The sequence below is a fragment of the Fulvia fulva genome, chromosome 1 (assembly GCF_020509005.1).
Source record: "Fulvia fulva chromosome 1, complete sequence".
NCBI classification, from domain to species: Eukaryota; Fungi; Ascomycota; class Dothideomycetes; order Mycosphaerellales; family Mycosphaerellaceae; genus Fulvia; species Fulvia fulva.
Window position 1 is genome coordinate 5,452,008 of NC_063012.1, and position 70,321 is coordinate 5,522,328.

Here is a 70,321-nt window from a genome sequence, read left to right on the forward strand (position 1 = left end):
AGTTCCTTATCATAGATTTCATAATTGCACTCCTGTGGACTCAACTTCTTCGAGTAGAAGGCCACAGGATGTAGCACACCATTCTCGTCATACTGCGAAAGCACGCCGGCGTTCACAAAATCTGAAGAATCTGTCTCTATTACTGTTTCCCTGCCTGGCACGTAATGTGCGAGCATGCCGGCTTTGCTGAACGCAGCTTTCAAATTGTCAAAGGCTCGTTGGCAATCTAGTGACCATTGAATCCTTCTGTTCTTGTGATTGCTTGGTCCGTCCGACTTGGTCAGGTTTGTGAGAGGAGCAGCTATGCGCGAAAATGCTTCGATGAATCGCCTGTAGAAGTTGGCAAATCCAAGGAAGGCCTGGACATCCTTCAGGTTCTCAGGAGCTTCCCATGTCTGAATACATTCGAGTTTCTCGGGGTCCATCTCGATGCCGTCAGGGGTTATGATTAGCCCAAGATACTTCACCTTCTGTTGGTGGAATTCGCTTTTGTCGATGTCCACTGTAAGTCCTGCATCGCGTAGCTTGGTGAGAACCTTCCGCACGTGTTCAATGTGCTCCTCCAAGGTGTCACTGAAGATAAGTACGTCATCCAGGTAGGCCGACACAAAGTCGTCTAGGTGTTCTTGCAAGACCTTGTTGATGTATGATTGGAACGATGCTGGTCCGTTGCACAAGCCGAATGGCAACACTAGACACTCGTAGATGCCGTATCGTGTCGCAAACGCTGTCAACCACTCGTGCCCTTCAGCTATCCGTAACTTGTTGAAGGCTGCTACAATGTCCAGCTTTGTGAAGTACTTCTTGCCGTGCATGCGGTTGAGCGTCTCTTGTATCAAGGGAATCGGATACCGGTTCTTGATAGTGATCGCATTCAATCCTCTGTAGTCGATACAAACACGCAGCCCACCTCCAGGCTTACGTACCACTAGCACTGGTGCAGGAGACTGGTTCGTCTTTTGCCCTGCTTTCCGCACCTTCCCTTCAGATGTTTGCTCGTCTAGCCATTTTTTAACTGCCTCGTTCTCCTTCTCAGCTAGGCCGTAGGGCTTGCGGTATGGTGGCTCTTGTGGACCATCAGGCTTAATGTGAATCTCATGATCTACGCCTAGTCGGTGAGGTGGGAGTCCTTCATGATCCTTAGCTGAGAAAGCGTCCGCAATATCGTGGTACATTGGCGGCAACTTCTCCTTCGGGTTGTGATTGAACTGCTTGTTCAAGAATTGGTCCAGATCATCAGCAGCCATTGCACTCAGCTTAAGCTCTCCGCCGTCGCTCTCACGCCTAGTGGGCATGATGTAGAAGCACTCAGCCCCAGGCCGGTGCGCGTACATCCCCCACGCGCGTTGAGAAACGCCCTGGCAGTCCACTTCTTCATCGTCTATGTCTTCCAGGTCATATGATGAGGCATTCAGCTCTGCTCCTCCTGCTGTGAAGCTCGCTACATCTCCAGTGAAGGGCTCTGGTCCGTACCGTACTGGTGCCTGCTTCTTCTTCTCGCGGTGGTTCAGGGATTGCACTGTTGTCGGTGTCTTATTCTGTAGACAGTGACCAAAGCAGTAATCCGACCTGAATGCCACCTCGCCTGTCTCCCAGAAGATGTTTGGGTTGTGCGCTGTAAGCCACGGCAGGCCAAAGACGATGTCGTATTCGAGGTCGGTGACGTAGCATAACATTTGCTCGTGATGATCGCCTATGACTACGTCTACAGGGGCCGCGTGTGTAATCTGCCGCGCAGTGGCCGTTCCATCTCCCAGTGTTAGTCGTCGGCTTTGCGTCAAAGGGATCAGGGGTATTGTGTATTTGCGTGTGAATTTCCAGTCAAGAAAGAGAGAGGTGGAAGCAGAATCTACAAGGCCTCGAGCCTTTCTCTGTTGTATCATTACGGGTAACACTATGTGAGGGTACACAGCTGGCTGTTGCTTATCCAGTGCGCATGCCGATATCTTAAGCTCCTCACTATAGTCTGTTACCGTCTCTTGCGTTCCGTGTCTCTCAATCTCATGCTCTTTCTGTCCTAGGAAGTTCGGGTGACCGCTGTCTACCACGCTTAGGCAGCGGTCGTGCCATTTCCCTGCCGCGGATCGGCGGCTAGGGAACTGAGGTTCGCGTTCGGATTCGGCGTGGTATTGCGTGGACGCGGTGGGCGATAGTCGCCATCGTACCCATACATTGGGCATTCAGGGTTGGTCGACACGTGAGAACCTGTACGGCAGCGGTAGCACTTACCCTGCTTCTTAAGGTCTTCGCGCTGCTCACGGTTGAGCGTAGGCAGGTTCTGTAGATGTGTCGGCAGATCCTCCTTCTTCTTGGTACCAGCGTACTGTAGTGGGCGCTGTACCAAGGCACCTGCTACACCGGCAGCGGCACTAGCAACTGCGTTGCCGTTGTTCTGGTTGTTCTGGCCGCCATTGCTGTTCGAGTTGCCATTGCCCCGGGGGCGCTCCTTCTGCGGGTATAGTCGATCTGTCTCGTAGAAACTCTCGTCCAGTGCGGTGCACTCCTCGATAACGTCTTGCATGCTGTCTAGGCGGCGGTCGACTTCGCGGTCGCCGAAGGTCTTGATGAAGTACTTGCGGTTCAGTCGGTTACGGAACAGCATGAGCTCGGTCTCATCGGTCCATGACATCCAGGCGCGCAACTTCGAGTAGCGGGCATGGAAGGCTACAAAGGTTTCGCCTTGTTCTTGCTTGCAGGTAGCAATGTCAACCATAGCCTTGGTTCCCTCATTGCGTGTGCCATATTGGCGTGTCATCCAGTCTAATAACTCTTCTCCAGTCTTGAACTCGTTGAAGGACTGCTGTCCAGGCACAGGGATCCTCGGCTTGATGCTTCGCTGAGGATCACCTTGTGTCCACCCATACACGAAGCGCAGACCATCTGCCTCAGTGCGGAAGGTTGCTACAGTCAGCTTTAGGAGAACACTGCTGTACCAGCTGTCGAAATTGGGGTCGTCATCGTTCTTGAAGTGCTTAGGGTCGGGCACACCCTTGCCGATCTCCATGCCGCGAGTGAGGGTGCGGTCAATGGTGAAGAGACGTTCTGGAAGGTCAACCAGTGGTGTCTGGGTGCGGGTGTTGCGCATTCTCGAGTCACGACTGTTGTTGGGTCCTGGTCGCGGACGGTCGTTGTCACGTCCTCGGCCATTGTCGCCACGGTCATCGTCGTCTCCATCGTTATCGTTATCACCACCACCGCCACCGCCCCCTCCACCAGCAGCTTCGCGATACCTACGCAATAGCTGCTCGAGTGAGGTCTCGCGTGGGCGGGAACGAGAGGGTCGGCGGCCTGAGCGGCCCCTACCTCCGTTCTGTGTGGTGTCTCCTGCCTCAAGCCGAGCCTTCAGGTCATCGACTTCTTGTTGTAGGGCCTGGTTCTTCGCCTCAGCATCTTGTGCCTTCTTCTTCTCCTTCTCGCAGATCTCGCTGAACTGCTTCCACAGGTTGTTGGCTTCCTTGTATTTCTTCCCCAGCTCTTGCAACTTAGCTGGGTCGCAATCCTTCTTGCTCTTGAGATCTGCTGCCATTTTCTGTGTGACAAGCTCTTCACTTCGCAGCATCTTGTAGATGCGGTCGTATTCGGTGTACAGCGTGGTGTACTGGGTGTTCTGGAGGTCGTTGGCTCGCTCCATTACATCGAGTTGTCTGCCCTTAGTAATTGCCGTGTTGACTGCTTGTAGCACGAAGTCGTGGGTGGTCTTCGGGTGTTGGGATGCAAGGGTCGTGAGGTTGTCTGGGGTGACATTCTGGTATTCGGATGCGAGAATGTGTTCTGCCTCGTCGAGTGATAGATACACCTCGTCTGGGTCGCCGCCTGGGTTCTCTTCGAGCTTGAACTCGAACAGTTCTGTAAAGTCAATCTCACCACCTTCTTCTCGCTCGAAGGCCTTCTGGTAAGCTTTATCAATCTCTTGTTGTAGCGCGACACCGGTGTCTACTGTGACCCGCCGGTTGTCGTCCTGTGTCTGACTCTGAGGAAAAGAGGAGAGGTCGGGGAAAAGAGATGTGCGCTGCTTGCTTTTGCCCTTAGGCTTAGGTGGCGGTCGCATGCCGCCGTTCGCTGTTTGTGAAGTCATGTTGTCTGGGTTCGGGGGAGGCGTGACGGTGCCTGTATCCTGACTGTCTACGAGCGCGCGACCACCTGCTGATGGTGTCGCCGCGTTGCGTTCTCTAGGCATCTGCGCGCTGTGCGCCTTACCGTGTTCTGTGTTCTGATGCGGCTCTGCGCGTTCTCGAGTTCTGCGGTTCTGTCTGTTCCTGTTGTTACGCGTCCCTTACCTAGATCCGCGATCTGGGTAGTAAGGTAGAACAAACTGTAAGGGCGCGCGTACCATAGGGTCCGAATGAGATAGTTGTTGTTCTACGAAGCTACGAAAGAGGAGCGCGAGGCGCGGCGAAGTTATAAAGTAAAGCCAAGCCGCGCTAACCCGATGCAGAAGGTCCGCGGTTCAGCCGGGCCGACGCAGCTACAGTGAGGGGTCGCGGGCTGCCCGTGACACTAAGGGTCTTTATAGTAGGAGTTTGCGAGCGGGATCTCGAGATATACTAGGTCGACGTTAATAATACATTTACCTAAAGCTACCTAGCCGAAGACATCTATATCAAACCCCTACTAGGAGTCGAAACCCTACCGAATACGGTTCTTAAGGTACTCCGGAGTCTCTACGGCCTAAAGTAGGTAGCTAGAGACTAGAATAAGCTCTATATTGCTATATTAGTCAAAATAGGTTTCTACTAGTCCGAGGTAGACCTATGTCTCCTAACTTATACTAAGAGAGACATTATACTACTTATCTATATAGACGATATACCTATTATAGTACTTAGGTTAGCCGACATCTAATAGTTTAAGAAGTAGTTCGCGTAATACTTTAAGATTAAGGATCTCGGGAAACTAGAGAAACTACTAGGACTAAAGATTACCCGCGATAGGCGTAACGGTACCCTAAAAATCGACTAGGGCTATTATATCCGTAAGGCCCTTACTAAAATAGATATAGCAAAAGAAAAGGCAAGCCTAACACTCTCGCTAATAGATAGTTACGATAATCTCCGTCCTATAGCCCCGAACGACGAGAGATATAGTAAGGATAACTACTAGAGCGATAATAGGACCTAGATATAGCTAATAACTATAACGAGACCGGACCTAGCCTTCCTACTCGGGAGAACTAGTACATATGTCGCGGATCTAATAAAGCGGTATATAAAAGTACTAAAGAAGGTCTCGAGATACCTAAGATCGTTCCCTAACCTAGGGTTAATATTTAGACGTAGTAGTGGTACCCTAACCGGATACTTAGACTCTAACTACGCGATAGATCGAGTAGATAGGGTCTTAATTCTAGGACATGTCTAGCTAGTATACGGTACGCCTATATCCTAGATAAGTAAGAAGCAAAAGTCTATAGTAACCTCTACTATAGAGGTAGAGTTTATAGCGATAAACGCCGCCGCGAAACAATCCTAGTTCCTAGCGGCTATCCTCCGAGAGATGAACTGCCCGGGGCTAGTAGCATACTACTCTTTCTAACTAATAGTTGTAGCCGATAAGAGCACCGTCGACGAACTAAGACTAGTATACCTTATAGAGGATAACTAGGCGGCTCTAACCTTAGTTAAGAACGCCTATATCTACGAAAGATCTAAGTATATTAATGTTACCTATAACTATATTAGGTACCTCTAGTAGTAGAGGAAGATTAAAGTAGAGTACTACTATACTAAGGAGACAGTAGTAGATAGTTTGACTAAACCGCTAGCCGGTCCCTAGTTCTAGACCTTTATACGATAGCTATAGCTAGTATAGTAGGAATAATCGTTCCTTACCTTACGACCTAAGTAGAAGTATTACGAATATAGGTTAGTAGGTATATTGTACGATACTAAGACTAACTTAGTGTACACTAAGTTAGTCGAGATAATAGTACGGCAATACTACCGAGACACCGTACGAATAGTAGGAGCGACTTAGAGGACCTAAAGTCGCTTAGCTAGTTAGTACGAGACTGTTAGAGGAACTGCCGTCGTAGGATAAGACATAGGTAAAACCGATAAGGCGTAGTAAAACAGAACTAGGACTAGAGCAATATCCCTCTATATAGGTATAAGAGACGTAGTCTCTATACTAATAGTAGAGACACCTTTAGTACTAAATACTATTCTACTATATACCTTTGTATACTATATTAGTCCTTCCTCCTTCCCTATTACGTGTCCTAACTTCCGTATATATATATACTATACCTATTTAACACTAACCTATATAGGGCGGAGTTTATCGAGGATAAGACAGAAGATAAGGGTACTAAGGTACCGAGGAAGAGGAGGGTTACTATCGACGACTTCTAGGAAGCCTTCGACTCGTTAAATAGGTTAAATATAGACAAGTTTAAGAAGACGGTCAATAACTACCCCTAGTAGATCTATAAGATCCTCTATAATATCGAGTCCGATTACCGACGTACGTATAAACTTAATACTACGCTCGATATAGCTAACCGTATTAACCTCCGTAAGGCGTAAGATACTAAGGACTAGATAGACCGACTCGAGGATATAATCGATACGGAATAGGCGACTAGATAGTCCCTAGAAGAGGAGGTCACGCGACTAAAGGAGGAGCTCGCTAAGCGCGATAATACTATTATTACCGACCTAGACGAGCTTACGAGGGCTAAAGATATAAAGAAGGTATATCGTACGTAGTATAAGGTAGCGGAGAGCAAGCTAGTAGAGACCGAGACTAAGCTCGTAGTAGCCGAGAAGCGTATTACTAAGCTTAAGAAGTAAGAGATAGACTATAGCCGGTCTAAGGAAAAGTAAGACCTACTACCTTAGCGAACCGAGTCTAATAAGTTACTAGAGCGTCGGTAAAATAGAGGTAAACCTAGTAAGAAGAAGTCGGACCCGGATTTATCGGACTTATTAGACGACGAGGACGATAGTAATAAGGGCCGTAAGAATAGCCGTAAGGATAGTAGTCGTAAGGGTAGGAAGAATCGCCCGAGTACCGACTTAGATAGTAACCCTATCTCCGTATACACGACTTATAACGCCGATATAACTACTAGTATCAAGTCCTCTAACGAGCTAAAGGCCCCTACTAAGTTCGACCTAAAGAGCGACGATATTAAGTTCTAAGAGTAGTAGCGTACTACCGAAGCTAAGCTCTAAGCCTCGAAGTACCGTACTATAAAGGACTCCCTTTAGAACATCTAGAGCTAGTTAAAGAACGGTATATAGACCTATGTCGACTTAAAGATCCCTAGTCTTACTAAGTCTACGGAAGGTACGACTACTTAGTACGCTTCTATAGATAAGATAATAGAAGATCTAGCCCGGCGCTACGGTACCCGTAATACCTATACTAATACTATAACTAAGCTTAATAGTCTATAGTAGGGTAAAAAGGAGAAGTTTAGTAACTTCTACCTATCCTTCCGTAAGAACGCCGATATCGTTAACCTTAATAACGGCGCGAAGGAAAAGAAACTCGAGAAGGACTTCCTACTCCGTAAGTTGAACTCGCGCTACGATAACCGTATTATAAACGAGGATATAGTTAATATAACCCTTAAGCAAGTCGTGTCTACGCTATATAACTACGAGGACAAGTTTAAGGCGTTTGACCTTAAGTACGGTAAGACCGGTAATAGTAATAAGATCTAAGGTAATAAGAAGACTACTAAGGGTAACGACGATAAGAAGGATACGGCTTCGAGTAGTAGCGGTAACAATACTAACCCGAACGCTAAGACTAAGTAGGCTAATCGACCTTAGGCATTTTAGTATATCTAACCTTTAGATACTACTCGCGCCTAGGAATATATCGATTAGAATCGGTACTTAGAATGCGAATAAGAAGGTCACCGCCGTGTCGATACCAATTAGTACCCCCTTCGAGGTGTCGCCCGCCGCCTATTTACGCTAGGCTATTACCTAAGTAATAACCGCCGTAACGGTAGTACTACTAGTAACGCTAATAACACCGGCGGCGCGGGAAACGCCTAGTCTACTCCGTAAGCATAACACGTAGTAGACCGTACGAGTTAGAGTTACGAGAAAACGAGAAAAAGTATAAATATAAATATAGGCCTCCTAAGGGAGGCAAGGTTTTAAGTATATTAGTATACTCCCTACTAGCTATAAACTACTCTATAGATAAACACAATCCGGTAATAGCTTCTTATCTAGTTATGCTATATATAGTGAATAGAAAGATCCCTACTTAAACCCTTTATAATGATAGTACTAACTCTACGTACTTTGATATCGACTTTACGTATAAGAACAACCTTAATATAATATAGCTACCTAATCCGTTAGGGCTAATATTAGTAGATAGCCGACCTACTAGTGACCTTATTACTTATAGAACAACGGTATAGATTCAGATCGGTAACTACGTAGAGACTAGGTCTAGCTACTATATATTACTAGAATACGATATAGTCCTCGGCCGTCCCTAGTATAACGAGTATTAACCTACGTTCTACTATACGTTAGGAACTATAACCCTATTCTTACTATATTGTCGACAGAACTACATACTCGGAACTAAACTAGTATATAGTCTATTAATAACGAGGGTATAATACTAAGAGGCGTTCTTTAGACCGAGATACTAGTACTAGAGAGTTCGCGACCTTAAGCTCTATCTAATTACGTTAAACCCTACGTAGAGGATAAAGACGAACCTATAGTAGTATAGGAGACGTATACGACGAAGGTAGTAATACGACATGCCGTCGAGACCTACGATAAACCGGAACCGTCTTACTACGTCCGCTAGCTACTACCCGCCGATAGGGTTGAAACACTTAAGCGCCTAGCGCGTCGAACGAAGAAAGAACTAAAGGTCGAGACTAAGCCGGAGATTGATATCAAGCCTATTGATGTAGAAGCACTTCGGTATATAAGCCGGAGGAAGGGCTATAAAGTATATATAATATAGATGTTTAACTAGAAAGGAAATCCTAATAAGTAAGTCGCGCGAGACCTACTATCCGCGTATATACTAAAGGCTTTCGGTATAAGAGCGAAGCTAGTACTAGGAGGTAGCGCGGCGATATTAGTAGATACTAATACTTAAGAAAACATAGATAGATAGGAGGAGCCCCGGGGTAACTATACCTAGCGGTAACTTAACGCCTCTACTATATTAGCTAACGACTATTAACGTTTTATAAACGGTAAGGACAAAGACTAGGATCCTATCTCTTTGTTACTAGTAGAGTTTAGGGAAATAGCTAGGCTATTTAGCCGTAAGGAAGTAGATAAGGTCCTACCGCGACAGCCTAGCGTAGACTATAAGATTAAGCTAAAGAATAGTTAGATACCGCTATTTCGAAGACTATACTCCTTCTCTACACGAGAAAACGAGGTAATTAAGAAGTAGATCGACGACCAACTTAAGAAAGGTCTTGTTTAGAGAAGCGTGTTACTAGTAGTAGTACCTATTCTAATAGTTAAAAAGCCGGGTAGAAGGCTACGAGTATATATAGACTATAGAGCTCTAAACGCGCTTACGACGAAGAGTCGCTACCCGATTCTACTATTTTAAGAGACCTTAGATCGTATTACTAGCGCGTAATAGTTTACTAAGCTAGATGTTATCGCTACGTTTAATCGTATCCGTATTATAGTAGGAGACGAGTAGAAAACGGTCTTTACTACTAGATATAGGTAGTTTAAGTACGTAGTTATACCTTTTGGACTATATAATATACTAGGAACGTTTTAGTCATTTATAAACGATATATTAAGGGAGTTTCTAGATGACTTCGTGTTATATTACCTTAATAACGCACTTGTCTTTAGTAAGACAAGAGAAGAGTATGTCTAATATATCCTAAAGGTTCTATAAAAGCTAGATACCGCCGGGCTCTAGTTAGATATTAAAAAATACGAGTTCTTTAGACACGAGACTACTTATCTAGGTGTTATTATTATAAATAAGGGCATCGAGATAGACCTAGCTAAGATTGAATACGTTAAGAATTGGCCTATACCCGCGAATATCACTAACATCTTGTCGTTTATAGGGTTTATTAACTTCTACCGTAGGTTTATTAAGGATTTTAGCAAGATCTACTTACCTATAACGAAGCTTACGAGAAAGAATGTCCTATAGGACTAGTCTCTAGTATGTTAATAGGCGTTCGAGGCATTAAAGTAAGCATTTATCGATACGCTTACCTTGAAACACTTCTACCTAGGGCGAGAGACTATTCTAGAAATAGATACCTTAGATTACGTAAGAGTAGTAGTACTCTTATAACGTAACGAGCGAGGAGTATTATATCCTATCGCTTATATATCTAAGAAGATAGATCCCTAGTAATATAACTACTATATCTACGATAAGGAGCTCCTAGCTATTATATAAGCTTTCGAGGAATAGCGACCGGAGCTAACTATTAATAAATACGGTACCGACGATTATAAGAATCTACTAGACCCGGAATCTAAGGACAAGCCGACGCTTATATACTCCGATTATAAGAACCTCGAATAGTTTATAAGTACGAAGTAATTGAACCGTAGACAAGCTCGCTAGGCCGAGTTTCTCTCGTAGTTCTTCTTTAAGATCGTCTATAGGCTAGGAGTTTAAGGTACTAAGCTAGACAGCTTAACCCGACGTTTATAGGACTTGCCGAAGCCTAGAGACCTAGATAACCTACGAAACTAATAGTAGCATTAGGTATTACTAGGCCTAGATTGTATCCTAAACCTATTATCTACTAGAGTATTATCGGTATATAATAATGACGTTATAACCCCGCTTACGACCGCTATTCGAGGACTCTATACGTAACTAGAGGCTAAGGAAGCCGTTTAATAGCTAGAACGAGATGATCTATATACCTTGCTAAGGAAGTACCGTATTGATAACCGTTATATAGTCCTAGTCGGAGGTATAATATACATCAAGAATATATATAGTAGTTATAGCCTATTTGCTCCTCCGGAGTTAGAAGACAATCTAGATAAAGGTAAAATCCCGGTACGTACTTATATCGTATAGGCTTTCTACGACTATATAGTAGCTAGTCACTTAGGGGACGAGAAGACGTATAAATTAGTAGCTCGTAACTATACCTAGCTAGGTATCGCACGATTTATTAAGAGCTATATACGTGCCTACCGCGCTTACCGTACAAATAAGAACACTAATATCTAGTACCTAGGGCTATTAAGACCGCTACTAGTACTATTTAGCGCTTAGGAGAATATCTCTATTAACTTCGTAGTTATTACGGCCCTAGGCCTAGTAAATGTCTAGCTAGTACGTAGGTTATATAACCGCGCGTACTAGCGTAGTACCTCGGCTTATATATAGCCTCGGCGTACCTCGCGCTCCTCTTTCCTACGTACTTAGCTACTTTATATTAACACGACTATAAACCGTTATAGTAGTTAAACTACCGAAGGGAATAAGCGTAGTCGACGGATAAATATACGAGAATATTATAACCGTTATATACCGCTTAACTAAGGAGCGACATATCATTCCTATCACCTCGATAATAGTAGAGTATTGCGTACTAGTATTCCTTAAGTACGTATTTAGCCGATATAGGCTCCCGAAGTCTATAATCTCGGATCGTAGTACGTAATAGGTTTCCGTATTCTAGCGTAGGATATACGCGCTACTTAGTATTAGTCGAAAGCTATCTTCGTCGTTCTATCTAGAAATAGATAGATAGTCGGAGATATAAGGGCGCGCGTACTATAGGGTCCGAACGAGATAGTCGTTGTTCTACGAAGCTACGAAAGAGGAGCGCGAGGCGCGGCGAAGTTATAAAGCAAAGCTAAGCCGCGCTAACCCGATACGGAAGGTCCGCGGTTTAGCCGGGCCGACGTAGCTATAGTAAGGGGTCGCGGGCTGCCCGTAATAGTACCCCCCCTCCCAAAACACGCCTTAGTCCTCTAAGCGTTATCTACCTTATAAGACTACTTACCTATTAAGCTCTATAATTGCGCGAACGCCTAATTATCCTCTAGTATCCTATCGTTATCCGATAATATCGTATTCGCTTTATTAAGACTATCCTCGACCGGCTTCCTTCGAGAAACATATTACCTAGCTAGCTAGCTTACCCTAGACCTAATTCTGTCTTCGGCTAGCACTCGCGTATAATCCTTATAACTAAAGTTAGGTATTATTATAGGCTCTATAGGCTCTACTCGAGTATCGAATATATACGGAGTAGATTCTATTAGAGGTAAGGCTCGAGGCGACTTATTCGTAACGGTGTCTTTCGGAATAACCCTCATCGTATTAAGCCCGAGTACCTTAGTAGCTAGTAGGGACTAGTTAGATAGAGCTACGAAGCCTATAGGCGTAGATAACTCCGGCCGGTTATAGTAAAAGTCTATAATAGCGGCGGCTATATATTTAAGTATGTCCTCTATAGGTTACTAGGTCTTACTATCCTCGTCGTTCTAATATCTAGCCTATTTCACCTTATACTATATATCTACCTTACGCTTATACCCCTTCTTTACCTTACCTACCCACTTACGGGTATATATATTAAGGATCTTTTCTACCTCGTATATATACGTAGGTACTACTACTATATCGGCTACTATATTAGCCTCGGTAGTGTTAGATTCGATAGTTATCGGTAGTATCGGCGCTAGATACTGCCCTTTAAGTAGTAGGAAATCGGAGTGGTCGGCTCGTTATAGTAGTAAGGTATAGAAGTAGTTATTAATTCCTACTAGAGCGTCTAATAGTTTTAGTCGATAAGAGAGTCTAGCCGGTATAACTTCCGTGATCTAGTAAGGGCCGGTATATCTCCTGTCTAGCTTCTTAGATAGTCGAGTCGTACGGATGTTCTTAGTACTAAGATATACCTAATTACCTACCTTATAGTCTAGAGGAATGCTTCGGTAGCGGTTTACTACTTCTACTTAGAGAGCTTATAACATTCGTATATTCTCTTAAAGGTGCTTATAAAGCTCGCAAATTCGACGTATAAAGGTTTCTACTAATCGCGTATCTAGTCGCTAGAGAGTAGTTAGTCCTCCCTCCTTTCTAGCGTTTAGGTCAACTCGCTCTATAAACTTAGGGTTATAGCCTAAGGTAGCGTAGAACGGCGATATACTAGTAGTCTTAGATAGGTAATTATTGATCGCAAACTAAGTAAGGCATAGCTATTCTGCCTAGTTATCCTATACCTTATTAGTAAATATACGAAGATACTAATTTATCGCCTAGTTAGTACGTTCTGACTATCTATTAGTTTCTAGGTAATATAAAGAACTTAGCTTACGATTTATACGGAGTATCTTATAGAGTTTCTTCTAGAAGGTAGTAACCTACTACTTACTACGGTCTAATATAATAGTATTAGGAAACCCGCGCCGATAGAACATATGTTTAAGGAAAAGCCTTGCCGTATTCTATACTATTATTACGCTAATAGGGATCAGCTCGACTTCCTTAGTAAGCATATTAGTAACGGTTATAATGTTGTTATAGACTATATCGTTAAGAGTACTATCTAGGAGTCCGATAGCGAAGTCGACTACAATGTGTTTCTAAGGCCGATCTAGAATAGGAAGTAGCTATAATAATCCTAGTAGCTAGGAGTATAGAGATTTTGTTATACGGTAGGTACGGCAATTCGCGGTGTATCTACGTACGGATCTCGCTAATCTAGGCTAGTAGAATTTACGTACTACGAGTTTATAAGTGCGAGCTCGTCCTAGATAGCCTACTACTAGAGCGTTATAGTTTATCTTGATTATCCTAGTCTATAAGGCTTAGTCATTTAGTACCTATAAGCTCTAGCCGTCGTATCAATTTCGAATATATAGTAGGTCGCTATCTACTTTATAGTACACTAGGTAAATCTTCGCTCTCTATAGTAGTATAGGAGTACGGTCTTTCTATAGGTCCTTAATCGCGGTCTTAAGCTTGTTATCGGTTACGTACGCCGTCGACATTCGATACTCGAGTTTGGCTTCCCGCTAACTTTTACGTATCGCCGGTTATTTAGTAGGCGTATCTCGTTCTATAGGTATAAACTCTTTAGCTTTAGGGTTTAGCTATACTAGTTCCTCTTCTTCCGGCGTATCTTCTACTATTACCTATAGTAAGGCGATCTTAAGGAATCGCTTAGGAGGTAGTAATGTCTAATACTAATGCTAGTTCCGAGGGTCGTCTACCCCCTACGGAAGGTCCTAGCTACGTCTCGTTAGGCTGTCTAGCTTTATACCTTAAAGTCCTAGACGGTATATTATCTTAAAGTTAAACTGTAATAAGAACTTAGCCTAACGCACTTATTGCCGATTTAGCTACTTTGTCTTTATAAAGTATTCTAGGTTCTTATAGTCGGTATAAATCTTAACTAGCTATAAGTCCTTATTATCTACTTCGTAGACGAGCTCGGGTCTCTATTCCTTAAAAGCCTTAATAATAGCTAATAGTTCCTTATTATAGATTTCATAATTGTACTCCTATAGACTTAACTTCTTCGAGTAGAAGGCTATAGGATGTAGTATACTATTCGCGTTATACTACGAAAGCACGCCGGCGTTTATAAAATCTAAAGAATCTGTCTCTACTACTATTTCCCTACCTAGCACATAATGTGCGAGCATACCGGCTTTGCTAAACGTAGCTTTCAAATTGTTAAAGGCTCGTTAGCAATCTAGTGACTATTAAATCCTTCTGTTCTTATAATTGCTTAGTCCGTCCGACTTGGTCAGGTTTGTAAGAGGAGTAGCTATACGCGAAAATGCTTCGATAAACCGCCTATAGAAGTTGGCAAATCTAAGGAAGGCCTAGACATCCTTTAGGTTCTTAGGAGCTTCCTATATCTAAATATATTCGAGTTTCTCGGGGTCTATCTCGATGCCGTTAGGGGTTATAATTAGCCTAAGATACTTCACCTTCTATTAGTAGAATTTGCTTTTGTCGATGTCTACTATAAGTCCTGTATCGCGCAGCTTAGTAAGAACCTTCCGTACGTGTTTAATATACTCCTCTAAGGTGTTACTAAAGATAAGTACGTTATCTAGGTAGGCCGACATAAAGTCGTCTAGGTATTCTTATAAGACCTTATTAATATATAATTAGAACGATACTAGTCCCTTATATAAGCCGAATGGCAACACTAGACACTCGTAGATGCCGTATCGTATCGTAAACGCCGTTAACTACTCGTACCCTTTAGCTATCTATAACTTGTTAAAGGCTACTATAATGTCTAGCTTTATAAAGTACTTCTTATCGTATATACGGTTAAACGTCTCTTATATTAAGGGAATCGGATACCGGTTCTTAATAGTGATCGTATTTCATCCTCTATAGTCGATATAAACACGTAGTCTACCTCTAGGCTTACGTACTACTAGTACTAGTATAGGAGACTAGCTCGTCTTTTGCTCTACTTTCTGTACCTTCCCTTTAGATATTTACTCGTCTAGCTATTTCTTAACTACCTCGTTCTCCTTCTTAGCTAGGCCGTAGGGCTTACGGTATAGTAGCTCTTATAGACTATTAGTCTTAATGTGAATCTTATAATCTACGCCTAGTCGGTAAGGTAGGAGTCCTTTATAATCCTTAGCTAAGAAAGCGTCCGTAATATCGTAGTATATCGGCGGTAACTTCTCCTTCGGGTTATAATTAAACTGCTTGTTTAAGAATTGGTCTAGATTATTAGTAGCTATTACACTTAGCTTAAGCTCTCCGTCGTCGCTCTTACGCCTAGTAGGCATAATATAGAAGCACTTAGCCCTAGGCTAGTACGCGTACATTCCCTACGCGCGTTAAGAAACGCCCTAGTAGTCTACTTCTTTATCGTCTATGTCTTCTAGGTTATATAATAAGACGTTTAGCTCCGCCCCTCCTACTATAAAGCTCGCTACTTCTCTAGTAAAGGGCTCTAGTCCGTACCGTACTAGTGCCTACTTCTTCTTCTCGCGATAGTTTAGGGATTATACTATTATCGATATCTTATTCTATAGATAGTGACTAAAGCAGTAATCCGATCTGAATGCCACCTCGCCTATCTCCTAGAAGATGTTTAGGTTGTACGCTATAAGCTACGGTAGGCTAAAGACGATGTTATATTCGAGGTCGGTGACGTAGTATAACATTTACTCGTAATAATCGCTAATAACTACGTCTATAAGGGCCGCGTGTATAATCTACCGTATAGTAGCCGTTCTATCTCCTAGTATTAGTCGTCGGCTTTACGTTAAAGGGATTAGGGGTACTGTATATTTGCGTATAAATTCCCAGTTAAGAAAGAGAGAGGTAGAAGTAGAATCTATAAGGCCTCGAGCCTTTCTATATTATATTATTACGGGTAACAATATATAAGGGTATATAGCTAGCTATTGTTTATCTAGTACGTATACCAATATCTTAAGCTCCTTACTATAGTCTATTACCGTCTCTTATATTCCGTATCTCTTAATTTTATACTCTTTCTATCCTAGGAAGTTCGGGTAACCGCTATCTACTACGCTTAGGTAGCGGTCGTACTATTTCCCTACTACGGATCGGCGGCTAGGGAACTAAGGTTCGCGTTCGGATTCGGCGTAGTATTACGTAGACGCGGTAGGCGATAGTCGCTATCGTACCTATATATTAGGCATTTAGGGTTAGTTAATACGTAAGAACCTATACGGTAGCGGTAGTACTTACCCTACTTCTTAAGGTCTTCGCGCTACTAACGGTTAAGCGTAGGCAGGTTCTATAGATATGTCGGTAGATCCTCCTTCTTCTTAGTACTAGCGTACTATAGTAGGCGCTATACTAAGGTACCTACTATACTAGTAGCGGTACTAGTAACTACGTTACCGTTATTCTAGTTATTCTAGCCGCTATTACCGTTCGAGTTACTATTACTACGGGGGCGCTCCTTCTACGGGTATAGTCGATCTGTCTCGTAGAAGCTCTCGTCTAGTACGGTGTACTCCTCGATAACGTCTTATATACTATCTAGGCGGCGGCCGACTTCGCGGTCGCCGAAGGTCTTAATAAAGTACTTACGGTTTAGTCGGTTACGGAACAGTATAAGCTCGGTCTTATCGGTCTATAATATCTAGGCGCGTAACTTCGAGTAGCGTATATAGAAGGCTATAAAGGTTTCGCCTTGTTCTTACTTATAGGTAGCAATATTAACTATAGCCTTAGTTCCTTTATTACGTATACTATATTAGCGTATTATCTAATCTAACAACTCTTCTCTAGTCTTAAACTCGTTAAAGGACTACTGTCTAGGCATAGGGATCCTCGGCTTAATGCTTCGCTAAGGATCACCTTACGTCTACCTATATACGAAGCGTAGACTATCTACCTTAGTACGGAAGGTTACTATAGTTAGCTTTAGGAGAATACTACTATACTAGCTATTGAAATTAGGGTCATTATTGTTCTTAAAGTACTTAGGGTTAGGCATACCCTTACTGATCTCTATACCGCGAGTAAGGGTACGGTTAATAGTAAAGAGACGTTCTAGAAGGTTAACTAGTAGTATCTAAGTACGGGTGTTACGTATTCTCGAGTCACGACTATTGTTAGGTCCTAGTCGCGGACGGTTGTTATTACGTCCTCGGCTATTATTACTACGGTTATAGTCGTCTCTATCGTTATTACTACCACCGCTACCGCCACCTCTACTAGTAGCTTCGCGATACCTACGTAATAGCTACTCGAGTAAGGTCTCGCGTAGGCGGGAACGAGAGGGTCGGCGGCCTAAGCGGCCCCTACCTCCGTTCTATATAGTGTCTCCTACCTTAACCCGAGCCTTTAGGTCATCGACTTCTTGTTATAGGGCCTAGTTCTTCACCTTAGCATCTTGTGCCTTCTTCTTCTCCTTCTCGTAGATCTCGCTAAACTACTTATATAGGTTATTAGCTTCCTTATACTTCTTCTCTAGCTCTTATAACTTAGCTAGGTCGTAATCCTTCTTACTCTTAAGATCTGCTACTATTTTCTATATAACAAGCTCTTCACTTCGTAGCATCTTATAGATACGGTCGTATTCGGTGTATAGCGTAGTATACTAGGTGTTCTAGAGGTCGTTAGCTCGCTCTATTATATCGAGTTGTCTGCCCTTAGTAATCGCCGTGTTGACTACTTATAGTACAAAGTCGTAGGTAGTCTTCGGGTGTTAGGATGTAAGGGTCGTAAGGTTATCTAGGGTGACATTCTAGTATTCGGATACGAGAATGTGTTCTGCCTCGTCGAGTAATAGATATACCTCGTCTAGGTCGCCGCCTAGGTTCTCTTCGAGCTTGAACTCGAACAGTTCTATAAAGTCAATCTTACTACCTTCTTCTCGCTCGAAGGCCTTCTAGTAAGCTTTATTAATCTCTTGTTATAGCGCGACACCGGTTTCTACTATAACCCGCCGGTTATCGTCCTATATCTAACTCTAAGGGAAAGAGGAGAGGTCGGGGAAAAGAGATATACGCTACTTACTTTTGCCCTTAGGCTTAGGTAGCGGTAGTATACCGCCGTTTGCTATTTATAAAGTTATATTATCTAGGTTCGGGGGAGGCGTAACGGTGCCTATATCCTGACTATCTACGAGCGCGTAACTACCTACTAATAATGTCGCCGCGTTACGTTCTCTAGGTATCTACGCGCTATACGCCTTACCGTATTCTATGTTCTAATACGACTCTACGCGTTCTCGAGTTCTATAGTTCTGTCTATTCCTATTGTTACGCGTCCCTTACCTAGATCCGCGATCTAGGTAGGGTAGTAGAACAAACTATAAGGGCGCGCGTATTATAGGGTCCGAACGAGATAGTTGTTGTTCTACGAAGCTACGAAAGAGGAGCGCGAGGCGCGGCAAAGTTATAAAGTAAAGCTAAGCCGCGCTAACCCGATACGGAAGGTCCGCGGTTCAGCCGGGCCGACGTAGCTATAGTAGGGGGTCGCGGGCTACCCGTAATATAGACTAGGCCTTACGGATTAGCTTATTAGAGCCTAAGCCCGAGCCTAGGCCTACTAGCTTATCGTCCTTATTCTTGTTATCCTTCTTATCGTTCTTTAGCTTCTCGGAGCGCGGGTATAGGGCGTCGAGGATCTTAAAGTCTTCGTCTACTTAATAGAGGTTGTCTATTATCTTAGTTATCGATAACGGTCGGAAGTTAAGATACTTATTAAGGTAGCGGGATGTCCTTTATATAGTAGTAGAGATTAATAGGAAGGAATTATTCCTATCGAGGTGGCCCTAAAACACGACATATTCGAAAGCTCTTATTAAGGCTATTCTAACGATATATAAAGTAGGCTACTACCCCTAGAATTAAGGGAGTTCTACCTTATTTAATCTAGATAGCTTGAAGTTCTCTTTACTCTGTTTCTTTAGCTCTAAACGCCGCGGAGGTGCCTAGCTATATTAGGTAACTCCTAGGTAATAGTAGCCTAGGCTACGGTACTAACGGCGCCTACGGCTCTATAGGTAAAGCTCCCCTAAGACAACTAGTAGTAACTTATAGAGGACGCAAAAAGTATAGAAACTAACGATTAGCTCCTATACCGGTCTCTATAGATAATAATTACTTAGCTACATACGGCGCTTATACTATCGTATTACCGAGGGCAATAAGAAATAAGGACGACGTCCTAGGCGATTAGTAAGGCTACCCGGAATCAACACCCCTATAGCTAGGTATCGGTCGCGGTATCGATACTAGGCCCCCGCCTAACGTACGATGTAGTTACGATCCGTATTATAGTAAAGGAAGACTAGGCCGAAGTTACGAAGCTATCGAATAAGGAGCTCGCCTAACGAATTAACTAACTAGGAGTGGTCGTAGTGAACTAATAGTCTAACGGCACTCTATAGATCTATACTAGCTCTGCTACTACTAGGAGGTACCTAGAGGTATAGCTATAGTAGGCATCTAAGGTTACGGTATTAGCGAAGGTCTTAACGAAGTAATTTACGATCCTAGTCTACGATATACCTAAGGAGTTCGACCTAACTAACTAAGGTCACCTACGTGCTCTCTAAGAGGACAACCCGGTCACTCTTAACTCTCTAATCTAGAAGGCGACTTAGCTCTATAGGAAATAGCTAGAAGGTAAGAAGGCCTCGGCGCTAATAGTATAGCTATAAGACGCGAAAGCGGCGGATCTAGCGATAGAACAAGGCCTAATCTAGTAATATAGCCTTGAAATAGTAGAAAAGCACTCCTTATCCTTTCGTGTCCTCTAATGCTTTAAATGCTAACAGTATAGACACCAAACCTATACGTATATAAATAAGTAGGCCTACTCGAACTATATAGGAGACTATTTGTCTAGGGACTATATATCGGCTACGAGACGGTACGCGAACTGTCCGGGGCACTACCTATTATATAGCGCGGAATGCCTATAGCGGAAACTAGCGAAAAACAAGGCAATTATAAACAGAACCGTCGCCCTAAGATTCTACGACGACCGTAAGGCTAGCCTATACCGGGACTAGCTAGCGGCGGTCGGGTATAAGCGCCCTAGGGCCGAGAACGATATAAAGGATACGTAACCTAGGGCGTACGGGAGGCTACGTACTCTACTAGCTACGGCGAGGGAATCTAACTAGGCCCGGCTCCCCTTTAGTATATAGCCGATAGGCGTAGACTAGGACGTATAAGGTAGTAGGATATAGGACGCTATAGAGGAAATGATTGTTAATGCCGATAACTAGCCTCGACACGCTTAGTATTATCTAGTATAACGTTAACTATAGCAAGGATATAGTCTAGAACCATTTCCTATACGAGGCGGACCCGTACGTCTACTACGTCCTAGTAATCTAGGAGCTATAGATTAACCCGTACTATAAGAGACTAACGACCTATAAGTTACTAGGCTATACGATATACCTACGAGGCGACGGTAGACCCCGTACGTACTTCTATATTAGCAAGGATATACTAGAATCCGACTAGGAGGTAGTATACTACGTAGACGAAGAAGGCGGAGGCGATATTACCTCCCTCTACGTAGGTAGTACCTAGATATACAACCTATATATATAACCGCTAGCCTCGAGGTCTAGCCGCGACCTTAGGGTCTATAGATACCTAGACAGTGCGCTTAAGAGATAAGGGTACCACATCGTAGTAGGAGACTTTAATATATACTACCCTTCCTAGGAAAGCCTTATATAGCCGTACCCTATAGCCGACGAAGTACTCGACCTAATAGCGAGCAACGTAATTGCCCTTAATACCCCGAAGGACCTAGGCACCTAGAAGAGAGGGGGACTCTAAGGTACGATCGACCTCTCCTAGATCTTAGATAGCTACTACTATACGGTAACCTACTATAGGATCGAATATAAACTCGAGGCGTTATTAGACTATATACTAGTCAGGACCTCTATTACGATATAGATATAACGTATACTAGCGAGAACCCCTAAGCTAAACTAGGGAAAGGCCTACTAGGCTAATATCTAGGCGTACCTCGATAACTCCGAGAGGCTAGTCTAGATCGCGTAGTAGTAATACAATAGTAAAGACGAGATAGACGAGGCAGTCTAAGGGTTAATAGACGAAATAAGAAAAGCGACCTTACTTTACGTTCCGCTTACCTAACTAACGATATAGTCTAAACTATACTAGACGCCGAAGTATACTACGGTAGTAAGAGAAGTAAGGAGAGCCCGCCGGGTATAGACGAGTAGCTATAGCGAGGAGGCCTAGAACGTATATAGGGAGGTATACTAATAGAAGAAAGCTATAATACGGAGGGAGAAAGTAGTCGGCTAGAGGGCTATAGTAGAAGAAATCGCCGGTAAGCTAGCGAGGATGTAGAAGCTAGCGAAATAGGCCCGATAGGACCCTATATAGGGCCCCTCCTTCTCTGTCCTAGCGCTATAATCGCCTAGTAGCCCGGTTAGCGACCCCGAGGCTAAGGCGCGTCTACTAGCTAGCAAGTTCTTCCCGCCCCTAGTCGAGGCTAATCTAAGCGATATAAACAGCTCTACTCCCCTAGCCCCTAGTATCGCGGTCTAATAGGAGGTGTCCGAGGGAGAAGTTGCCGCTATACTTAGGAAGTTACTAGCGAAGAAAGCCCCGGGGCCGGATAGGATCCTAAACGAGCTACTAAAGAAGTATAGAGATCAACTAGCCCTAGTAGTTATAGCAATCTTGAACGCCTGCCTATAGACCGGATACTACCCGATAGTATTTAAATAATCGACGATAGTAGTCCTACGTAAGCCGTAAAAGGAAGACTATACGTAGGTGAAGTCGTACCGCCTAATTACGCTCCTTAACACTCTTAGGAAGGCGCTTAAGAAGCTAGTTATAACGAGACTCTCCGAGGCGGTAGAGGAATACTCCCTACTCCCGGACACCTAGATAGGTACGCGGCTATAGCGATCGATACTATCCGCGATAGAACTTATTACCTCTTAGGTAAAGGCTATCTAGTATAAGAATAGGGACAAGGTAGTATCCTTACTTAACCTAGACATATCGGGAGCCTTCGACTACGTATTATACCCGCGGCTACTCTATATCCTAAGGTCGAAAGGACTCCCTAAGTAGCTTATTAACTTCGTACGGTCCTACCTCTAAAACTATAGCACGTCAATCCTAGTCGGCTAGTATAGAAGCCTATTTTAAGTAGTCTATACTAGAATCCCGTAAGGCTTAACGCTAGTACCTATTCTGTTCCTCTTCTTTATAGCGACGCTACTCCTAGCCCTAGAATCCTAGAACACCGCTACGAGCGGCTTCGTAGACGACACGAACATCCTAGCGTAGTCTTCCTCGACTAAGGAGAACTATAGGCTACTAGAAGAGAAGCATAAGATCTACGAGGACTAGGCTAGGAGGCACGGGGCTCGGTTTGCCCTAGAAAAGTATAATCTAATACACTTTACGCGCCGGCTACGGTTCTATAATATATAAGCTTCTATCTAGATATAGGGGTATACGACTAACCCGGTAAATTAGCTTAGGATCCTCGGACTATAGGTAGACCCGGCGCTACGGTAGAGGAAGTACGTATAGGTAATATTATAGAAAGCTAAACAGAATATAGCATTATACTAGAGGCTTACTACGTCTATATAGGGGGCGGACTTCCGGTAGTTACGACTTCTATATACGGCTATTATACGGCCAGTCCTTACCTATAGTAGCTAAGTATAGTCCTTAGGCGAGAGGGCCTACCTATCGAAGGGACTCGTCGCGCCGCTAGCGAAGATCTAAAACTAATGCCTAAGGAAGGTCACCGGGGTATATAAGTCGACACTAATAAGGATACTTAAGTACGAGACCGCTATACCGCCGATCGACCTATATATCTAGGGACTACGGACCTCCTACTTAGGTAAGTCGGTATAGTACCTAGTATAGAAGGTCATCGCTAGTATAGTCGTAAGGGCCCGCGAATTAGTACTAGCGTATAAGGACATTCGACCCGGAAGCGAGCCGAACTACCGGGTAAGGGACGAATAGCTAGTAATACGATAGGAAGGTAAGAAGTCGTTTATAGAGTAACTATAGAAAGAGAGGTAGAACAACTAGGGTGTAGGGTATAGTAGACGCCCTTAGCTAGCGGGACAACCTAAAGAATAGTTAGCTACAAAATCCGCGGTTAAGTACCTCTCGAAGCTTATCTACTACCGCCTTACGAGGGTATAGAGTAGTATAGTAACCTAACTACAAAGCAAATATATTAGCCTCTAGGGGTACCTATTATAGAGGAAGGTTCTAGAATATATAAATACTAGTAGCCCCTACGGCTATTACTCCTAGAATATACGGTACGTACTCCTCGTCTATCCGAGGTAGTCGCTAGGAAGGGGGGAGTAGATAGTAAAGGCGAGGAACCGGACGATTAGGGTACTTCTTAATAACGTTAAGGACCTACGGTATATTATAAACTAGATACTAGAGAAGGGCTAGCTAGAATAGTACCGCCTAGTAGGAGTAGTATAGGAAGAGAGGACACGGCGTAGCGCGACGAGACCGGCTAGGAGCGGGGGCTCACGGGGTAGTGACATGGACTACGTACCTTTAGAGGGAAAGCTAATCTAGATAAGGAGAAGTCGGGGGCGGGAAGGGTTTTCACCTATTCGGGTTTCCCTTTGTACATAACAATAGACATATACCTGCATAGGCCGAATAGGGTCCTAGAACAAGGGAATGACAAATCTATCTCTATCTATATTAGAAGCCGAATCGAGGAAGACAGGATGGTCGCGTGGTAGCCTCTAGGAACAGAACACTGGGGCGGGGCGGCACGCTCTTCCGAGCTTGCTGACCTGGCGAGCTTGTACCTCGACGTGGGACCTGGGGAATTCCTTCTCACTGGCACAACTGGGCTCACCGAAGAATCGCCTCCGGAAAGTGCACTCCAGCCACGGTGGGCGCCTGTGCCATCACTTTGACTGGCCTCGACGGTGGAGAATCGTTCAAGCATGAGGTAGCACCATGGGGCAACAGACCACGCGGAGACGCACATGGTTCTCCACCGCGATGTGTGGCGGCTGAATTAGGAATGCCGTACGAGGGTAAATTCATCATCATCAGAGGCGTGCAGGAATCGAAAGGAGGCGGAAGCTCCTATCCCCAGGCCTGTGAGGTGGTATACACGGCCAATCCCTAGAAGGTCAGTGCCAATTCACTGGCACGATTCCTCGTTGCGAGAGCCTTTAGCGCCGTCCACCCCATTATGGCCCCTATCATGCCAGGTGAATTCAAGGAAGCCTCGCTCGACATGATCAAACAAAAGGATGTCGACTTCGTGGAAGATAGCCACAGCCATGACGAAGACAGGGGAAAGGAAGAGAAAGCTCTCGTCAGGAAGATCGATTTGTATCTGCTTCCATGTGGCTCATGTACTTGCTGAGCTATATGGACGTGAGCGCAAATGATGTCGATCCAGACCCTTCCGTGTTACTAACATGTTATAGCGAACGAACATTGGCAACGCCAAAGTGGCCGGGATGACCGATGACTTGCGTATGGACTGTAAGTACTTTTAGCAGGAGCCTTGCCCGGGAAGCTGTCGAAGGTAGAACGCTGACGGATAAAAATGCAGCGAATGATTACTCCGTCTCTTTGGTAGTGTTCTTCATAACATATGTCCTCTTCGAAGTTCCATCCAATCTTATTCTCGCCAAATCAAGACCCTCCATATTCCTTGCCACGATCATGGTAAGTGCTGAAGGGTGGAAGGTATCGTCTGTCTCAGACATGCCTGGCCCCATCTGCTAAGATATCACCACGTGGTTGTCGAGTATAGCTGACCGCTTTTGTTCGTCAGACGCTTTGGGGGATAGTGACATGTTGTATGGTGAGTGAAAGAGCGGCAGACCTGCCCTGGAAATCGAGCTAAGGACATCCATTCTAGGCCAAAGTGCAAACTTACGAGCAGTTAATTGCGCTGAGGGTCGTTGTTGGAATCCTGGAAGCAGGTTTCGCTCCAGGCATTCTTCTCATCCTTTCTTCGTGGTACAAGAAGGCCGAGCAGTCGAAACGATTTGCAGTATACATCTCTGCAGCCGTTCTATCGGGGGCATTCGGGGGGATCATCGCAGGAGCGATCACTGAAGGCCTAGAGGGCGTACACGGTCTGCGTGGCTGGCGTTGGCTCGTGAGTAGGCCGTCATGAAGCATTCATTTGGCGGTACAACCTGACAGATCCACAGTTCATCATCGAGGGCGCAGCAACTATAGGATGGGCGCTCGTTGCTGGCTTCATTCTTCCCGATTTTCCAGCCAACACCAAGAAGTTCGACACAAGAGAGAAGGAGCTTGCTATCTCGCGCCTTGAGGCTGACGAGCACTATACCCGGAGCGAGGATGGCCCTCACATCAGCTCTCTAGAGGCCATGAAGCAAGCTCTGTTTTCCTGGAGAGTCTGGATTCACATTGGCGGATATATGGTGATCGTTGGATCCAGTACTCTCTCGTACTTTTACCCAACCTTGGTCGAGGGGCTTGGCTATACCTCGCATATGGCCCAATACATGGTGGTCCCGATCTATGCCGTGGCGTTTGTCTGTGTGGCCATCACTGGCTATTTCAGCGATCAGTATCCGGCGCAGAGAGGGCTCATCATCACCGGCTGGCTGGTCGTTGCTATTATATGTGCGATCGTAGTCTGTGTCGTCTACGACTTCACAGCGCGGTATGCTTTGCTTGTCATAATGGCGGCTGGTCTGTGGTCATCCAACGGTCTGGCGCTCAGCTACGCGTCGAGTGCCTTTGCCAACATGCCCCAGGAGACCAGAGCGGTATCGTTGGCGTTGGTCAACGCGCTTGGAAACCTGGCACAAATCTACGGAGCATATCTGTTTCCTGCCAGTGATGCGCCGAAATATCTCTTGGGCTTCGGTGTCATTGCCGGGATGGCGGCATTTGGTGTAGCTACGTATATTGCAGCATATGTCTTGCTGAGAAAGTAGAGTCGGAAGCACACGCCACGAATGTCGGCATAGATACAAGAGTATCCACCATCGTTTCTTGTCGATCAACAGCAAGTAGAGCAGTAAATGGACAGGCACTCCAGTTGGTCTGAACTGTGTATGCGTCGCAGGCCACGTTGCGCCATGTAAAGAGCTGATAGCATGTGATTGTGGACAAGTGCGGGAGAGAAGAAAGACTGACAATGAGGCGAAGTGAAACAGAGCTGGAGTGGGGCTGATGCATGGGCCGGGTGTGAGCTCATGAATCTAAACTTTACATACTCCTTGACTTCGTGTCTCACTTTCACGTGTCGTGCCTTGCTGCTGGACATGCCGTTCTCGCGCTCGCGCTCCTGCATTATCGACTCTGCAGTCCCACTCGGTAGTAGTGTCACCAGCAGATAACACCACCACCAGCGGCACCGCCACCACCACCGCCCCCCCCCCCCAACTACTACCGCCGACGACGACACGGATCATGGCACAGCGCGCGCCGTTCCCCAACGATCCCGACACGTTCGACGGCGACGACCGCATCTCGTACTCCACGCAAGACGGGCGTTTCCTGCTGGAGGATGAGGAGGGCGAAGAGTGGGAGTGGCTGACAGGCCCGGGCAAATGGTCCAAGACGGTACGCACATCCAGAAATCCTGTCTACTATGTCGACAGGCTCTGGCCTGCGTCTGCTCAGTACGAGGAGCTGCCACACCTGCAATCACCACACCTTGAAGCTTGCGGTCTGCAGACCTCTAACATAATGCTGCGCGCCATAGATGGATGAAGCTGCGATCCAGCAACAGCAAGAGATCTACAAGGTGCAGGGCGTCGATGAGGCCGCCCCGGCCTTGAACCCGGCCAAGAAGCGCAAGGAGGCGCAGTCGGACGACGTGAGTGCTGGAACGATGTCTCGCCACACAGGACATCTCACCACCAGAGACGTCGCATTGGCGCCGGTGCCGCTAACACAGCGCAGGCGGAGAACAGGTCCAAGAGCGCCAAAACCGCCACCTCGAGCCATGCCGGAGCCACTACCAAGCCGAATGCCACTGCTGCTGCCAGACCGCCCCGCCAGAACACCGCTGTGTTCGTGACTGGCCTGCCGCAGGATGTTGACCATGAAGAACTTAGGGACCACTTCAAGAAATTCGGCTTGATCTCCGAGAGTATCGATGACAACGAGAAGCGCGTGAAGCTGTACAATGACAAAGACGGCAACTTCAAGGGCGAGGCATTGATCAGTGCGTACCGTCCACCCCGATCCGTGCTCTATGCTCACTTCGCTGCGCAGTCTACTACCGGCCCGAGTCGGTCAGCCTCGCCATCGACATGGCGGATGGCGCCTACTTCCCGCGACGTGAAGCCACTGCGCCCACGGCACCAATCTCAGTCGTCGCAGCCGACAGTAGCTTCAAGGCGCACAAGGATGACACCGTTGCAGAAGAGCGTCCAAAGGGCAAGCTGAAGGGATCTCGCGCCAAAGCCAAGCAGAAGGCGGAGGAGATGAACAGGTGAACATACATTGTACCCAGCTGTAGTGTGATTTGGCAGCCCACTGACTTCGTGTTTAGTCGTCTGGCGGACTGGTCGGACGATGAGCCATCAGCAATACAGCAGACATCCTCGCGATTTGACAAGGTTGTGGTCATCAAGAACGTCTTTACACTCAAGGCATTGCAGGAGGACAAGGACTACTACGAGGATACCATGGAGGACATGCGCGAAGGAGCAGAGGCACACGGGGAGATTAAGAACATCACTTTGTTCGACAAGGAGGAGGATGGCGTCGTCACAATTCGCTTCAGCAATGCCATGGCCGCCAAAGCTTGCGCAGATGCCTTCAACGGAAGACTCTACGATGGTCGCCGACTCGAAGCCTCGATCGCCAAGGATACGGAGAAGTTCAAGAAGAGTCGCAAGGCTAAAATTGAAGACGACGAGGAGGCCAAGCGCCTGGAGGACTACAGCAACTTCATTGAGGGCAAGAGTGAAAATGTCACTGCTGCTGCTGGAGGTGAACCATCCTGAGCATGGAGGTTCGATCATTCCAGGAAGATGCCGACACCAGCGATGGTCTTGAGCTGAGCGCCGAAGAGCGTGCTGCTGGATACCATCCGGTCACGCGCAAGCAGCGCTTGAGCCGAAATTGCGTTGTAGACCACAGAGCTTGGATCGCTTATGGCGAGCATAGGTACAACTCTCGATCATTTAACCGTCTCCACGCACGACCCTACCATCCTCTCGCGGCGGAACTACTACGCATACGTTACGCAAGCCATAGCATAGCTGGAAACTGCCTGGCAGCAGGAAATCGATCATCATACTGTATCGAACCTGCGATCGCCGTCGACCCTTTACTACCTTTCTCACTGTACTGAGGCTGGACTTTCGGCCGACTGAGCATATGGACATGCCCGGTGAATGTCGAATAGCGATATGACCTAGACCTCAAGAGGCTGTACCGACTGGCGCATCGCGGGTGAAGGTCCTTAAGGGATATTCATTGTCTTTCTCGACCCGAACATGGATCGGAACTTGGCTATGCCGACTGAGACTCCGTACGCTCTGGCTGTCGTCATTCTCTGTAGTGAAGTCGTCGTGGTCGCGCATGTCAACCGGCTTTACGTCCCGCACCAACTCGACGTAGTCATAGGCAAATTCGCCAATCTCGGCATCGTCGATGCCCATCTCCTCCTCTTCCACGCTCGCCCTCAACTTCAACGCGGGAACTAGTCTTGATGTGAAGCTGATGAGCAGCAGGATGCCGCAGGTCACGACGAAGCTGTATGCCATTCCGGTCACGGAGTCGGCGAGCTGAATTGCTAGTTGCTTCCAATTGTGGTTGAGCCAACCACCGGTGATGTGTGTATGGCCGTCCAGAGCGGCAATATAGTCTGCGGCGAAGAGACCAGTCATGAGATTGCCTAATATGCCCCCGACACCATGAACCGCGAAAATGTCCAGGGCGTCATCGGCTGAGATCCAGTACTTGAGCTGGGTGGCAAAGTTACAACCAACACCCGCTACGACACCGAAGACAACGGCACTCCACGCAGGGACGTAACCGGAGCCTGGTGTAATGGCGACCAAGCCTGCCACAACTCCAGAGCAGAAGCCTACTGTTGACCACTTCTTTTCGAGTCGATAATCCACGAGGCACCAGGTCACTCCTCCTACACAGGCTGCCAGGTTCGTGACTACTGCTGCCATGATCGCTCGAAGGTTCGCGCTCAGTGCAGAGCCAGCGTTGAACCCGAACCATCCCACCCACAAAAAGACAGTACCGATAACGATATGCGTGACATTGTGTGGTCGATAGTTGAGCGCATGCGTTCCATGCCCTGTCCTCTTACCCAGCATATAGGAGTAGGCCAATGCCGCCGATCCTGACGATATGTGAACGGGCGTGCCACCTGCAAAATCGAGACCACCCATCCGATACACCCACCCAGAAGGATTCCACGTCCAGCAAGCGATCGGGTCGTATACGACAGTCGTCCATATGAACATGAACACCACACATGGTAGCATCCTCCCCCTCTCGGAGACTGCGCCTGAAACCAGTGCTACCGTCACACAGGCGAACATGCCCTGATAGACTGCAAACATGAGATCCGGAATCCTCTCACTTCCCACACTGGGCTGCGCCAGCACATCTCGCAAGCCAAAGTTATCCAGACGCCCGATAAACGGGTCAGCTTTGTGTGAGAAAGCTAATGAGTAGCCCCAGAAGAACCACTGGAAGCTGACGATTGCTGCTGACATGATCGATAGCCATATCAAAGAGAGGGCTGATTTTCGTCGTGCAAGACCAGAGTAGAAGAAGCCCACGCCTGGAACCATGAGGAGGACGAGAGCAGTGGCCGTGATCATCCATCCTATATCTCCAGCTTCATAGAATACGTTGAGGTTCTGGGTGAGGGCGTCGCCGCCAGTTGGTTTTGTGCCATTGTACTCGACATTGGGAACGTATGGTAACGTCATATCGTTAGAGGACGACATGATGGGCGTTGTGATGGTGAGATCGAGGCGTTGAGTGGATGGCCAGACTCTAGTCGACTTCTCCAGATCGGACTCTACATTTGAATCTTGTATAGTATGTATATTCACTTGTAGCCTTATCGTCCTGGGAAGCACTCTACTAAGACAGCCACGAATGTGCTGACAGGCGCCAGTGAGTGTGTAGGTCGACTACGCGCGCTTCTGGGTCGGAAGGAGATAGTCGTCAACAAGTATGAGAGGTAGTCTCGATTACCACTACCGGGGAAAGTCGCCCTACCGTTTCAAATGAAACGGATGGAGAAGACGGATCCATAGCCCTAATTCGTGGCGTCTGGTCCCCGGCAAAGCTGACGAGGACTCTCTGATCGTCTGCAAGTGAGCACATCATCACGCTCGTCTAGGGAGGTCTCCGGAAACCGTACTCAAGGCTTCATGGTAGTCCAGCCTTCCGCACATGTTTTTGACAAATGAGGAGCTTCAGCTAGGGCGCCGAAGCTGCAGGAACATAGACCATCCGCGCGGGTGCCAGCATGTCATATCTTGAGGTCGCATGTGCGCAGAAGGAAGTCGATGTGATGCATGTCGAAGGATGCAGCCATAGATAAGAAAGTCGCCGTGTAACCAGTCAACGGCCAGGGCGCAGCTGAATGTGGACTAGCCTGCAGACACCCCTGCTTGCTCAACGCCATCGTCAAGAAGCTCGAGAAGCATGGGCAGGAAGGCATGTTTGTGCTTCGACGTCGACTATTCGGTCATCAGCAGCGGAGAAACTGTGCCATGCCGACCTTCTCCGATGCGTGCCTTTGCTCGTCATCGCCTCGAGGTTACATGTACGAAGTACTGGATGCAACTTGTCCGCCTCGTCACATCTGGCAAGATAGCGACTTGCACAAGCGAGAGGAAAGTGCCGTGATCCTGGACACGCCACAATCGACAACACGGGGAGAGACACCTTCCTTCGCACGTGCTCCGAAACCATCGTCTCGCCGAGACTGCCAATGCTCAGCGTGGGTCTCATCGTGTCGTTCGACTACGTGTAATCCTAGACTCAGAGCAACGTCGATATCCGGCCCAATGCAGGGTTGAGTACATCTCCCTTCTTCAATGACTTTGGGCGGAATAATTGTATTGCCAAAGCTGTCTGCTGACGGACGTGCTGCATCGGCGTGCAGCGAACACATGGCTTCCATGGAGGAAGTGTTGCACAACATGTCATGCTTCCAATCAAGTACGCTTGACAGTATCTAGATCAGCAAATCGTAGCGTGCGATTTCACGGAGGCCAATGAAGCTCCGTGACACTGCGACGTCTCGCTTCACACAAGCTCGCCTTGGTGTATTCGCACGTTCATGTGCTCTTCTCACTCCGCTTTCGAGAAGCTGATCTCGTCCCGAAACCATCCAGCGGAGCAGTCATGGACCTTCGATGCTTGAACCGGCCCTGGCGGTTCGCATTTGGCACATCGACATTGTCCGGCAACTCCTCGCCCAGCAGTGTGAATTGATTTCGCCGCAGGCGCAGACGTCTCTCCTCCAGTGGGTACAGGGCGACTTGGAGACGGCGTCTAGCCCACGGGGAAACAGCTGTGAAGGCTGCACTGACAACGAAAATTGGGACGGCGGCGTAAAGATACCAGATTACTGGCCATGTGACAGTGGTGATGCCAAAGAGTGACGCCAGAAAGGAGATTGGTAGGACCAGCGTCGCAACGGCAGAGAGGAATGCCGAATTGTCGGCTTGTACCGCGTTTGTGATGTTGAACTCCAGCTCGATTAGGTTGTTGAATCCTGTGACCGAAATTCTGTTAGCACAGTAGCACCACGCTCTTCTATGTAGTAACTCACGTTCTCTCAGACTGTCAAGCCTGGAGTCAAACTGCTCGAGGTCTTCTACAGCATCATCCATATCAGCCCAAAGCGGGTCGACTTGCCCATTGCGTGGCACGCTTTCCTTCAACTTCTGTAACTTCTTGAATGCTCGGGTATGGAACTGCAGATAGTCCTTCATCTCGTAAAGCCTATCGACCTCTGCGTGCATCCTGCGAGTTCGAGCTTTGACCGGGAGGTGTCTTCCATGGCTGTTGGCTTCTGCTTCGTCGAGGCGGGCCAAGACTTCGCCAATGATGTTCTGCCAGTCGGTGAGCAGCCAGTAGAGCCTCGAGAACGTCCAACACAGGCCTTCTTCATCCTCACGAGGTTGAGTGAAGTCTTCGTCATGCCAGAGGTAGTCGAAAAGCAGGTCTTTGACCACATGCTCCGAGATTTCATCAGGCCTAGTGAAGATGACCGTGACCGAAATCTGGGAGTCGGAGCGGCAGGCACCGCGAGCGCAAAACCAGACACCCGTGCGAAATCTGAAGTTCTCCATACTCGGCAGCCCGGAGTCTTCCCAAACAGGAGGATTCATGCCCACAGACCAGTAGTAAACCTGGGGCACATTCATGTGGCTGGAGCGAGCGACATTAGCTGAGAGTTGCGCATCGAGGCATCTCATGTGGTACGTACTCGATGATGAAAGTCCAAGGCACGTACTGTCCCCGCTTGCTGGCCCTCTCAGGGAACTGCATCGTGCTGCCAAATTGCACGGCTCTGTCCAAGTCAGGTATGTCCGACCAGTAGTCCTCTATGCATGAGTGGAGCACGTCCCCGAGCCATGGCCGAAAGCCATTGACTGCGATAATGAGAGGATCTACCAATGTTGTCAGCGTGCTTCTGCGGACAAGATCGCGAGCGAGACAGCCAGGATGTCATAAGGAGACGATGATGCGATGCATCGTCCGGCCAACGCACCCTTGGGATGTGCTCGGGTCTGATCATCAACGAGCCTGGCGAACGGGCGAGCATCCTGTGGTCCGCGGGCTAATATCTGATGGTATTTGGTGGAGCTGCGACTGCTTCCGACGCGTATGCTGATTGTCTCATGGCCAGCATCCGAGACCAGTCGCCGGCGATGAGGTCTTCGGTGAGACATGATGTCGACGATTGTCTACCGAGCTGCACACGTGCTTTCAGTACAGTAGTGTGGTATGGTGACCGACAGCGTGGAGGCTTTGGCAGCGGAAGGCATCGATCAGCGAATAGCGACATTGGTGTTGGTGTGCAGACGCGCCTGCTCTCGAACTCACCAAAGGAGAGGGAGCTCGGTGTAGAGGAAGGTACCAGGCGTCTTTCCTGCCTTTTTGCTAGTGCTCTTGCCTCTTCGACATGGCGTGCCACACACGGGCATGGAATACACGAGCGAGAGCACACTGGGACACATGCGCAGTCCTACATGTCGTTACACATAGTACTCTGCCTTCAGCGGCGGCCTCTTCAGCTGAGGTCGGTTGCTGGTTTGCTTAGTCGGCGCCTCTGGTCTGGTGACTTGCTTTTCACGTGCATCCATCTCTCTCATACATGTATGCCACGCGTCGCCATCTTTGCTCCGCACCGAGATCGAGATCGAAATCGAGATCTTCTTGTGGTGACTCTGTGCGTTCGCCTCTGGTGCCCTTCATCGTGAGGAGATGTTGTGAACTTGTGACAGGTTCTGAACAGCGGCATGCATGCTTGCACCAGACCTCCGGCCGCTCCCGTCGTGCTTGGTAGAAAGCGCAGGCATATAACGAGCAGCCAGTCAGACGCGCTTTCACATGACCCTGACCCTGGCAAGTTGGCAACATGGAGCATCCATGTCTCGGCTGACCAGGAGTCTTCTCCGGGCAATTCCCATTCTGATTGGCCCAAAACGTGCTCACGACCTCACGACTCCAACCCATTTTCGAACTTGTTCGCCCGTCTCTAGATCTTCTGGTCTCACAAGGTGCTACGCTGCCATACACGATAGACGCACGACGAGCTGTCGATAAGACCTTCAATCCGGACAGTTGTCGAGACTCCGACAGCGACAGGCTTCATCCTGCACCGGCCGAAGGAAAGCTGCATCTCGCGTCACAAGCCGGGCTACGTACAGTACGAAACACCTGTCTTGCAGGTTCGCGGTACCACCTGAGACCATTGAGGCCGGAGTGCTCCTGAGCAAGACTCGTTCACGATGGATATGGGTCACGGACATTCGTCCACGGACGCAACAAGCGGCATGAGCATGTCCATGGTCTTCACCACTGACCACTCAACTCCTCTCTACTCGTCAGCCTGGACGCCCTCAGGAACTGGAGCCTATGCCGGTACATGCCTATTCCTCATCATACTGGGCGTCATCAGTCGACTGCTTCTCGCATACAGATATGTCGTCGAGCAGAAATGGCACGACAAGGCGGTGCAACGACGTTATATTGTGGTCGCTGGCGAGAATGCCGTGGAGCGCGAACGACGACTTGAACCTTCGGCTGAGAAGAGCGACGAGGCCACTCTTACCACTCGTGGTATGGACGAGAGTGTGCGAGTGGTCAGGACGGCACGAAGATCGCTGCAGAACACGCCATGGAGATTCAGCACTGACTTGCCACGGGCTTGCATCTTCACCGTACAAGCTGGCGTTGGGTATTTGCTGTGAGTTGCTTCGCACCCTTCGCTTCTTCGCGTCTGCTTACACGCACCACAGTATGCTTGCTGTGATGACGCTAAACGTTGGCTACTTCCTTTCGGTGCTCGCAGGACTCTTCGTGGGAGAGCTGCTAGTCGGCCGATATACGTTCGCAGACGATGGTCATCACTAGACAGCGTTCAGGCAGACCACTGAAGCCATGCTCGCACCGATCTCAACTTCTGGCATGACTCATCTCTGCATAGCAAAGAGCTCTACCACTTCTCTTGAACCAGTATCGTCGCATCGCCGTCTTCCACGAACAAGACGATGCAAAGCACGTGTTGTCTATAAGTGCCGCCGGGAATGGCCTGCTACGACACGTGTTTACAGTGACTCGTCGAGCGGTGCCGCTTGTGATGACAGTTGCGCTCAAGTTACTACTTGAGCGTCCGCCATTGGCCCTCGAGCAGGCCAGTCCATGGACTATGTCATCGCTGACCATGCAAGTATATGGCCTGGGAAGATCGCTGGGTCGTCGGCGAACTTCGAACACACAACATCGTACAATGCTGACACTACCTCACACTTATCCGCACTCTGACGACCTACGGGAATCATCCACAAGATGCTAGCCACCAGATTTTCGCGATGTGATCCGGCCAACTTCGCCTCGCCAAGCGAATGAATCTCTCCTGTTTCGCATGGCTCGAGCTACGCACACTGCATGTCTTCACGCTGGGTCAGACTGCCTTATTCGATTCGGACAATAGCGCAGTGGTTTCGTCCAGAATATTCCGGCACAACGAACCCATGAGAGCTGCGCTGATAGGCAAACGCCTCAAAGCCGCGCGTGACATGACCGCGCCATGTTAATTAAGCCTTGTCCACTGGCAAATTTCGAGCCGACGAAGCACTCTTGATATGCACAGTGCACTCATTATGATCGGAACATGCTAGCTCGCATGAGACTTGACCGTACATGACGTTCGCAGGGCAGCCAGCACCAACGGAGTCTTTGTTTGGGACGCGGGGCGATCCAGTGCACAATGCGCCGATTGCATCATGACATTCGACTAGCGTATTCTGTGAGCGCTTGCATAAGTATGAGCTCTGCTCTATCAGGCCTTCGCGTTCAAAGAAACGCAGCACCAAACTCCATAACTTCGAACGACTGACCAGTAAAAGTACAAGGGTACTGCAAGATGCCTTCGTCCAAAGGGGAACCCACTGATCCTGAGTTGAGGGAGAAGATTAAGGAAGAGGTCAAGAACGAAGAGAAGGGTCAGTTGAGTATCTGAAGAGCTGCGCAGGATTGCGAAAGTTGACGTTCATAGGCGGAGGCAAGGGTAACTGGTCGGCGTGGAAGGTAAGACAGAAAGTCCCAAATTCCATCTGGATAGCTGTGCTAATTAACATGTACTAAGGCTGGCGAAATGGGTAAGCAGTTCTTAGGGAGCTATACAGTCGTGTCTGGGCTGGCAGTGTCTCATCGCTGCTTACTTCTCTTATGCGCACGATGATGCGCACGACAGCAGGCCCCCTCTAGGGTCGTGCTTGGAGAGACTGCTAGGTCAGCTGCGACTGTATAGCCCTGCGCTTTCTCTTCATCACGATGTACTGACGCCCTGATGTTAAGCTAAGCGATACGAAGCAGAAGGGGGGGATTACACAGACACGGGCGACAACAAGAACAAGGCGAAGAAGGGTGAACCGGAGAAGAAATAGCAAGAATGGACATGTCTTCCCACTTCAGTCCGTCTACACACCGAGTCGTCGTTAACAGGTGAGCTTCGGGCATGGTTCTCATCAAGCAGTGCCAATGATATGAAGCAAGTTTGGCTCAGATCATAGTCAAGAGCCAATCCGAATCAGCCAGTGAGTCGAGTTGCACTGATTCACAATATCATGGCCCGAATACCATATGTGTCTGTGAGCTGGAAAGTCATCTCTTTGGAATCCCACTTAACATTGAGATGCTCGCCAGCGACGGGGAGGTTGTTTTATCGACTATGTTCAGAGAACATAGTGCAGCACTCACCGAAGTCGATGTGTGAGCCTAGTCAATTGTGCGAATGCATCCATAGATAATGTGACTTGTCATCTTCGTTGAGAAAGGCAGCATCGATTGGGCCTTCGACTTTCCCTACGACCAGTCAGCCTGGCGTAATAGCCAACACGTGCTTGTTGAGACACTTGCTCTTCGTGGCGGGCATCTTTTTCGTGTTTTATGTACAGTATTGCCTGGTGTTAACATGCCATGGACAGCGGGGAGGACGCGCCGCGAAACACGAACATCACGCGGAGTGGTCATCATGTTGTCATGTTCGACGAGAACACGTGCACCTCATGACATGAACATTGGTAGCGGTTTGTCCCTCAGCATGACACAGACAACGGATTCGCAAGCACTCGGCTCAGACCCAACATAGAGAAGATGGAGCACCATGCTCCCCATGCTAGAGCAGTCTTCGAAGGCTACTACAGCAAGTTCGATCTGCCTTCGGGAGCACATCTCGCTCTGATTTCATGTCAAGTCCGTGGCGCAGAGAAGAAGCCATACATGTTGTCGTTTACATACGTCCCGCAAGACACGACCCAGATATACCAGAAAGAAATATGGGCAGAACATATAGAGATGACTGCCCATGCTTCAGGCAAAGGTTTTCGGCACAACATCCAGGGCGTTGGCTTCATCGACTGGAATGACGAGGTCACGGAGTACAACATTGAGCATGAACACTTCACCTTCAAGGCCAAAGCGACAAACAGAACGCCGTGGTCGAAGACTACCAACACACCCGAAAGCCTCCTGGTTCACCTGCCCCTCCCCCTCCATTGGCACGTACATTCCCTGGCATCTGACTGCGCGTTCGATCTCGAGATCAAAGACTACCAGCTGCCAGAGCAGGACCGTTCCGGCAAAGCCAGAGTGCACGACGAGAAGAACTGGGCAATTAGCTTCCCCTCAGCGCATTCGTGGCTCCAAGCTCGAGAGGAAGATCGCGGCTTTTGCTGCGCTGGCGGACAGATCTTAGGCATGGAAGCTTTCCTACTTGGCTACCGCAGCAAGAACCTCAACATCGACTTTCGTCCTCCATTCGCTGTCCGTATCGCTGGATGGAGTCCATTCTTAAGCTACAAGACTGACTGGGAGAATCGAAAATTCGAGCTGAGCGTTCAGAACTTTCGCAACAAGCTAACTATTGAGGCATCTGCGCCGAAAGGCTCTTTCTTCTCGTTAAGCTCTCCGTTTCCCGAAGGTCATCGAGAGAACTTCCTGGGTCAAAGCTTCCAAGCTACTTTCAAAGTGAAGGTATTCGAGAGTGGATTGTTCAGTCCTTGGAAGCTCGTGCGCGAAGATCATTTCGAAAGTGCCAGTCTCGAATTCGGAGCTGGATACTACCCGCCTGCTGGATCTGCCCAACGATTCCATTGATGCTACGCTCTAACGACAGGACTACACATAACCATTCCATTTCGACTCCTTATCAGAAGAGTCGCTCCCTCGCTTGTACTTGGTATATCTTAGCGGACTGACCACGAACGAGCTATCCCTGGCATCTTCTCCAGCATTGGGACTGATCTGCACAGGTGCTGGCGTGATTCGGGCAGCTGGTGGTGCTTTTGGCATCAGCGACGGACTCATCCCCTCCTCGGCTCGCGCTGTCGTCTGGTCTGGATCATAATTGTTCCGATATAGGGCGTGTTGCTTCGCCCGGGTGTCATCGGCAAGCGAGGTGAGGAATGCGCCAGCCGCGCGACCTAAAACGGGCGATTCCATGGTTGAAGGCGACTGTGGTGGCGCGGCAGGAGGCGGAGATGGTCGACTACAAGACTAGGTCGGGGTTAGGCGTAAGCTCACCGTCATAAAAGCACCGTCTACTCACCGTATCTTCCATCTCGGACATGTGCTCCAGAAATATCGAAGATTTCGAGCTGGACTTGTCTCCCAGCGGCGTGGAATCAAGCATCTGTGGTGGCCTCAGAACAGCAGCCGGCAGCATACTCGGCCCACCTTCAGCTCGCAACCCGGGCGCCTTCGAGCTGTGGCCCTCCAGCTCGCTGAAATGATCAGCACTCTTGATACAGCTCGGGTTGGGATGGTCGTATGGAAGTCCTACACATACCTCGTCAGACCCAATTCCGGTCTTCGTCGCGGAAGATACTTCTCTGCCTCGTGTGCTGAGGAGTGTAGTACGAACCTCCTTGTAAGGTGTATGCATCATTCGCCGTGCTGCCCGAACGATGGTGCCCATTGATCTCGTGCGTTCCGTAATGACGTCCATCCGGTGCGGCTGCCGGTCTAATGGAATTCTTCAACTTCTCAGCCTCGCGTCGTGAGTCCACCATCTTCCTATGTCGACGGACGAGGAACGCGAGCAGCGCCAATATGAACACTAGTGCTGCTACACCACCTACGGCACCGCCAGCAATCGCACCCACATTTGATCCGCCGCTTTGTGTGTCTGGAAGTGCAGAGATCGTTGGGGTGGTAGTTGTAGACGAGTTCGCAGGCATAGTGCTTGCAGCGGTGCCTGTATTGCTCTGCGTGGCGCTGTTCGTTCCGCTGGCTCTTGTCGATGTTCTTGTCCCACTTCTAGAGGCCGTACCCGAAGCCGTGCCTGTTGCTGTTCGTGTGCCTGTAGACGTGGCGGTCCTTGTCCCAGTGCCTGTTCTGGTTCCGGTAGCACTCGGAGAAGCGCTTGATTCAGGACCTTCGAGCGAGCAACTTGTGTTTGAGTTGCAAGGATTCCCAGCGCAGCAGCCTCTAAACCCGCTAGCGCACGAGTAGTATGTAAGGCCGGAGGCGCATGTCTGTCTTTCTGCGATCTCGTTGACGTGGCCAGACGGCGCTGCGACACTACGGCCTGGGCTCCCCGACGCTTTGAAGAAGGCACTGCTGATGTCAAAATCTCCCCATCCTCGTCTCCTTCGCGGAATGGCGGTATAGTTGGCTTTGCGGATGGATGCAGTTGATGCTGCCGTGGTCTCACTTGTGTTGTGTGCAAATTTTACCCCCGCCACTGCTTTGGCAATGCCTGTAAGGTTGGGAACGATCATCTTGGTGCCCTGGCTTCGTCGAGGCAGACGGAATGGGAAGCGTGAAGGTGCTCAAGGTAGGAGATAACCAAATGGAACTCATCTTTGATCCTTTTGTTTCGCCGCATCTAGCTGATGGCGACGACAAAGAAAGTACAGTGTCGCTGCAGGATATTTCACGCACTTCATGAGCGCCCATCGCTGTCTCGACTGACCAGAACCAACCCGCGTGGAACTTGACATGTAGAAGAGATTGAGTCCCACTGTCACCTTTACTTGTCGAGTCGATGCAACGAAGCTTATTGTTGCTGGCGTGGAGGCCTTGATGTTGCTGGCGACCCGCCACTGGGATGTGGAATGTGGGCCAAGCCACAAACGGGCATATACTTGATCGTGCCACGACGTCGGCTACGAAAACGTTTGCTGATTCTTGCTGTCAATAGGACCAGAGCATCACACTGCTACATTGCCGTTTTGTAATTGGTAGTCTTCGTGGGCGTAGTCTCGTGTGCAACGTACCAAACCGCCGAAACTCTAAGGACCGCAGTCTGCACTTGACTGCTGCTCTCAAGAGTAGCCCATGTCGACTCAAATATACGACTCAAGGCATCGGTCTGCTCCAGATGCCCTGATGCTGCGGGCCGACGTCTGGATGTATAGTAACCTCATGCGCCCGGGTGTGCTATGTCGGTCGTGAGTGTTGGGCGGGCAGCACGGACGACACGATTGGCGCAGAGAGTCGCAAGTGCGTCACGAGAGCACATTGCAGGACGGAGAGATGAGAACAAGGTAGCTGTGAAGTGTGCGTGCGGTGAGCGCTGCCATTGGCCAGCTGCAGGGCGAACGAACGAGCTACCGTAGGCACTTGGTCGTCGAATGGAGAGCACGCGACCTCGAGGCGTGCTATGCTTATTCGACTGCAGCACATGTGTGTCTGCTCTCGCCGCTCGCCATGCTCCCTCTCCTACACCCGCCGATGCATGCAGTGCCAGCCGGAGCCTCAACTTCGGATGTCAGTGGCAGTGGCAGCAGCAGTGGCAGCAGCATCGCAGTGCAGTGCAGTAGCGTGGAAGCGCGCGGTACAGCTACAGGATACCCTCCCTGGGCTCGCCCATCGTGACGTCCTACGCCCACCAGCTCTTCTACGCGCGACGGCCTGCGCCCGACGAAGCAACCCACTGCAGGCCTGCTATAGCCATCATGCCGCGACCGAACCCTCCGCCAACGCCAGGCTCCTCGAGCGACATCCGGGCCAAAGAGAAGAGCAACCAAGCGGCGCCAGTGCCGACGTTCAACCTCCCCCAGACGGCCTTCAGCGAAGCAGACCGGCGAAGTCCCAGCTCGACGACTCCCTCGGCGAATGGATCAGATTCGTCCTACCGACCAGTGTCGCCAACCTCGCCCGTGGACACGACGAGGAAGCGACCAGCGCCGCAGTCAGGACCAGTGATAACCAAGGATGACTTCACGCTGCCTCCCCCGCCGACGAGGTCGCGCAAGATCATCCAGATGAAGCCGCGAGAGCTTGAGCAGCAGGAAGCGACGCCAGCAGTGTCGGCACCGCAGACGGCCGCCAAGGCACAGCCCCAAGCAGCACCGACAGGCAGCAAGAGGAAGCAGAACAATGCCGGCACGACTGCAGCGGGCCGCAAGATCGCGCGCAAGACGGCGCACAGCTTGATTGAGCGGAGACGGCGGTCGAAGATGAACGAGGAATTTGGCGTGTTGAAAGACATGATCCCCGCCTGCAAAGGGCAGGAGATGCACAAGCTAGCCATTCTGCAGGTGCGTTGCCCGTAACACTTGGGCAAGGAGCGGTGGCCTCACACTAACGTTTGCCAGGCAAGCGTCGAGTATTTGCGCTATCTCGAACAATGTGTCTCCGATCTACAAGCGCAGCACAACTCGCCACGGCCGCCCCCACCTACAGCTCGCCAGGCAGATGACCTCGACGACGACGATGATGAGGACGAAGAGATGGAGGACGACCAAGACGCTAGGGACGGCGCAGCTACTCCAGCAACAACAGTGCCGCAGAAGAGTGCCTCGATGGTCTCCCTCCCTTCACTGTCTCAGATTACCACAACCACCACAACCTCTCCCTCCGTCTTCTCCATGGGCGCCGGCCGTCACTATTCCATCTCATCCGCAGCCTCGAGCTACTCACCCTACCTCCACTCGAATCAGGCCTCCCCAGCATTTGGCCCCCAGCTACACCACGTATCGGTGGCGCCGCCTTTTGGTAACGCCTTTGGTCTTGGGAGTCCAGCTTTGAAGCCCGTCGACTCGGCATCGCAACTGCGCCACATCGCAGAAGGCGCGACCGAGCTATCGGAGAAGCAGAGGCCTACATCGAACGCAGGCCGAAGGGAGCAAGAGCTCGACCAAGAAGCCACTGCCGCGCTACTCATGCTCAACCACGACCGCAGAAATTGGCGAAATACGTCCGACGCACCCTCTAACCGATCGAACACGGGAATGAGCGTGAGAGACCTGCTGAGCGGCTAGGTAGTGGTAATATGATTTGGCAACGATGTAATGTGAACCTGGTGCTACAGCTTTCCAGCAATCTGAGGGCAACGTGTATAGATGGGTGGGAAGCCGGTGAATGAGATTCTGTGATACCAAAAGCGATAGACATTGGCGTTCATGTGGCCATGTTCGCACTGCCTAATGAGCGGTAGCAAAAGTGTTTTGGAACCCCCTCCTCTCTCTCTCCATCGGCGTAGGGTGAGTGCCTCACTAACTCACCCGCTCTCGAAGCAATTACATACTCCGCGTGACCAGGCTCATGTGCTTATGGCCACCGATGCCAGGTCCAAATTCCTTTGTAGGCTATCCAGCGCCGTAGGCAAGGCGCTGGAGAACATAGGTCCTGGCTTGAAGACATGGCGTCTTCGTCGACTCTTGGCAAATATAAACACCATGTGCTGTTAGACTTCAGGGACGACATTTCGGTGTGAACGCTGTCGTCGCAACGGCCTGGCCATGTCCTTGATACGTGTTTGTCGATAGCGCAGAGCCCTGGTTGGCAGTGCGTGTGCACGAAGCGTGCTGCTCAGTAGAGTCCGAGTTGTGGCTAGGGTTCGCGCTGAAGCAACTGGCGTCTTCGAAGACCATGTCCTGTCCACGGCGCAGGTCCTGGATGATTTGCATACAGGATGTGCATCGTCGTAAATTGTAAAGGCACAGCCGCAGTCCCGTTTCACCTTGCGACTCCAGTACGCGGAGCCTGTTCAGCAAGTTGATACTTCTTCGCAGAAGTTCTAAGCTCAACCACCACGTCCAGCAAATCCAAAGCCGCCACAGCCAGTATTGTCAGGTCCGCGGGGCTGTCGCAAGGGCTGATCTTCCCTGAAGGATGTTTTCAATTCTTGCTTGCTTGCCAGACGTCTGCTCATATCATCGGGGTCGAAAAGTCCGGGATCCTTACTCTCAGCTCGAGGAGGCGACCGGTCGGCTGGGGAGTCTGGTTGGCTTCGTCTTGCACCACTTGTCTTGTTTCCTCGTGACCGACGATTGTCGCGCCCCTGTGATCCCTCTCTCGAGTTGGCGGCAGGCGATGCGTTACCCGATCCCATGATGCGCTCTCTGGCCTCCGCATAACGTTTCTGCTTTTCTTCGCGCTCTGATTTGGCCTTGCGCTGCCGCTCCTCAAAATCTGCTTCGCGCTTCTTTCGTGCTTCGTCTTCGCTATCATCTCCGTCGTCGAGTGCCAGGCCTGCGACACCATCTGCGGCATCCTTCTTCGCAATGGCAGGTGGCTTGCGACTCAGCAGAGTGACCTGTGGTTTTGGCGCCTGCTGAAGCGGCACTGCGCCTTGGGCCTCGAGCCAGAGATTGCGGCCGGGGTTCTCAGCAGTGTCCCACAGCTGGCGCTGCAGCTGCGCGTGTTGCGCTCTCTTCTCCGACTTGGTGAGTTTCGCTACGGGTTCGAGTTGATCTGCGGCGGATTCTGGTTTCTGCAGCATGTCAGCGTTCGGCATGCGACGGCGCTGGAAGTGTCCGTGTCTGCTCACATCCGCCGTCTTGACCCAGTCGTCATCCCAAGCGTCTGGCACTCCTGCCTTGTTCATGCTCATGCTCATGCTCGCAGCTGCGACGAGGCTGGCGGCGCATTGGCGATGCGTGGTAGATGTTGTTGTTGTGTGTAGCCGATGCATGTCGCTCACTGCAGCGGTGCGACTTCGAAGGGACCCTGGCTTGCCTCCACGCCTGGATCTGGATCTGCTTCTGCCACCTACATTTCCCCTCCACTCTCCACTGCACCTGACTGGCGAGACCTCCGCTGACTGACTACCTAGGTACTACTGACGAGAACTTCAAATGTTCCCTTGCCCGTGACTCTCGCGCTGGCATGGACAGCACGAGACAAGCCATACAAAGCACAACCAACAGATCTGCCCTGCATGCGCGTCCTGTTCCGCAGCTGTGGCCTCACTGAGACAGTAGACTATGCGCTTGGTCGGATTGCTCCATTCGAACACGGACTATGCTATGCCACACGGCGAGTCTACCGTTGCACGACGCTGCAACACACGTCCATCGTCAGGCACACTCCGCACCTCAGCACCGCGAGACCGCTTGTTGTCGTCAACGACTAGGCGCAGAGATGCTCCACGACGGCTAGCCTCCAGGACGTCCATCGTCCCCGTAAAACTTCTTGGCGGTGCAAGTGTCTGCATAGCTATTTGACATAAGGATGCGCGACCCGCAGCAATGTCAAAACACCTTGAACGGCGCTCCGCACAAGATTGGCTCGCGGGCAGCGGCCACGAGTCCGGTCCTCGTTCGTGGATGGCTTGATATGAGACTTCTTCATTGAGATGTTGATCAAGCGAGGCGCGACCATTAAGCTGCAACGGCAAATGCGCATTGAGGCAACAAGACACTCTCGCAGCCTGGCCACGATGCGGTCTGTTTGTCGAGCCAGATCGCGGCTTCCCTTCTCCATCTTCTCCTACAGACGGCTCGTTATTCGCAAGAACCTAAATGATGTCACTACCTGAGCCAGCGAACCTTGGGCGCCCCGAGACGGCAGCCTCCTCTCGCTAGCCACTCGAAGAGATTCTGCAGAAGCTCTTCTGCCAGAAATGGCACTTAGCTCGAACTGTCGCGTCACTCACCTTACCGCATTTCATCCAGATCAGGAACGTCACTCGATCTCCCGCGGGTCTCATGGTATCCGATGGAGCTTTAGTCTTTGCCAAAGACCGCTTCGTCGCTCTCATGAAGACAACAACGTGCGGCGCTTGAGCGGCTGTACGCTAGATGACTTCTTCCTGAAGCCCGGGGCCATAAAAAGAGAGCTTCCAAATCATGCTACACACTACAGGACGTCTCTGTAAGGTTGGCTTTGCCAACACAACCTTACCAATAAACCCTGCCGATGTACCAATTGGCTCGAAAATTATGGCGTCGAGGTGCGATGCATGTAATATGATGTGGTGGAGCCCGATGATAGGGTATATGAACGAGGTCTTCCCTTTGCCTCACGACTGAGCCTTCATTCGTTCCCCAGACCTCATACACATCACACCTCGCCAAGATGAAGTCCTTCGCTACCGCAGCAATTGCTGCCACCATCATTGGCGCTGCTTCAGCTAAGAAGTGCCAGAATAGTAAGACGATTCATGAGCAGAACACGCCTCATCAGCACAGAACACTGGCTTACCTTGTTGCGTCCAGTCACCGTTCCGGTCACTATCTCAGCTCGCAATGCCAAACTCGACCAGACCAAGTTGACACCACGGAGCAATATCGATGTTACCAATTTCGTGCTCGACAATACCCAGCAGGGCCACAATAACACGATGGAGGAGCCGAAGGGTGTAAGTCTGACACTGCATGATCGCGAGAACGTCCATGCAGCATGCTGACAATACTTCCGCTCAGTATCAAACCGTCACTGGTAGCTACAAGCTCGCCACGACCTACTGCGCACCAGACCACGGGGCCCCGAATGTCGTTCAGCTCCTGACCCATGGTATTGGCTTCGACCGGTCATACTGGGATGTGCCCTTCAACAACTTCAACTACTCGTCCACCAACGAGGCAGTCGACGAGTATGGTTTTGCAACTTTCAGCCATGATCGTCTCGGTATTGGAATGTCCTCCCAGGGCGAGCCAGTCAACGAGATTCAAATCCAGCTCGAGGTGTCTGCTCTCAAGGCTTTGACCGATATGCTGCGCGCTGGCAAGATCCAGGGCGTGCCAAAATTCGAGAAGGTCCTCCACATTGGTCACTCATTTGGCTCAGTTCAGAGCTACGCTTTGTCTTCACAGTATCCAGGCATCTCTGATGGCCTTGGCTTGACTGGCTTTGGCCAAAACGGGTCCTTTCTGCCATTCTTTCAGCTTGGTAAGCCATTGCTAGACCTCATCTCCGTACGCGCACTGATTGTCTCGCAGGTGGTGACTTTGGCCTTGCCAATCTCAATCCAGCTCTGGTCAAATACGTCAACGGCTACCTTGCCAGCCAGACCCAAACTGCGGCCCACACCAACTTCTTCGCCCCGGGTGACTTTGACCCTAAGATCCTCGAGTTCGCGACCATGACCGGGCAACCTGTAACTATCGGAGAATTGTTGACGATCGGCGGTGCCAACGGCGCCCCAAACCCGATCAAGGGCCCCGTCCTCATCATTACTGGTGAGCGTGACGTGCCGTTCTGTGGTGGAGACTGCCTTGCTGCCCCAACTGGCTTCGAAAGCATCCCAGCCCAGTCCAAGCAGTTCTTCAAGAATACTTGCAAGTTCGACGCACATATTGTCAAGGGTGCCGGCCACGGTCTCAACCTCCAGTACACCCACACCGAGACCTACAAGTACATTCTGGAGTTCTTCACCTCTAACGGCGTTGGTCCAAAGGGCGAGAAGGGTGGCAAGTGCGGCGCTGGTAAGGGCTATGGCGGCATGCCACCTGGTTATGGACCACCAGGCAAAGGCCACTACTAGATGCCTTCGCCTGTGTGTCAAGCACAGTGCAATTGGATCGCGGAGAGAAGTGTTGATGCGTGACGTTACCCATGCTCACCTACGCCGCTGAAAACGCTTCTATCGCTACATGTACATGAAACAATTACACAAGCTCATAGGCTTGCATAGTAGTAATGTAATGCTCCCATGAGCAATCACTTACACGACACCTTCCGCTCTCTCAGTATCGTGTCGCTAAGTGTACACTACCACCTGCCCAGCGCCACGACCTTCTGCCAGCCTGCAGTTCGGTCATCTGTGAGTGTAGTCCCCACACATTCCGTGATGTAGGTCGAGAAGCCTGCCACAGTGCCGGCATCGAGGCCTTGCTTGACAGCATCGCTGCACTGGGTGTCGATGAACCAAGCCGCTGAGCCAAAGGACCATCGGTCTGTGTTGACCAGCTCCAGGACAGCAGCCGCACCCTCCGCTTTGGCAGCCTCGAACTGTGCTTGACTGATGCCGCTGTCTGGCACGGAAGTAAGGTACTCGGCATACTTCTCGTTGAAGGCAGGAGATTGCATGTTCCGCGTGCCCTGACCAGAACGTCCAGGCGCAGGGAAGTGGTTCTCTGGGTTGACGGATGGTGTTAGCTACACGTCAAGCGAAGACTTTACTTATCTGTGACAGACTTACTGTTGTACTTGAAGTCTCCACTCTCGAAGAGCTGTATAGCGACGGCCGCAGCCTGTGCACCGAAGCTGTGGAGGTTGAATGTCTCGAAAGATTTGGCGATGCTGGGTGCTGCAACGGGCGCGGTCCGACACTCATCGGGATAGGCCGCGCCTTCACATGATGCCGTGTCTGGCGCGATGGTGACGAGGTTCTGAGCGCAGATGGGCTTGACGGATCGTGGTATTGGGCTGGCGGTTACGAGGGTGGCCACCGCCAGAAGTCGAGCTAGGGTTGTGGCGAGCATGATGCTGCTTGTGTCTGTTGTCTGTTGCAAAGATAGAGTCGTGTTTGATTGGACTTCTGTTGGGTGAGATGGGGATCTGGTGATTTGGTGGTGTGGTGGTGTGGTGGTTCAAGAGTGTCCGAGTGAGGTGGTAGGTTGACTCGCTTTAAAAGCGTGGACTCAGGGAGGTTATAAGGTGAGAAGTGAGGGAGAGGAACTTTGTCGCGCCTACTGTGAATAGCGTGTCGCATTATTGACGACTTGTTGAACAGGCACAGGAACAATTGCAGGGAGGCTTCCACAAGAATCAGCAAACATGCTCAGCCCTCGTCCTTCCATGCAGTCAGCAACGTGGTCGCTTGGCTATTCATGAAGCGGCTGGAGCAGTGCATATGCCAGGTGGCCGCAAGAAGGGCGGAGGCGTTTCGGCAACAGCGTGTAGAGAGGAGGATGGTGATGGTATGTGGTGAGAACGAGAAAGCGATGGTCTGTGACGAAACAGTTTCACAGCAGGAGTCACACCGACCAATCACAGCCAGCAATGGGAACTGTGGACTTCTTATACCATACCCAACCAGTGTGTCGTCTCGCTGGAGCACGTCTGTCGAACGCATCGTGGTCCTACTTGCACTAGCAGGTACCTTTCGTCTAAAAGTGTCTGTTGACTTGAGGGAGAAGTGGTCACGTGAAGTCGATGCAGCGTCTTTCATTTGGCGTCGTCTACTTGGCTCCTTCGCCGCGCTGCATGGTGCTTTGGTTGTTACAAGCACGTCAGATTGAGGAGCACAGGCGATGGAGGCTGCTGTCCAGCATAGGCATGTTGACAAACGAGGAGTACATCGAGGTGAGGGTGCAGGTGCAGCGTGCAGGTACTGTACGAGAGCAGCATCCTGACAACCACTATATCGATCGCGAAGCATGCTCCTCCTGCTGAGATCAGGTGTGGCCCCGGCTCAACCATTGCCATTGCCATTGCCATGCGGGAAATCGCTGTCACAGCAAGATTGATGAGTGCCGACAACAAGTTCCCGTCTTGACCACGATACCCAGCGTCCTGGTTTGCGTTTGCCGGCGTTACATGAAGCCATGCCAAGCATACGCAGTCTGGTGATGCACATGCAGATGCCATCTCATCAGTCTCTCTCCAAGTGATGTGCAGGTAAGCGACGGGGGTGCCTTAGGGGGTTACGGCTTAAGGGCACAGGGTTTCGAGCAGACTTGTGCCTGGCAGCTGCAGATCGCGCCATGCACAGATCACCATGCTTGCAAGCGACGCCTCGCCATGGCCCATGGGCAGTCAACGTGAGGACTTGCAGATTAGCATGTGACGTTCTTATCCGAACACACCGCCGGCTTGGCGCTCAGCTTTATATTTAGATTTTTCTTAGGTAGCTTTCCTGTATCTCAGATTCACACTCGCCAAGGTTCTCACTTCTAGTAGCTTCCCTTCCTTTTAGCCTTTCTATTAGGTTAAATTAGCCTATAAGTAAATCTCCTAATCTATAAGTCTCTAACTTACGCCTTAGTCGGACCTTGGTACTAAAGCTAAGCGAGGTAACCTTACTAACCTTATCTTAGCTCCTACGAACGGGGCGGGCTACTTAAACCTTTAGTATAGAGGATACTAACTAACACCCTAATTAAGGCGGTTATTACCTACCGGATTAGTAAGGTTTCGCTACTTATCTAGTCGGAGAGGGCCTAGCCTATAGTCGCGCCCTAGGCGACAACTACGCGGCTTAGCCTACTAGCCTAAACGATACCTTTAGGGCCACTTAGGCTATACCCCTAGCTACTCGGTCGTACCGCCGCCCTAACCGCGATAGCGACGCGGAGATAGATAGGGCGGACTACCTAGATAAAGATAACTTCGGCCTATATAACGAGCTAGCTAGTAGAGGCAAGGCGCCTAGGATAGGGGATCCCCCTATTCTAAAGTCTAACGCTTAGAACGACAAGTGCCTTAACTAGATATCGTCTATTAGAGCCTAGATTAGCCTAAATAAGAAATAGATTATTAAACGACGCCTTTCCGACCTAGAGAAACTAGAGCTCGTTAGTAGCTTTATCGGTAGCGACTTTAACTAGTTATAGTTTAAAGCTATCGAAGAAACGCGCCTAAAACCCCCTTATCTTAGGCACGGCGATTTCGACGACATAATTACGTAGATCTCTAACTTTATAGTCGACCTAGACTATTAGGAGTAGATCTAGCGTAAGTAGGAGACTACCCGTTAAACTAGGAGTATTAGGACCTTTATTAGGTTGCTTAGGCTAACTAGGAGCCGTATAACTTCCCTACTAGATAACTTTACCTACCTACGTAAGTTTTTAGCCGGCCTAAAGCCCGATATACTAGCTAAACTAGACAATCGTAACTTCCGAGCGACTAATACGAATATCCGCGTCTACTTCTAGTAGGCTATTACAGCCGACTAGCGACTCTATCTTAGCCGCGGAAGAGACTAGAAGCTAGCCGTAATAATATTAGCCGTCGAGAAGTTTATAGACGGGGACACTAAAGCCTTTATAGCTCTCCGGAGCGACTTAGGTAGCTCGGCGCGCGGTAGAGGCCGCGGCGGACGTAGACGCGGGCGAGGTAATCGTAGAGGCCCCTCCGGGCGCTTAGACGAATACTATAACTATAGTAAGATAGGCCACTTCGCGCGCGACTGCTCTAAGCCAAAAAAAATAGAGCCTAAGACGTCTTAATCGAGGCAGACGTACTTAGGATTATTAGACGTCTCTATACCCCTACCTAGAGAATCCTACTAGGATAGGACGACCCTAGCTACTAAGGGTAAGGCTTAGTAGACATAAGTAGAAGAGGATAGAGCATTATCTTTATCTAAAGAACCTAAGTCGGAGACTAAAGAGGAGGTCGACTATACGATAGAGAGGCTAATAGCGATAGGCGGAGGGCTCTTTACTATCGATGCCCGCTTAGGACCTAGTTAGGTTCGGGCTAAGGTTACCCTAGACTACGTAGCCTCTAAAGTATACCTCTTAGCCCGAAAATCGAAGCAACTCCCCCGATCGCTTTTTAGGGACTTGCCGCTAGTAAGGATCGTCCTCCTAAACGGTAAGGAGATCATTTCTACTTAGGGTATCCTTCTACTATATTAGATTAGTACCTAGTAGGACATAGTCCCCGCTAGAGTTATCGATATAGAAGGATTTGACCTTATCCTAGGCCTTAAGTAGTTCTAGGAAGTCAACCCTAACGTAAACTAGTAGTCTAGCTCTACTAGACTACGGGACCGGCGTAGCCGGTACTATACGATTAGGTCGTACTCTAAGGTGTTCGACCTAAAGGACGACGAAGGCGAGCTAGAAATGTTTAACTCTATATATTTAGTAGACTTCGCTATACGATACGAAGGACCCTAGCTCTTCTACTCGCTTAGGCGACTCCCCGATAATGCCCTAGTTAATATCGACTTCGAGGAGCACGGCTTAGATAAGGTATACGAACGCCTTATAGCTATAGTAGAGGACCTAGACGACGAGTCTTAGCCACCGTAGGTAGGTAACTAGGTCTTCTAGACGTTAGTTGATCTCTTCCTAGAGATCTAGAGAGCTTAGCTCCCGGCTAGACTCCTACGGAAGAGAGCTTTCGACTATACTATCCCTACTAGTAACGCTCGACCTATTAACTAGCCCGTATACCGTTTAAACCCGGGTTAGCTTCGAGAACAGGCTCGCTAGATCTAGATACTCCTTGATCGCGGACTAATTAAGGTCTCGTCCTTACCCTAGGGATCCCTAGTCCTCTTTATCCCTAAGCTAGACGGCTAGTAGCGTATATATATCGACTATCGCGCCCTAAACGCCGTAACTACTAAAAACGGCTTCCCCCTCCTACGTATCTAGGAGTGCCTAGACACGGTCGCGAAGGCTAAATACTTTAGTAAACTAGACCTAGTCTTAGGGTACTAGTAGCTACTAATCGACTTAGTCGATACGTATAAGACTACGTTTAATACTAGGGATAGGAAGTACGAGCTCCTCGTTATACCCTTTAGGCTAACAAACGCCCTAGCCTTGTTTTAGTCTATAATAAACGAGATCCTAAGAGATCTGCTTTAGAAGAAGGTCGTCGTGTACCTCGACGACATCCTAGTCTTCTTAGACTCTAAGGAATAGTACGAAAAAGACCTAAAGGAGGTCTTCGACCGCCTAAAGAAAGCTAAACTATTCTACTCCACTAAGAAGTACGACATTAGAGTCAAGTCAGTCACCTTCTATAGGTATTAGATCGAGAAGAATTCGATTAGGCTACTATAAGACAAGATCGACGCGATTAATAGTTAGCCTACGCCTACTAATATATAGTAGAACAGGCAGTTCCTTAGCCTCGTAGGCTACTACCGCCGCTTTATTAAGGGCTTCGCGAAACTCGTAGTACCCCTCTTAGATCTTCTTAAGGAAAGTAACGAGTCCCTTAGGCGGAAAAAGCGTCGCCTAGTACGATAGAACGCCTAGTACGTATACGCTTTTAAGAGCCTAAAGCTCGCGCTAACCTTAGGGCCTATACTAATCCCGCCTAACCCTAAGAAGCCCTTTACGATTAAGACTAATATATCTAAATAGGCTATAGGCGCTACTCTCTATTAAATAGGAGCTAACAACTAGCTACACCCTATAGTCTTCTCTAGAAGGAAGCTTTAGGGAGCCGAGCTAAATTACCTAGTTCACGAAAAGGAGGGCTATAAAGGCGCGCGTACTATAGGGTCCGAATGAGATAGTTGTTGTTCTACGAAGCTACGAAAGAGGAGCGCGAGGCGCGGCGAAGTTATAAAGCAAAGCTAAGCCGCGCTAACCCGATATAGAAGGTCCGCGGTTTAGCCGGGCCGACGTAGCTATAGTAAGGGGTCGCGGGCTGCCCGTAATAGTACCCCCCCTCCTAAAACACACCTTAGTCCTCTAAGCGTTATCCACCTTATAAGGCCACTTGCCTATCGAGCTCTATAATCGCGCGAACGCCGAATTATCCTCTAGTACCCTATCGTTATCCGATAACATCGCATTTGCTCTATTAAGACTATCCTCGACCGGCTTCCTTCGAGAAACATATTACCTAGTTAGCTAGCTTACCCTAGATCTAAGTCTGTCTTCGGCTCGTACTCGCGTATAATCCTTATAACCAAAGTTAGGTATTATTATAGACTCTATAGGCTCTACTCGAGTATCGAATATATACGGAGTAGATTCTATTAGAGGTAAGGCTCGAGGCGACTTATTCGTAACGGTGTCTTTCGGAATGACCCTGATCGAGTTGGGCCCGAGCATCTTAGTAGCTAGTAGGCACTAGTTAGATAGAGCTACGAAGCCTATAGGCGTAGACAACTCCGGCCGGTTATAGTAAAAGTCTGTAATAGCGGCGGCTACGTATTCAAATATGTCCTCTATAGGTTACTAGGTCTTACTATCCTCCTCGTTCTAATATCTAGCCTATTTCACCTTATACTATATATCTACTTTACGCTTGTGCCCCTTCTTTACCTTACCTACCCGCTTACGGGTATATATATTAAGGATCTTTTCTACCTCGTATATATACGTAGGTACTACTACTATATCGGCTACTATATTAGCCTCGGTAGTGTTAGGTTCGATAGTTATCGGTAGTAGCGGCGCTAGATACTACCCTTTAAGTAGTAGGAAATCGCGGTGGTCGGCTCGTTATAGTAGTAAGGTATAGAAGCAGTTATTAAGTCCTACTAGAGCGTCTAATAGTTTTAGTCGATAAGAGAGTCTAGCCGGCATAACTTCCGTGATCTAGTAAGGGCCGGCATATCTCCTGTCTAGCTTCTTAGATAGTCGAGTCGTACGGATGTTCTTAGTACTAAGATACACCTAATTACCTACCTTATAGTCTAGAGGAATGCTTCGGTAGCGGTTTGCTACCTCTACTTAGAGAGCTTATAACATTCGTATATTCTCTTAAAGGTACCTATAAAGCTCGTAAATTCGACGTATAAAGGTTTCTGCTAATCGCGTATCTAGTCGCTAGAGAGTAGTTAGTCCTCCCTCCTTTCTAGCGTTTAGGTCAACTCGCTCTATAAACTTAGGGTTGTAGCCTAAGGTAGCGTAGAACGGCGATATACTAGTAGTCTTAGATAGGTAATTATTGATCGCAAACTAAGTAAGGCATAGCTATTCTACCTAGTCATCCTATACCTTATTAGTAAATATACGGAGATACTGTTCTATCGCCTAGTTAGTACGTTCTGACTATCTATTAGTTTCTAGGTAATACGAAGAACTTAGCTTACGATTTATACGGAGCATCTTATAGAGTTTCTTCTAGAAGGTAGTAACCTACTACTTACTACGGTCTAATATAATAGTATTAGGAAACCCGCGCCGATAGAACATATATTTAAGGAAAAGCCTTGCCGTATTCTATACTGTTATTACGCTAATAGGGATTAGCTCGACTTCCTTAGTAAGCCTATTAGTGACGGTTATTGTTGAGAACATACAGGCCGCAGGACAAGCATGTAGGTGTGGGTGTGTCATGTGATTAGATCACGTGACTAGGGTTTGCCAGCCTATAGGCTGGCCAACATCCGGACACCTAGCATCTACCTACACCAACACCGGCGATACTGTATGTAGATACACGCTATCCCATTGGGTCCTTCTTCGTCTTTGGTGTGATCCGCCGTCTTCCACTGCTGCGCAACTCGTACCTGTTTAACAGGTTATGAGCCCGGGTTAGCAACTCGGTGTTTCACCCTCGACAAAGTCGTATTGGAGTTATTCCTCTTCAGAACAAAAGGAAGGCAGACTGGAGGCCGCACCCGCATTGCACAGGAAGCTACAGCCGCGCTGTAGGTGCATATAAGACGTGAAAGAGCCTAGTGAGGCACTGTCAGACTCCGAGTCAGGGAGCCTGTGCCAATACCTCAGACAAGTGGGCGAGCTTACTGAGAAGAGTCGCTCTCCGGACATCGCGTTCGCATCGACTAACTGTTCCATCTGAGAGAGCCGCAGTGTCTCAGAAACCCCCTCTGCTGAGAGAGTTACGCTACAGTGTCTCAGCACCAACACGATCCTTACCGACCGACTTTCCTCCTCTTCCCGGCGGATAGCCATCCTCTCCGCTATCAACCTCGCGTTCGGTTTATCCCATTTCGATCCGATCGCGTACGACCGAATACATCCTTTTACCTGAGGGCAGCCAACCTGTCCCTCAACTTACAAAAAATGGAGAACGAGACTGGGTTTATAAGAAAGAGAGCAGCACCTCTTCTGACAAGAGAGAACCACGAAACATGGTTCAAGCTGATGAGAATACACCTGGTATCAAAGCAGGTTGACTGGGTCCTCGAAGACATCATCACGGACATTCCCGCTGCAACCCCATCTATAGCGACACCCTCTACATCATCGGAGTCATCCCTTCCTTTGGATCAAGCGATAAGGAAGGCATCGTACAGACGGCACAATGCAACGGCCCTGTATGAGATGTACATCTGTCTGTCGACAGATGACCAAGAGATGACATACGAGATCCGGCATGCGAAGGAGTTGTGGGAATGGGCTGAAGCTAAATATAAGAGAAGACTTCTCGCTACTGGAAGAAGTTTGCTTCAGCAATACACCAATTTCGTGATGACAGAAGACCAGTCTATAGATGACGCCTGGCAGGAGCTTAGCTCAATTGCAAGGAGGGCTGTTTCAATCTCGCCTCAGTTCCAAGACATCAAGACTGAGGACAGAAAGATCCAGCAACTCTTAGCAGCTCTGCCAGACTCATTTGGCTCAATTCGCGATGCAATTGATGCCCAGGTGAATCTCTCACCACAAGACATTCTTGCAATTCTTGGGGAGAAGCAAGAATCAATGATTCATCAAGGGACAGCCATGTTCGCTAAGAAGGGTTTCCAGGGCAAGCTCACGTGCCATCTCTGCGGTGGTGACCATTTTATGAGCAAGTGCCCACACCTTTCTGCAGCTCAGCAGGCTGTTAGGAACAAGGACAAACTAGCTAGGGTTACCTACCCTGCTAAGAGACAACCGTCACCACCTCGTAGGAGGTCATCATCACCAAACCTTCGTGATGTCCTCAAGGTGATGACGGACCTTGCAAAGCAGATGAAGGAGAGCCGCAAGCCAAAGGCCTCCTCTAGTAAGCCTGCAAGGGCCCATGCGACCCAGGAAGACGCATCAGACCCTGAGATACCATCAGAAGATGATGATGTTGATGAGGTTGCCCATTCCACTGTGGAAGCCAAAGGCAAGTACCCCTCGTCCGAGTGGTTGCTTGACTCTTGTGCATCATCACATATGACTGACCAAGATTCACTATTCAGGACACTGAAGCCTCTTCAAAAGAGGAAGTGGATCAAGGTTGGGGGTGGCTATCTACAAGCTACACATATGGGAAGTGCAGTAATGGGTGGTCCTTCTGGAAAGCAAATTGTCTTAGAAAATGTCCTGTTTGTTCCTGGCCTTGGAGTTAGTCTTGTTTCGTGGAATCAGTTCAGCCAACAGTTTGCTGTCCAACCACCCAGTTTCACCCTAAAATCCTTGTCTGGTAAACCCGTTGTCCAGACCAAACTTCGAGGAGGAGTACCGTTTATCCACTCGATCTCGGAAATTCTTGAGCCACAGCATGCTGGCATACTCTCTCAAGAACGTGACGGTACCGCTATGGCTAACACTGAGTCCGAAGATCAGTGGGAGCTATGGCATAGAAGATGTGCACACCTTGGCAAGGGACTGCTAAGAAACCTGCATAGAGTCACTGACAAGAAAGATCCCATTCCTGTTCCTTCTGAACACCAGAATTGCAAGGTCTGCTCCCTTGCAAACATGAGGAAGTTCAAAGGACCTGCCACAGAGAGGAAAGGGGAGAGGCTGGCCCTCATCTCCATTGACATCTGTGGGCCTTTTCAGGGCGCAGTCTCTAGGCTAGGATACAAATATTGGCTTGAGATTGTAGACAACTTCTCTAGGAAGAAGTGGGTAATCCCTTTGAAGGCCAGGAGCGACGCTCCTGCAGCCCTACGGGATTGGAAGGTCCAGGCAGAACGGCAGTCAAGGTGCTTTCTGTCTGCGATCCGCAGTGATGGTGCAAAGGAAATTCTCGCCTTGCTAAAAGAGTGGGAGAAGGAGTTTGGCACTCAGATGGACACAACTGATGCCTACAACTCTCTTCAAAATGGACCTGTGGAAAGGTCAATTCAAGCCTCTGAGAACACAGTCCGGGCTATGCTTGAAGACTCTGGCATGCCAGTTGAGTTCTGGCCAGAAGCTTTGCAAGCACAGACTGTGATCAGAAACAGACTGCCTAATGGTCCGATCATTGATGGTATTGCTCTTTCACCAGAAGAAGCCTTTACTGGCCAAGTACCGTCAGTCGACCATTTCCGCGTCTGGGGATGCAAAGCTGTGGTCTATGTAGACCCAAGAGCCCAACCTCAAGGCTTGAGGAGAGACAAGTTGATGAACCGAGGAAAAGAAGCCGTGTTTGTGGGCTACTCAGAAAACACCACAAAACAATGGCTGTTCTGGGATCCCGACATGAAAGCAATAAAAGCGCATAGTCACGTCGACTGGTTTGAGAATGAGAAGGGGGGAGATATGGATCTTGGTATCACCTTCACTAACCAGCCGAGTCGAGCGCCACAGCGCAATCCTGTTGGGAGGAAGCCCTTTGGGGCGAAATTTTCCGATAGGGGATTATCAGAGACACCGTTACGAAGGCCAGGAGAAAATATTGAGGCGGTTTCAACACTGTCGAAGGCCGATAACGGTGGATCTGTACAGAACCTACCCAAGTCATCAACACCACAGCAACCGCTGTTTGTGCAACTTCCCCCTCCCCCAAAGGACATTGGGGAATACCAGAAGTTTGGAGATCAGGGTACTCCAATGAAAGAAAAAGAAGATGTCGTTCAGTTCGACCCATCCGAACACCTAGCGCCACCTCAGGTTGCAGGCAACAAGAGGTCAAGGGGGGACGGAGATGATAACTCTGAAGAGCATGAGGCTAAACACCATAAGGCTCTTATCGCCCAGATGTTCCATCTAGACCCTACAATGAGCTGGGTAGAGGAGATTCTGAACGACGTGGAAGAACATGCATTTGCTGCTGTTGGGCAGGCCATAGCCTATCAGCAGGAAGTGCCAATCCCAAAGTCCTATAAGGCAGCCGTAGGAGACCCCGAATGGGGACATATGTGGAGAGAGGCAATCGAGAACGAACTTATTGCCTTAGCAAGCAACAACACCTGGGAAGCAGTTGTACCGCCAAAGGGTGCGAATCTAATTACTTCTAGGTGGGTCTTTGATGTGAAAAGAATGATTAGTGGAGCCATTGAGAAGTTCAAGGCAAGACTAGTTGCAAGAGGGTTTTCACAGAAATATGGGGTTGACTTCGAAGAGACCTTTGCACCTACTGTTAGACATGATACTCTCCGAGTATTCATGGCAGTAGTATGTGAGAGAGATCTCGAGATGCACCTAGTGGATGTGAATAATGCTTTTACCCAAAGCAGCCTTCTTGAAGACATCTATATGATCCCACCCCCAGGAGTTGAAGCACCTCCAAACATGGTGTTCAAGGTCCTACGAAGCCTTTATGGGCTTAAGCAAGCAGCTAGAGACTGGAACAAGCTCTGTGTTGCGAAGCTAGAGAAGATTGGATTTACCCAGTCCCAGGTAGATCCATGCCTACTTATCCATACGGATAGAGACCTTATGGTCCTTACCCATGTGGATGACATACCCATTGCAGCTCCGAAGCTGTCAGATGTTCAGTGGTTTAAGGCTGAGCTTGGAAAAGTGTTTAAGATTAAAGATCTTGGTGAACCTACGAAGATCCTTGGAATGAGGATTACAAGAGACAGGTCCCAAGGCACTTTGAAGCTTGATCAAGGACACTATGTCCACGCTAACTTAGCCAAGATGAACATGGCTAGAGAGAAGGCTACGCCAACCCACTCACCTATGGAGAGCTACGAGCATTTAGTACCTACGGCACCTATGGATGAGAGGTGCAACAAACAGGATTACCAGAGCCACAATGGTACCTGGATGTGGCCAATGACAATGACAAGGCCAGACTTAGCATTCCCCCTTGGAAGAATTAGCTCATTTGTTGCTGATCCCTCGCAGCAGCATATGAAGGCTTTGAAGAAGCTCTCCCGATACCTGCGGTCGTACCCAGACCTAGGTCTTATGTATAGAAAGGGAGGGGGCAATCTCCAGGGATACTCGGACTCTGACTACGCTATGGACAAAGTGGATAGAGTCTCAATTCTGGGATACGTGTGGTTCCTTTGTGGATCACCTGTGTCCTGGATGAGTAGGAAGCAGAAGTCTGTTGCAACATCAACAATGGAAGCTGAGTTCATGGCTATGAACGCAGCCGCAAAGCAGTCACAATTTCTTGCTGCTGTCCTCAGGGAAATGGGGTGCCCAGAACTGGTGGGAAAGAGCTCTTTCCAGCCGAGTGTAAGGGCAAGCAAGGGCACTGTTGACGAGCTAAGGCCAGTCAAGCTCATGGGTGACAACCAAGCCGCTTTGACACTTGTCAAAGATGCCCATGTGCATGAAAGGTCAAAGCATATTGATGTTGCATATAACTATGTCAGACATCTCTGGTGGCAGAAGAAGATTGCAGTGGACTACTGCCATACAAAGGACATGGCTGCTGATGGGTTAACAAAGCCCCTCAATGGCCAGCAGTTCCAAAACTTTGTAAGGCAGCTCCAGCTTGCGTAAAGGGATTGTAGGAGACCATGTGGCCTGAGTGGGAGTGTTGAGAACATACAGGCCGCAGGACAAGCATGTAGGTGTGGGTGTGTCATGTGATTAGATCACGTGACTAGGGTTTGCCAGCCTATAGGCTGGCCAACATCCGGACACCTAGCATCTACCTACACCAACACCGGCGATACTGTATGTAGATACACGCTATCCCATTGGGTCCTTCTTCGTCTTTGGTGTGATCCGCCGTCTTCCACTGCTACGCAACTCGTACCTGTTTAACAGTTATAATGTTATTATAGACTATACCGTCAAGAGTACTATCTAGGAGTCCGATAACGAAGTCGACTATAATGTGTTTCTAAGGCCGATCTGGAATAGGAAGTGGCTATAGTAATCCTAGTGGCTAGGAGTACAAAGATTTTGTTATACGGTAGGTACGGTAATTCGCGGTGTATCTACGTACGGATCTCGCTAATCTAGGCTAGTAGAATTTACGTACTACGAGTTTATAAGTACGAGCTCGTCCTAGATAGCCTACTACTAGAGCGTTATATTTTATCTTAATTATCCTAGTCTATAAAGCTTAGCTATTTAGTACCTATAAGCTCTAGCCGTCGTATTGATTTCGAATATATAGTAGGTCGCTATCTACTTTATAGTATACTAGGTAAATCTTCGCTCTCTATAGTAGTGTAGGAGTACGGTCTTTCTATAGGTCCTTAATCGCGGTCTTAAGCTCGTTATCGGTTACGTACTCCGTCGATATTCGATACTCGAGTTCGGCTTCCCGCTAACTTTTATACGTCGCCGGTTGTTTAGTAGGCGTATCTCGTTCTATAGGTATAAACTCTTTAGCTTTAGAGTTTAGCGGTACTAGTTCCTCTTCTTCCGGCGTATCTTCTACTATTACCTATAGTAAGGCGATCTTAAGAAATCGCTTAGGAGGCAGTAATGTCTAATACTAATGCTAGTTCCGAGGGTCGTCTACCCCCTACGGAAGGTCCTAGCTACGTCTCGTTAGGCTGTCTAGCTTTGTACCTTAAAGTCCTAGACGGTATATTATCTTGAAGTTGAACTATAATAAGAACTTAGCCTAACGCGCTTGTCGCCGATTTAGCTACTTTGTCTTTATAAAGTATTCTAGGTTCTTATAGTCGGTATAAATCTTAACTAGCTATAAGTCCTTATTATCTGCCTCGTAGGCGAGCTCGGGTCTCTATTCCTTAAAAGCCTTAATAATAGCTAATAGTTCCTTGTTATAGATTTCATAATTACACTCCTATAGACTTAACTTCTTCGAGTAGAAGGCTATAGGATGTAGCCCACTATTCTCGTTATACTACAAAAGCACGCCGGCGTTTATAAAATCTAAAGAATCTGTCTCTACTACTATTTCCCTACCTAGTACGTAATGTACGAGTATGCCGGCTTTGCTAAACGTAGCTTTCAAATTGTTAAAGGCTCGTTAGCAATCTAGTAACTATTGAATCCTTCTGTTCCTATAATTGCTTAGTCCGTCCGACTTGGTCAGGTTTATAAGAGGAGTAGCTATGCGCGAAAATGATTCGATAAACCGCCTATAGAAGTTAGTAAATCTAAGGAAGGCCTAGACATCCTTTAGGTTCTTAGGAGCTTCCTATGTCTAAATACATTCGAGTTTCTCGGGATCTATCTCGATGCCGTTAGGGGTTATAATTAGCCTAAGATACTTCACCTTCTATTAGTAGAATTTGCTTTTGTCGATGTCTACTATAAGTCCTATATCGCGTAGCTTAGTAAGAACCTTCCGCACGTGTTCAATGTGCTCCTCTAAGGTATTACTAAAGATAAGTACGTTATCTAGGTAGGCCGATACAAAGTCGTCTAGGTGCTCTTATAAGACCTTGTTAATATATAATTAGAACGATACTAGTCCGTTATATAAGCCGAAAAGCAACACTAGACACTCTTAGATACCGTATCGTATCGTAAACGCTATTAACTACTCGTGCCCTTTCGCTATCCGTAACTTATTAAAGGCTACTATAATGTCTAGCTTTATAAAGTACTTCTTAACGTATATACGGCTAAGCGTCTCTTATATTAAGGGAATCGGATACCGGTTCTTAATAGTGATCGTATTTAATCCTCTATAGTCGATATAAACACGTAGCCTACCTCTAGGCTTACGTACTACTAGTACTAGTATAGGAGACTAGTTCGTCTTTTGCCCTACTTTCCGTACCTTCCCTTTAGATGTTTACTCGTCTAGCTATTTCTTGACTACCTCGTTCTCCTTCTTAGCTAGGCCGTAGGGCTTGCGGTATAGTGGCTCTTATAGACTATTAGGCTTAATATAAATCTCATGATCTACGCCTAGTCGGTAAGGTAGGAGTCCTTTATAATCCTTAGCTAAGAAAGCGTCCGTAATATCGTAGTATATTACCGGTAACTTCTCCTTCGGGTTATAATTGAACTGCTTGTTTAAGAATTAGTCTAGATCATTAGTAGCTATTATACTTAGCTTAAGCTCTCCGCCGTCGCTCTTACGCCTAGTAGGCATAATGTAGAAGTACTTAGCCCTAGGCCGGTACGCGTATATCCCCTACGCGCGTTAAGAAACGCCCTAGTAGTCTACTTCTTCATCGTCTATGTCTTCTAGGTTATATAATAAGACGTTCAGCTCTGCCCCTCCTACTATAAAGCTCGCTACTTCTCTAGTAAAGGGCTCTAGTCCGTACCGTACTAGTGCCTACTTCTTCTTCTCGCGATAGTTTAGGGATTATACTATTATCGATATCTTATTCTATAGATAGTGACCAAAGTAGTAATCCGACCTAAATGCCACCTCGCCTATCTCCTAGAAGATGTTTAGGTTATACGCTATAAGCTACGGTAGGCTAAAGACGATATCGTATTCGAGGTCGGTGACGTAGTATAACATTTGCTCGTAATAATCGCCTATAACTACGTCTATAGGGGCCGCGTGTGTAATCTGCCGTATAGTAGCCGTTCTATCTCCTAGTATTAGTGGTCGGCTTTACGTCAAAGGGATTAGGGGTATTGTGTATTTGCGTATAAACTTCTAGTTAAGAGAGAGAGAGGTAGAAGTAGAATCTATAAGGCCTCGAGCCTTTCTATAGTAAATTATTACGGGTAACACTATATAAGGGTATATAGCTAGCTATTACTTATCTAGTACGTATGCCGATATCTTAAGCTCCTTACTATAGTCTGTTACCGTCTCTTACGTTCCGTGTCTCTTAATCTTATACTCTTTCTGTCCTAGGAAGTTCGGGTAACCGCTATCTACTACGCTTAGGTAGCGGTCGTACTATTTCCCTACTACGGATCGGCGGCTAGGGAACTAAGGTTCGCGTTCGGATTCGGCGTAGTATTACGTAGACGCGGTAGGCGATAGTCGCTATCGTACCTATATATTAGGCATTTAGGGTTAGTTAATACGTAAGAACCTATACGGTAGCGGTAGTACTTACCCTACTTCTTAAGGTCTTTGCGCTACTTACGGTTAAGCGTAGGTAGGTTCTATAGATATATCGGTAGATCCTCCTTCTTCTTAGTACTAGCGTACTATAGTAGGCGCTATACTAAGGCACCTACTATACCGGTAGCGGTACTAGTAACTACGTTACCGTTATTCTAGTTATTCTAGCCGCTATTACTATTCGAGTTACTATTGCCCTAGGGGCGCTCCTTCTATAGGTATAGTCGATCTGTCTCGTAGAAACTCTCGTCTAGTACGGTATACTCCTCGATAACGTCTTATATACTATCTAGGCGGCGGTCGACTTCGCGGTCGCCGAAGTTTTTAATAAAGTACTTACGGTTTAGTCGGTTACGGAATAGTATAAGCTCGGTCTTATCGGTCTATAACATCTAGGCGCGCAACTTCGAGTAGCGGGTATAGAAGACTATAAACGTTTCGCCTTGTTCTTACTTATAGGTAGTAATGTTAACTATAGCCTTAGTTCCCTTATTACGTATACTATATTAGCGTGTTATCTAGTCTAATAACTCTTCTCTAGTCTTAAACTCGTTAAAGGACTACTATCTAGGTATAGGGATCCTCGGCTTAATACTTCGCTAAGGATCACCTTATATCTACCTATATACGAAGCGTAGACTATCTGCCTTAGTACGGAAGGTTACTATAGTTAGCTTTAGGAGAATACTACTATACTGGCTATCGAAATTAGGGTCGTTATCGTTCTTAAAGTGCTTAGGGTTAGGTATACCCTTACCGATCTCTATACCGCGAGTAAGGGTGCGGTTAATAGTAAAGAGACGTTCTAGAAGGTCAACTAGTAGTGTCTAGGTACGGGTGTTACGTATTCTCGAGTTACGACTATTATTAGGTCCTAGTCGCGGACAGTCGTTATTACGTCCTCGGCTATTATCGCTACGGTTATCGTCGTCTCTATCGTTATTACTACCACCGCTACCGCCCCCTCTACTAGTAGCTTCGCGATACCTACGTAACAGCTACTCGAGTAAGGTCCCGCGTAGGCGGGAACGAGAGGGTCGGCGGCCTAAGCGGCCCCTACCTCCGTTCTATATAGTGTCTCCTACCTTAACCCGAGCCTTTAGGTCATCGACTTCTTGTTATAGGGCCTAGTTTCTCGCCTTAGCATCTTGTGCCTTCTTCTTCTCCTTCTTGTAGATCTCGCTAAACTGCTTATATAGGTTATTAGCTTCCTTATATTTCTTCCCTAGCTCTTATAACTTAGCTAGGTCGTAATCCTTCTTACTCTTAAGATCTACTACTATTTTCTATATAACAAGCTCAGAGAGACACGATGATAGCGATCGCAGGAAACGACCAGGAGCAGGAGAGTAACGAGTGGAAGGAGGTCTGCAGGAAGGCAGAAACAATGGCAATGGCAGGAGATGGCGAGCACCCAGAAAGAGCACTTAAGGGGATGATTTTGGAGCTCCTTGGAGGGCTAAAGGCACTAAGGAGCCAAACAGGACAGATCATTAACAGGACAGTAGCAGCAGCAGCAAAGAAGAGGACACAGGAAGGCCAGAAACTAAGCCAACCAACCTGGGCAGCAGTTGCATCCCAAAACCCTCCCCCCCAGAAAACAGCTATCAAGGTCTACATTTCCGACCAGCAAGAGCAGAAAGAGATTGAGGGCCTGTCAGGCAAGGAGATCATACAGAAGATTGGGATACAAGGCATCATTGGAGCCAGGAAAGAGAAGGGAGGTGTCCTTAAGCTGTTCACAGCACAGGAGCAAGACAGGAAGAGGCTAGAGACACAGAAGGAGTGGACAGTCAAACTAGGCAAGACGGCTAAGGTCTCACACCAACAAAATATGGTTATTGCCCATGGGATGACCACAAAGTTTGACATTGAAGGAGACCTTAAGAGGCTGCAGGACCAGAACCAGGCTGTATGCCCAGGGCTACAGATCACAAAAGCAGCATGGGTCAACAGAAAGACAAAGGACACAAAGAGAGAGTCTTCTCTAGTGCTCTGGATAGGCACTGTAGAACAGGCAAACACCGTGCTTGACAAGGGCATCTTCTGGGAATGCGAAAGAATGGACACAGAAATCCATAGAAGCACCCACAGACTACTGCAATGCTTCAAGTGCCAACAGTATGGTCATATCTCTACTAGATGCCCAAGCCAAAAGGACACTTGTTCCCACTGTGCTGGTAGCCACAAAGTACAGAATTGCACAGCCCCAAAGAGTGAAGCCAGATGTGCATGCTGTGGAAAGAAACACCCTTCCTGGTCCCAAGACTGCACAGCTAGGATTGAGGCAAAGAGGAGGGCAAGAGAAGCCAGAATCAACACCCCTATCAGATTCCAGACAGGGACAATCACCCAAGAACCCCTAAGGACTGTCTACAACCCTCTGAAAAGAGGCAGAACAGAAGAGACCACACAGGCCCAAGGCCACCCTGCTATGGGTAGACCAAAATCAATTGTGGTTGCAGGAAGAGACCCGTCACAAAGCAGGCTCAACCTTACCACAATCCCAAATAGCAGCCAGCAGCAGGAAGCACGAGAAGACCAGCAGGAGACCAGCATGGATGAGTCATGATTGAGACACCTAATCTTACCACTATCCAGTACAACGTCAACAAAAGCCAGCACAAGGTCCATAGAAGCTTTCTCCAAGCACTGGACCCAAAGAAACACCTAGTTATTGCAGTCCAGGAACCTTGGATCAACAGCAAATCTAACAGACCATCTACTGCTAACGACCCAAGGTATCACACACTCCTAGCCAAACAAGGCACCCCTAGAACATGCATGTACATCAGCAAAGAGATGGCAACAGACAGCTGGGAACAAATCCAACAGGAAGGGGGAGACATCACCTCAGTCAGACTCAACACCAACCAAGGCAGCATCCACATCCACAGTGTATACAACCCACCCCCCAGCTCCAGAAGCAGCACCCAGCTGGGCACACTACAACAGCTGCCAGACATCCTGCAGAGTGACTCCCAACACATCGTGCTGGGAGACTTCAACTTGCACCATCCTACATGGGGATCAGACTTTGCACCTGCCCATCACTTCCTAGCTAACAGACTCCTCTCCACTACCCAAAGCAACAACATGCACCTAGTTACCCCAAAGGGCCTAACTACCTGGTCACAGAGAGCAAGCTCAAGCACCATTGACCTGTGCTTTGCATCACATGACCTGCAGCAGAAGGTCACCAGATGCTGGGTTAACCAGGACTTGGAGTCCTCATCAGATCACCTCCCAATTCAGGTGGAGTTTGAAACACAGACACAGCAGGAAGGAGACCTAGAACCTCAGCTGGCCTGGAAGGCAGCCAACTGGGAACAGATCAGACAAGACCTGGAACAGAAGCTAGCTGGACTAGAGACCAGGAGACTGGAAACAGCCTTAGACATAGACCAAGCAGTGGCAGAACTGGTTAGAACAATGCAGGAAACTGCGGCAGCCCACACCAGAGAAAAGAAACAGTCACTGTACCAGAAGCCATTCTGGACAAAGGAATGCTCAGAGAAGGTCAAGGCAGCCAGGCAGGCCAGGAGAGCCCTTACCCAGAGCCACTCCCAGGAAGCATGGGACAGATACAACCAGGCAACCAGAGACAAGAAGGCCCAGATCAAGAGGGACAAGATGCTGGAGTGGAGGTCAACAGTTGGATCCATTACCCAGAATCCTGAGAAGATGTGGAAACTAGCAAAGTGGGCAAGACAACCCACACAGGACAGAAACATGCTGCCCCAGTTTCCAAACATTGAAGACCAGGAAGGAGTAATCCAACACACTCTCCCAGGAAAGGCACAGGCATTGGGGAAACATTTCTTTGGCACACAGGTAGAAGCTGACCTGCAGGATCTGGAGGGCAGTGTGTATCCAACACCACTAGAGCAATCCTGCACAGTGGGAGAGGGAGAGATCAAGAGCATCATTAAGACACTCTCAGGAAACAAGGCCCCAGGACCAGATGGGATTCCAAACTTGTTCATTAAGACATGCAAGGACCAGATCTCCCCTGCACTGTCAAACATCTTTTCACAGTGCATGGCCCAAGGACACTGCCCTAAACACTTCAAGGAGTCACTGACTGTGGTCTTGAGAAAACCACAGAAAGAGGACTACACAAAGCTAAAGGCATACAGACCTATTGCCTTGCTCAACACACTAGGCAAACTCCTGGAAAAGATCATAGCAGAAAGGCTGACAAACCTAGCTGAAGAACATGGAATCCTCCCTGAAGAACAGATGGGAGGCAGGAAACAAAGATCAACACTAACAGCTGTGGAACTTATCACAGAGCAGATCAAGACCCTATGGCACTTTGGGAACAACAAAGCAGCCACACTCCTCTCACTAGACATATCAGGAGCCTTTGACAATGTCTCACACCAGAGGCTGATCCACATCCTGAAACAGAAGGCTATCCCTAACTGGACAGTCCAGTTTATCCAGTCCTTCCTCAGAGGCAGAACCACAAGACTAAGACTGGGCAGATACAAATCTGACAGCATGCCTACAGAGACAGGAATCCCACAGGGATCAACAATGTCTCCAATCCTGTTTCTCCTCTTTATGGCAGACCTGCCAGCAAAGCTAAACTCCAGAAACACATCAGCCTCAGGGTTTGTAGATGACACAAACATCCTAGCCTGGTCAGACAGCACAGAAGAGAACTGCAGAATCTCGCAGAAGAAACACAAGGAATGAGAGGAATGGGCCAGGAAACATGGAGCCAGATTTGCCCCAGAGAAGTATCAACTCGTCCACTTCAGTAGAGCCAGAAACAGACACAATATGCAAGCCCCAATCACTATTCAGGGACACACAACAGAACCCTCAAGTGAATTAAGGGTGCTAGGAATATGGATGGATCCAAAGCTCAGCTAGGGACCACAGGTCAAGAAAGCACAGGCAAGAGCAGACAACAACAGGCAATCAATTGACAGGCTTACAGCCTCCACATGGGGAGCCACATTTGCGAAAGCAAAGGTTATGTACAAGGCCATTGTGAAGCCAGCCATGCTATATGGAGCCCAGATCTGGTCAGCCCAAGACAAGATCCCAAAGAGAATTGCAGATCCCATCAGCAGAGCCCAAGCCTCCTGTCTGAAAAAGGTGCTTGGAGCATACAAGTCAACTCCAACAAGGGTGGTCGAAATGGAGTCTGGCTCCCCACCAGCCAAGCTCTACCTTCAAGGGTTGAGATACCAGTATGCAGGAAAGACGTCTGCATACCCAGCCCAGCTAGTAATCCAGAAGGCAGTCAACAAAATCAGGAGCCAGTGCACAAGAAGGCACAGACAAGCAAGACCCAATCCAGCCCCACAGAAGCAGCAGGACCTGCAGAAGTTCAAAGAACTAACAGAACAGCTGCACCTAGCCCAGCAGGAACAGGACAGAAGGGCTCAAGGGAGAGGATCAGCAGCCAGCCAAGGGAAGAAGCAACAGTCTCTAGCTGAAAGGATGGCAGGACTCCTCTGGAAGACTGAATGGACAAGAACCCCACAGAGGCCAGGAACCCCAAAGGCACTCCAACAGTTTGGTAGCCACAACTACCTACTGTACTCAGACCTGACCAGGTCAGAAGCAAGCATAGCAATACAAATCCGCTCTGAACACATCGGAGTCAGGGCATACCTGCATCAGAGAAAAGTCCCAGGTATCGAAGACAAGAGTTGCCCATGCGGCTACCTGTCCCAGAATGTCGAACATAGACTTCTGGTTTGCAAAGAATGGAGTACAGGGAGAGGTGAATGGAGGGCAAGGGCAAGGAACAGAAACTTCCAAGCCATGATCAGCAATAAGGGAGACCTCCAGAGAATTACAAGGTGGATCATCCACCAAGGATTTTTGGAGCAGTTCTCTCTTACTAGGGAAACAGAGAGATGGATTGAGGAGAGAAAGAAGGAGGAGGAGAGCAGGAAGAGGGGGACAACTCTAGGGTTGCAGACAAGGTAGTCAGAGGCTAACCACCATGACACTAGTGCACCCTAATGGAAGGAAAACTGAGAACTCATGGCAAGGAAGCTATTAGAGAAGGAGAGGAGGTTTTTACCTAGGAATAGGTTTCCTACCTTATGCAGTAACATATATAGACATAAACCCGCATGGGCCGGAGGGCACCACAACGGGTAAATGAATCATCTATCTATCTATATAACAAGCTCTTCACTTCGTAGCATCTTATAGATACGGTCGTACTCGGTGTATAGCGTAGTATACTAGTTGTTCTAGAGGTCGTTAGCTCGCTCTATTATATCGAGTTATCTACCCTTAGTAATCGCCGTATTAACTACTTATAGTTAGGTAGTCTTCGGGTATTAGGATGTAAGGGTCGTAGGGTTATCTAGGGTAACATTCTAGTATTCGGATACGAGAATGTATTCTACCTCGTCGAGTAATAGATATATCTCGTCTAGGTCGCCGCCTAGGTTCTCTTCGAGCTTAAACTCGAATAGTTCTATAAAGTCAATCTTACTACCTTCTTCTCGCTCGAAGGCTTTCTAGTAAGCTTTATTAATTTCCTATTATAGCGCAATACCGGTGTCTACTATAACCCGCCGGTTATCGTCCTATATCTAACTCTAAGAAAAGGAGGAGAGGTCGGGGAAAAGAGATATACGCTACTTACCTTTACCCTTAGGCTTTAGTAGCGGTAGTATACCGCCGTTCGTCTATAAAGTTATATTATCTAGGTTCGGGGGAGGCGTAACGATACCTATTTCCTAACTATCTACGAGCGCGCGACCACCTACTAATAGTATCGCCGCGTTACGTTCTCTAGGTATCTACGCGCTATACGCCTTACCGTATTCTATATTCTAATACGGCTCTACGCGTTCTCGAGTTCTACGGTTCTGTCTGTTCCTATTATTACGCGTCCCTTACCTAGATCCGCGATCTAGGTAGTAAGGTAGAACAACTATAAGGGCGCGCGTACTATAGGGTCCGAATGAGATAGTTATTGTTCTACGAAGCTACGAAAGAGGAGCGCGAGGCGCGGCGAAGTTATAAAGTAAAGCTAAGCCGCGCTAACCCGATATAGAAGGTCCGCGGTTTAGCCGGGCCGACGTAGCTATAGTAAGGGGTCGCGGGCTACCCGTAATAAGGGCCTAGTAATTAAGGAAGCCCTCCGAACCTAGGATAACTACGTAGAAAATAGCTATACGGTTACGATCCTAACCGATTACTAGTCGCTTAGGTACCTTAATAGTACTAAGGGCTAGAGTAAGAGGATCGTACGATAGGCTAAAGAGTTTTAGTAATATAACTTAGATATTAGGTATCGTAAGGGGGAAGAGGCGATCGTTCCCGATACGCTCTCC

At 48.5% G+C, this 70,321-nt stretch overlaps 12 protein-coding genes across 12 annotated transcripts; 7 read left to right on the forward strand and 5 right to left on the reverse strand.

Moving 5' to 3' along the window:
• Positions 1-24,821: 24,821 nt before the first annotated feature.
• On the forward strand, positions 24,822-26,404 carry CLAFUR5_01068 (MFS transporter prlL; the record flags this gene model as incomplete). The annotated part of the gene is made up of 5 exons (XM_047900216.1): positions 24,822-24,854; positions 24,908-24,965; positions 25,036-25,091; positions 25,348-25,590; positions 25,646-26,404. 5 exons carry the CDS (start codon positions 24,822-24,824, stop codon positions 26,402-26,404), a joined length of 1,149 nt encoding a protein of 382 aa, XP_047755759.1.
• Positions 26,405-26,882: 478 nt separating this feature from the next.
• Positions 26,883-28,429, forward strand: CLAFUR5_01069 (Splicing factor U2AF-associated protein 2; the record flags this gene model as incomplete). The annotated part of the gene is made up of 5 exons (XM_047900217.1): positions 26,883-27,035; positions 27,178-27,291; positions 27,378-27,642; positions 27,693-27,912; positions 27,973-28,429. 5 exons carry the CDS (start codon positions 26,883-26,885, stop codon positions 28,427-28,429), a joined length of 1,209 nt encoding a protein of 402 aa, XP_047755758.1.
• A 420-nt stretch (positions 28,430-28,849) lies between these two features.
• Positions 28,850-30,403, reverse strand: CLAFUR5_01070 (Ammonium transporter 1; the record flags this gene model as incomplete). Its single annotated transcript, XM_047900218.1, has 1 exon — positions 28,850-30,403. The coding sequence occupies one exon, from the start codon at positions 30,401-30,403 to the stop codon at positions 28,850-28,852; it is 1,554 nt and encodes a 517-aa protein (XP_047756957.1).
• A 1,347-nt stretch (positions 30,404-31,750) lies between these two features.
• On the reverse strand, positions 31,751-33,373 carry CLAFUR5_01071 (uncharacterized protein; the record flags this gene model as incomplete). The annotated part of the gene is made up of 4 exons (XM_047900219.1): positions 31,751-32,190; positions 32,248-32,849; positions 32,908-33,091; positions 33,193-33,373. The coding sequence occupies 4 exons, from the start codon at positions 33,371-33,373 to the stop codon at positions 31,751-31,753; spliced, it is 1,407 nt and encodes a 468-aa protein (XP_047756958.1).
• Positions 33,374-34,435: 1,062 nt separating this feature from the next.
• CLAFUR5_01072 (uncharacterized protein) lies at positions 34,436-35,060 on the forward strand (the record flags this gene model as incomplete). Its single annotated transcript, XM_047900220.1, has 2 exons — positions 34,436-34,893; positions 34,946-35,060. The coding sequence occupies 2 exons, from the start codon at positions 34,436-34,438 to the stop codon at positions 35,058-35,060; spliced, it is 573 nt and encodes a 190-aa protein (XP_047756959.1).
• A 1,012-nt stretch (positions 35,061-36,072) lies between these two features.
• CLAFUR5_01073 (uncharacterized protein) lies at positions 36,073-36,595 on the forward strand (the record flags this gene model as incomplete). The annotated part of the gene is made up of 4 exons (XM_047900221.1): positions 36,073-36,151; positions 36,205-36,236; positions 36,295-36,307; positions 36,507-36,595. The coding sequence occupies 4 exons, from the start codon at positions 36,073-36,075 to the stop codon at positions 36,593-36,595; spliced, it is 213 nt and encodes a 70-aa protein (XP_047756960.1).
• Positions 36,596-37,304: 709 nt separating this feature from the next.
• CLAFUR5_01074 (uncharacterized protein) lies at positions 37,305-38,306 on the forward strand (the record flags this gene model as incomplete). The annotated part of the gene is made up of 1 exon (XM_047900222.1): positions 37,305-38,306. The coding sequence occupies one exon, from the start codon at positions 37,305-37,307 to the stop codon at positions 38,304-38,306; it is 1,002 nt and encodes a 333-aa protein (XP_047756953.1).
• A 21-nt stretch (positions 38,307-38,327) lies between these two features.
• On the reverse strand, positions 38,328-39,220 carry CLAFUR5_01075 (uncharacterized protein; the record flags this gene model as incomplete). The annotated part of the gene is made up of 4 exons (XM_047900223.1): positions 38,328-38,705; positions 38,758-38,932; positions 38,998-39,052; positions 39,073-39,220. 4 exons carry the CDS (start codon positions 39,218-39,220, stop codon positions 38,328-38,330), a joined length of 756 nt encoding a protein of 251 aa, XP_047756954.1.
• A 1,890-nt stretch (positions 39,221-41,110) lies between these two features.
• CLAFUR5_01076 (uncharacterized protein) lies at positions 41,111-42,418 on the forward strand (the record flags this gene model as incomplete). Its single annotated transcript, XM_047900224.1, has 2 exons — positions 41,111-41,695; positions 41,753-42,418. The coding sequence occupies 2 exons, from the start codon at positions 41,111-41,113 to the stop codon at positions 42,416-42,418; spliced, it is 1,251 nt and encodes a 416-aa protein (XP_047756955.1).
• A 764-nt stretch (positions 42,419-43,182) lies between these two features.
• Positions 43,183-44,073, reverse strand: CLAFUR5_01077 (uncharacterized protein; the record flags this gene model as incomplete). The annotated part of the gene is made up of 2 exons (XM_047900225.1): positions 43,183-43,872; positions 43,930-44,073. 2 exons carry the CDS (start codon positions 44,071-44,073, stop codon positions 43,183-43,185), a joined length of 834 nt encoding a protein of 277 aa, XP_047756956.1.
• Positions 44,074-45,458: 1,385 nt separating this feature from the next.
• CLAFUR5_01078 (uncharacterized protein) lies at positions 45,459-46,866 on the forward strand (the record flags this gene model as incomplete). The annotated part of the gene is made up of 4 exons (XM_047900226.1): positions 45,459-45,531; positions 45,599-45,741; positions 45,806-46,271; positions 46,322-46,866. 4 exons carry the CDS (start codon positions 45,459-45,461, stop codon positions 46,864-46,866), a joined length of 1,227 nt encoding a protein of 408 aa, XP_047756961.1.
• A 227-nt stretch (positions 46,867-47,093) lies between these two features.
• On the reverse strand, positions 47,094-47,806 carry CLAFUR5_01079 (uncharacterized protein; the record flags this gene model as incomplete). Its single annotated transcript, XM_047900227.1, has 2 exons — positions 47,094-47,458; positions 47,524-47,806. The coding sequence occupies 2 exons, from the start codon at positions 47,804-47,806 to the stop codon at positions 47,094-47,096; spliced, it is 648 nt and encodes a 215-aa protein (XP_047756962.1).
• Between the last annotated feature and the right edge of the window lie 22,515 nt (positions 47,807-70,321).